Source organism: Triticum aestivum, chromosome 2D, assembly GCF_018294505.1.
Source record: "Triticum aestivum cultivar Chinese Spring chromosome 2D, IWGSC CS RefSeq v2.1, whole genome shotgun sequence".
Lineage (NCBI taxonomy): Eukaryota > Viridiplantae > Streptophyta > Magnoliopsida > Poales > Poaceae > Triticum > Triticum aestivum.
In genome coordinates this window covers 419,661,291-419,733,379 of record NC_057799.1, presented here as the reverse complement: position 1 = coordinate 419,733,379, position 72,089 = coordinate 419,661,291, and positions in this window count along the sequence as shown.

The following is a 72,089-nucleotide window of genomic DNA, read 5'->3' as shown; positions in this document are numbered from 1 at the left end:
AGAATTGAAAGATGTGCGGGCCCAACTAGCCGACTCCGTGAAGGAGAACAAGAAGTTGCGGGGCGGCATATTCAGTATGTGTCTGAACTACCCTTAGAGTAGTTCGGAGATAAATGGAACTGATATAGTTATGATTGCAAGTATATTGACGGGCCGTCCCGAAGAGGAGGTGTCTGGATCATCAAGTGATCTGCTGCCAGGGCTGTCGCAAGTGCACGAACAGGCTCGGCTGGCGATGCGGAGTGTTGCCAAGGCCCTATGGCCATCCGCCTCCCCTCCAGGAAGCATGGAGAAGCTCGTAGAGTTGTTCAAGGGAGCGCGGCGGCGTATCCGACTATGGAAGATATCGGCCTGCCGAGAGGGTGCGCGAGAGGCCTGGGCCATGGTGAAAATGCGATATACCAAGCTGGATCCAAATCACATGGCCCGTGTCGGACCGCTAGGGTCAAATGGGGATGAAATTCCCGTTAGTTTAGTATATGACCAAGTAGAGGTGGCCGCCAAATATTCCCAACATGATTGTAAGTTAGACCGCCTGTTGGACGGTGTAGAGGAGGAAGTGGTTGAGTCCAAGTGACTATGTACTTTCCTTGATATATGTAACTCTAGCTGAATTGTATAGCATTTGTCATGGCAGACCTTTTCACTTCAACCGGACCCGAGGGTGCGGAGTGTTTCCGAATACCCGCGCGGCCGAATAGACCGGGGTATGCATGAAAACTAGGCGTAGGGGTCATAGTTGCTTGAACAGACAAGTTGTATCCGTCTAGTTATGTTATATTACATTGAGATTGTAAGAAACATCTTCCAGGGAGAATAGTTCCGTTAAGGGTTCCTTTCCCTGGGTGTGCATGCATTAGTGTACATGTCCGAATTGTGATGTGAAAATCACAATGTGTATAACTTCCGGGGTTTCACAATGGAGTGAATGCAAAAAACATCTTTAATTCACCGACCGAATATCCCCTTAAGAACGCTAGCTTTTGGCTTCACGCAGTCTGAGGTACACATCCGGATGATCGGGCAGTAACAATCGCAGAGGTGCTCCCTTTATGCCCTAGCCGAACTAACGGGAACGTAGGGCATAAGCACAGCAGCCAGGCAACCCAGCTTGGCCAAAACTTAAGTCATATCGATGCATATAGTGGCGAAGAAAAGGTACATATGGAAAAACGCATATGTGAAGAGCTTGATGCTCGAAGAATAATAAAAAGCTTCTGTCCAAGAAGCCCCCAGGTATAATGGACGTACATATTTAAAGATGTATGCGTCAGGGGTGTGCGGTCTAGCCGTACGAAAGCTTTAAAGCGAGAAAAAAAAGAATAATCAGAAAAGAGAGAAAAAATAATGGAAACTACAGGGGAGAAGGAGACGAGCAAGGAGTTCAGCACTAGGCATAGAATCTTCGGAGTCTGGCCGCGTTCCAGGGGTTCGGCTCGAGGTGATTTTCTGATGCATCACAAAGACGGTACGCTCCTCCGGTGAGAACTTCGTCAATTATGAAGGGACCCTCCCATTTGGGCTTGAGTTTGTCCTTTTTCTTCTCCGGCAGGCGTAGAACGAGTTCGCCAACATTGTAAGTCTTGGCCCGTACTTATCTGCTTTGATATCTTCGAGCCTGCTGTTGGTAAAATGCTGAACGAGCTTTTGCGACATCGCGCTCCTCCTCCAGGGCATCCAGGTTGTCCTGTCAATCGAGCTCGGCTTCTCTCTCTTCGTACATACGCGCTCGAGGTGAGTCGTGAATAATATCGCGGGGCAACACAGCCTCCGCGCCATACACCATGAAGAAAGGTGTGTATCCGGTAGTATGGTTGGGCGTGGTCCGCAGCCCCCAGAGTACGGAGTCGAGCTCCTCAACCCATTGCTTGTCTGATTCTTTCAAAGACCGCACTAGTCTGGGCTTGATGCCTCTCATAATAAGACCATTGGCTCGTTTGACTTGACCGTTTGTTTGCGGGTGGTAGACGGAGGCGTAATCGAGTTTCATGCCAAGATTAGCACACCAGGTTTTCACCTCGTCGGATGTGAAATTAGAGCCGTTGTCAGTGATGATGTTGTGTGGGACACCATAATGGTGCACAACACCGGATATGAACTCTATCACCAGCCCGGACTCAACCGTTTTGACTGGTTTAGCCTCTATCCATTTAGTGAATTTTTTCACCTTGACCAGCAAATATTTTTTCTTATGGCTTCCCCCTTTAAGGGGTCCAACCATATCCAGTCCCCAGACCGCGGAAGGCCAAGTAATGGGGATAGTTTGTAAGGCAGTTGGGGCATATGGCTTTGGTTGGCGAAGAGTTGGCATCCGACGCAGTGTTGGACAAGGTCCTGCGTGTCTGCTCGGGCCGTCGGCCAATAAAACCCAGTACGGAAGGCCTTGCTAACAAGGGCCCGAGCTGCGGCATGGTGTCTGCCGAGACCAGTGTGAATTTCCGCTAAAAGCCGCCGCCCCTCCTCCTCGGAGATACATCTTTGAAGTACTCCGGTAGTAATTTTCTTGTAGAGCTCTCCGTCGTGAACCTTGTAGGCCTTCAAACGCCGGACAATGCGGCAAGCCTCATTCTGGTCTTAGGGAAGCTCCTTCCTATTAATGTAGGCCAAGAAGGGTTCAGTCCATGGCGCAATGACTGCCATAATGAGATGGGCCGACGGTATTATCTCGGTGGCTGAGCCCCCGATGATATCAGTGTGTTCGGGATTTGGGGTTGTGTTCGGATCTGGACTGTTGTTGCCGCCCTCCCCTTGCCACATCACGGATGGCTTGAAAAGCCTTTCCAGGAAGATGTTAGGTGGGACGGGGTCTGATACGTCCATTTTGCATCATGCTTTTATATCGATATTTATTGCATTATGGGCTGTTATTACACATTATGTCACAATACTTATGCCTATTCTCTCTTATTTTACAAGGTTTACATAAGGAGGGAGAATGCCGGCAGCTGGAATTCTGGGCTGGAAAAGGAGCAAATATTAGAGACCTACTCTGCACAATTCCAAAAGTCCTGAAACTCCACGAAAGTTATTTTTGGAAATAATAAAAAATACTGAGCGGAAGAAATACCAGAGGGGGCCCACACCCTGGCCACGAGGGTGGGTGGCACACCCTACCCCCTGGGCGCGCCCCCTGCCTCGTGGGCCCCCTGTTGGCCCTCCGGTGCCCATCTTCTACTATATGAAGTCTTTCGTCCAAAGAAAAATCATAAGCAAGCTTTCGGGACGAGACTCCGCCGCCACGAGGCGGAACCTTGACGGAACAATTCTAGGGCTCCGGCAGAGCTGTTCTGCCGGGGACACTTCCCTCCGGGAGGGGGAAATCATCGCCATCGTCATCACCAATGATCCTCTCATCGAGAGGGGCTCAATCTCCATCAACATCTTCACCAGCACCATCTCCTCTAAACCCTAGTTCATCTCCTGTATCCAATTCTTGTCTCTAAGTCCGGGATTGGTACTTGTAGGTTGCTAGTAGTGTTGATTACTCCTTGTAGTTGATGCTAGTTGGTTTATTTGGTGGAAGATCATATGTTCAGATCCTATATGCATATTAATACTCCTCTGATTATGAACATGAATATGCTTTGTGAGTAGTTACGTTTGTTCCTGAGGACATGGGAGAAGTCTTGCTATTAGTAGTCATGTGAATTTGGTATTCGTTCGGTATTTTGATGAGATGTATGTTGTCTCTCCTCTAGTGGTGTTATGTGAACGTGGACTACATGACACTTCACCATTATTTGGGCCTAGAGGAAGGCATTGGGAAGTAATAAGTAGATGATGGGTTGCTAGAGTGACAGAAGCTTAAACCCTAGTTTATGTGTTGCTTCGTAAGCGGCTGATTTGGATCCATATGTTTCATGCTATGGTTAGGTTTACCTTAATACTTCTTTTGTAGTTGCGGATGCTTGCAACAGGAGTTAATTATACGTGGGATGCTTGTCCAAGTAAGGACAGCACCCAAGCACCGGTCCACCCACATATCAAATTATCAAAATACCGAACGCGAATCATATGAATGTGATGAAAACTAGCTTGACGATAATTCCCACGTGTCCTCGGGAGCGCTTTTCTCTATATAAGAGTTTGTCCAGGCTTGTCCTTTGCTACAAAAAGGATTGGGCCACCTTGCTGCACTTTATTTATTTTTGTTACTTGTTGCTCGTTACAAATTATCTTATCACAAAACTATCTGTTACCTATAATTTCAGTGCTTGCAGAGAATACCTTGCTGAAAACCACTTATCATTTCCTTCTGCTCCTCGTTGGGTTCGACACTCTTACTTATCGAAAGGACTACGATAGATCCCCTATACTTGTGGGTCATCAAGACTCTTTTCTGGCGCCGTTGCCGGGGAGTGAAGCGCCTTTGGTAGGTGGAATTTGGTAAGGAAAAATTTATATAGTGTGCTGAAATTTACTGTCACTTGTCACTATGGAAAGTAATCCTCTGAGGGGCTTGTTCGGGGTATCTTCACCCCGACCAGTAGAGCAAATAGTTGCTCCTCAACCTACTGAACCTACTGAAAATGAAAATGTCTACTTTGAAATTCCTTGGGGTATGTTAGAAAAACTGCTAGCTAATCCTTTTGCAGGAGACGGAACAATGCATCCTGATGAGCACCTAATATATGTGGATGAAGTTTGTGGATTATTTAAGCTTGCAGGTGTGCCCGATGATGTTATTAAGAAGAAGGTCTTCCCTTTATCTTTGTAGGGAGATGCATTGACATGGTACAAGCTATGTGATGATATGGGATCATGGAACTACAAACGATTGAAATTGGAATTTCATCAGAAGTTTTATCCGATGCATCTTGTTCATCGTGATCGCAATTATATATATAATTTTTGGCCTCGCAAAGGAGAAAGCATCGCTCAAGCTTGGGGGAGGCTTAAATCAATGTTATATTCATGCCCCAATCATGAGCTCTCAAGAGAAATGATTATTGAAAATTCTTATGCTCGGCTTTCAGATAACAATCGCACCATGCTCGATACTTCTTGTGCTGGCTCTTTTATGATGAAGACTATTGAATTCAAATGGGATTTATTGGAAAGAATTAAACGCAACTCTGAAGATTGGGATCTCGGCGAAGCTAAGGAGTCAGGTATGACACCTAAGTTTGATTGTGTTAAATCTTTTATGGATACCGATGTTTTCCGTAAATTTAGCACTAAATATGGACTTGACTATGAGATAGTAGATTCTTTTTGTGAATCTTTTGCTGCTCATGTTGATCTCCCTAAGGAGAAGTGGTTTAAATATCATCCTCCCATAGAAGTAAAAGTAGCTGCACCTATTAAAGTTGAAGAAAAGACTATCACTTATAATGATCCTATTGTTCCTACTGCTTATGTTGAGAAACCACCTTTCCCTGTTAGAATAAAGGATCATGCTAAAGCTTCAACTATGGTTCGTAAAAGCAATATTAGAACTTACACACCTCCTGAGCAAGTTAAAGTTGAACCTAATATTGCTATTGTTAAAGATCTCTTGTCTGATAATATTGATGGGCATGTTATTCATTTCTGTAATGAAACTGCTAGAATTACCAAACCTTGTGTTAAAGATAAACATAGACCTGTGGTAGGCATGCCTGTTATTTCTGTTAAAATAGGATATCATTGTTATCATGGCTTATGTGATATGGGTGCTAGTGCTAGTGCAATACCTATTGACTTATACAAAGAAATTATGCATGATATTGCACCCACTGAGTTAGAAGATATTGATGTCACAATAAAACATGCCAATAGAGATACTATTTCACCCATGGGAATTGTTAGAGATGTTGAAGTCTTGTGTGGGAAAACTAAATATCCTGCTGATTTTCTTGTTCTTGGTTCTCCACAAGTTATCTTTTGTCCCATTATATTTGGTAGACCCTTCTTGAACACTGTTAATGCTAGGATAGACTGCGAAAAGGATGTTGTTACTATTGGTTTAGGTGATATGTCTCATGAGTTTAACTTTTCTAAATTTCGTAGACAATACCGTGAAGAGGAATTGCCTAGTAAGGATGAAATTATTGGTCTTGCTTCTATTGCCGTACCTCCTAGTGATCCTTTAGAACAATATTTGCTAGACCATGAAAATGATATGTTTATGAATGAAAGAAGGGAAATAGATGAAGTGTTCTTTAAACAGGAACCCATCCTGAAACACAACTTGCCTATTGAAATCCTAGGGGATCCTCCTCCACCCAAGGGTGATCCCGTGTTTGAGCTTAAACCGTTACCCGATACTCTTAAATATGCTTATCTTGATGAGAAAAAGATATATCCTGTTATTATTAGTGCTAACCTTTCAGAGCATGAAGAAGAGAGATTATTGAAAACTCCAAAGAAGCACCGCGCTGCTATTGGATATACTCTTGATGATCTTAAGGGCATTAGTCCCACTCGATGCCAACACAAACTAAATTTGGAGAAAGATGCCAAACCAGTTCGTGATCACCAACGACGGCTGAATCCTAAGATGAAAGAAGTGGTAAGAAAAGAAATACTAAAGCTTCTTGAGGCAGGTATTATTTATCCCGTTGCTGATAGTCAGTGGGTAAGTCCTTTCCATTGTGTCCCTAAAAAGGGAGGTATTACCGTCGTTCCTAATGATAAAGATGAATTAATCCCGCAAAGAATTATTATAGGTTATAGGATGGTAATTGATTTCCGCAAATTTTTATTGATCAAATGCTAGAAAGATTATCCAAATTTTTATTGATCAAATGCTAGAAAGATTATCCAAATTTTTATTGATCAAATGCTAGAAAGATCATTACCCCTTACATTTTATTGATCAAATGCTAGAAAGATTATCCAAACATACACATTTTTGCTTTCTAGATGGTTACTCTGGTTTCTCTCAAATAACTGTGTCAGCTGATGATCAATCAAAGACCACTTTTACTTGCCCTTTCGGTACTTTTGCTTATAGACGTATGCCTTTTGGTTTATGTAATGCACCTGCTACCTTTCAATGATGCATGATGGCTATATTCTCTGACTTTTGTGAAAAGATATGTGAGGTTTTCATGGATGATTTCTCCGTTTATGGATCCTCTTTTGATGATTGCTTGAGCAACCTTGATCGAGTTTTGCAGAGATGTGAAGAAACTAATCTTGTCTTGAATTGGGAGAAGTGCCACTTTATGGTTAATGAAGGCATTGTTTTGGGGCATAAAATTTCTGAAAGAGGCATTGAAGTTGATAAAGCCAAGGTTGATGCTATTGAGAAGATGCCATGTCCCAAGGACATCAAAGGTATAAGAAGTTTCCTTGGTCATGCCGGTTTTTATAGGAGGTTCATTAAGGACTTCTAAAAAATTTCTCGGCCTCTGACTAATCTATTACAAAAAGATATACCATTTGTCTTTGATGATGATTGTGTAGAAGCATTTGAAATACTTAAGAAAGCATTCATTTCTGCACCGATCGTTCAGCCACCTGATTGGAATTTACCTTTTGAAATTATGTGTGATGCTAGTGATTATGCTGTAGGTGCTGTTCTAGGGCAAAGAGTTGATAAGAAATTAAATTTTATCCAATATGCTAGTAAAACTCTAGGCAATGCTCAAAGAAATTATGCTACTACTGAAAAAATTCTTAGCAGTTGTATTTGCTTGTGATAAGTTTAGACCTTATATTGTTGATTCTAAAGTAACTATTCACACGGATCATGCTGCTATTAAATATCTTATGGAAAAGAAAGATGCTAAACCTAGACTTATTAGATGGGTTCTCTTGCTACAAGAATTTGATTTGCATATTATTGATAGAAAGGGAGCTGAGAACCCCGTTGCACACAACTTGTCTAGGTTGGAAAATGTTCTTGATGACCCACTACCTATTGATGATAGCTTTCCTGATGAACAATTAAATATCATAAACGCTTCTCGTACTGCTCCATGGTATGTTGGTTATGCTAATTACATTGTTATCAAATTCATACCACCTAGTTTCACATACCAGCAAAAGAAAAAGTTCTTCTATGATTTGAGACATTACTTTTGGGATGACCCACATCTTTATAAAGAAGGAGTAGATGGTGTTATTAGACATTGTGTACCTGAGCATGAACAGGAACATATCCTACGCAAGTGTCACTCCGAGGCTTATGGAGGACACCACGCTGGAGATAGAACTGCACATAAGGTATTGCAATCCGGTTTTTATTGGCCTACTCTCTTCAAGGATGCCCGTAAGTTTGTCTCATCTTGTGATGAATGTCAAAGAATTGGTAATATAAGTAGACGTCAAGAAATGCCTATGAATTATTCACTTGTTATTGAACCATTTGATGTTTGGGGCTTTGATTATATGGGACCGTTTCCTGCCTCTAATGGATAAACACATATTTTAGTTGCTGTTGATTACGTTACTAAGTGGGTAGAAGCTATTCCAACTAGTAGTGCTGATCATAACACCTCTATTAAGATGCTTAAAGAAGTTATTTTTCTGAGGTTTGGAGTCCCTAGATATTTAATGACTGATGGTGGTTCACATTTTATTCATGGTGCTTTCCGTAAAATGCTTGCTAAGTATGATGTTAATCATAGAATTGCATCTCCTTATCACCCGCAGTCTAGTGGTCAAGTAGAATTGAGCAATAGAGAGCTCAAATTAATTTTGCAAAAGACTGTTAATAGATCTAGAAAGAATTGGTCCAAGAAACTTGATGAGGCATTATGGGCCTATAGAACTGCATATAAAAATCCTATGGGTATGTCTCCGTATAAAATGGTTTACGGAAAAGCATGTCACTTACCTCTCAAACTAGAACATAAGGCATATTGGGCCATTAAAGAGCTCAACTATGATTTCAAACTTGCCGGTGAGAAGAGGTTATTTGACATTAGCTCACTTGATGAATGGAGAACCCAAGCCTATGAAAACGCCAAATTGTTTAAAGAAAAAGTTAAAAGATGGCATGACAAAGGGATACAAAAGCGTGAGTTTAATGTAGGTGATTATGTGTTATTATACAACTCTCATTTAAGATTTTTTACAGGAAAACTTCTCTCTAAATGGGAAAGTCCTTACGTTATCGAGGAGGTCTATCGTTCCGGTGCCATAAAAATCAACAACTTCGAAGGCACGAATCCGAAGGTGGTAAACGGTCAAAGAATCAAACACTATATCTCAGGTAATCCTATAAATGTTGAAACCAATGTTATTGAAACCGTAACCCCGGAGGAATACATAAGGGACACTTTCCGGAACATTTTAGACTCTGAAATGGAATAGGTACGTGGTACGGTAAGTAAACCGACTCCAAAACAGTTCTAATGACAATTTTTCTCCGTTTTGGAATATTTAGAAAAATAGAAAAATAAGAAGCAGTCCGGGAAGGACACGAGGGCTCCACGAGGGTGGAGGGCGCGCCCTACCCCCTGGGCGCGCCCCCTGCCTCGTGGGCACCCCGTGCGCTCTCCGGACTCCGTTTTCTTGCACGATACGTATTTTGGTCGGTAAAAATTCATTATATAATCTCCCGCAGGTTTTGACTCTCGTATCACGCAATTATCCTCTGTTTGTGTTTCGAGCTGTTGCTGCTGCAGATTATAGCAAGATGTCTTCTCAAGAGTCAGTCGGGGAGAGCCGGGTGTCTCATCCGGCATTGAGATCAAGGACAAACAGCAATGCTGACCATTTTGGGCCAGCAATGGAGGAAGAGATGGAGGCTGATTTGAATAGGATAGATACCATGGAGGAGGATCAAGAAGTCACTTCTCGCTTCCGAGCTGGATTCACAATGGGGGAACTACAGAGCTCGGCTATTCCAAACTCGGTTATCCCTTGTTTCTCATGAAAATATGAAGAAGAGTGTCACTTGTTCTCCCGCAGCTATGCAACACCCTTGGGTGCAAGGAGCTTTGGCCGTTAGAGGAAAGCTTTGAAAGGAAATAATGGACCTCAAGCAGCAAGTGAACAAGCTCGAGGAGGAGAATCGTATCCTGAGGGGCATCATCGCCAAGAATATCACATCACCATCCCCGAAAAAGGAAACATAATCACATGGGTATGGGCACTCCCCTTGGCAACTGCCAAGCTTGGGGGAGGTGCCCCGGTATCGTATCACCATCACATCTCTTATCTTTACTGTTTTTCTTAGTTCGATCCTTTGAGTAGTATCTTGATCTAGTAGAGTAAAAGTTTTGGTATGATTTAGTTTTGAGTTTTGCTTTATGATCCCTCTATGTAATCGAGTCCGTGAGCTATATAATAAAGATTAGTGTTAAGTTGAGGGCTTGATTAATTTGCTATGATCTTGAGTGAATAAGAGAAAAGAGAAAAGAATAAAAAGAAATAAAAAGAGATCATATTGATCTTATGAAGAGTAATGACTTCACATGGAAAGAGTATGATGATTAAAAGTTGTTGAGAGTTGACAAACATAGCTTTGGTCATCGTTGCAATTAATAGGAAGTAATAAGGAAAGAGAGGTTTCACGTATAAACATACTATCTTGGACATCTTTTATGATTGGGAGCACTCATTAAAATATGACATGCTAAAGAGTTGATGTTGGACAAGGAAGAAAACGTAATGGGTTATGTTTTCTTATATCTGAAATAAAGTATATTGTCATGGATCATCCAACATGTTGAGCTTGCCTTTCCCCCTCATGCTAGCCAAATTCTTTGCACCAAGTAGAGATACTACTTGTGCTTCCAAATACCCTTAAACCTAGTTGTGCCATAAGAGTCCACCATACCTACCTATGGATTGAGTAAGATCCTTCAAGTAAGTTGTCATCGGTGCAAGCAATAAAAATTGCTCTCTAAATATGTATGATTGATTGGTGTGGAGGAAATAAGCTTTATACGATCTTGTGATGTGGAAGAAATAAAAGCGGCGGACTGCATAATAAAGGTCCATATCACAAGTGGCAATATAAAGTGACGCTCTTTCGCATTAAGACTTTGTGCATCCCACTCTGAAAGCGCATGGCAACCTCTGCTTCCCTCTGCAAAGGGCCTATCTTTTACTATTATCTTCTACCTTATGCAAGAGTCATGGTGATCTTCACCTTTCCTTTTTATATTTTATCCTTTGCTAAGCACAGTATGTTGGAAAGATCCTGATATATATATATATATATATCTAATTTGATGTAAATTAGCATGAACTATTATTGTTGACATTACCCGTGAGGTAAAAGGTTGGGAGGCGAAATTATAAGCCCCTATCTTTCTCTGTGTCCGATTAAAACTCCGTAACCACAAGTATTGCGTGCGTGTTAGCAATTATGAAAGACTAAATGATAGTTGAGTATGTGGACTTGCTAAAAAGCTCTGACATAGACTCTTTCTGATGTTATGATAAATTGCAATTGCTTCAATGAGTGAGATTATAGTTTGTTGGTTCTCAATAAAGTTTCTGATTCATACTTTGCATTGTGAATAGATTATTACTTGAGCATAAGAAATCATATGACAATATCCATATATGTTGCTGTTATAAGATTAATCATGATGCCCTCATGTCCGTATTTTATTTTATCGACACCTCTACCTCTAAACATGTGGACATATTTATCGTTATCGGCTTCCGCTTGAGGACAAGCGAGGTCTAAGCTTGGGGGAGTTGATACGTCCATTTTGCATCATGCTTTTATATCGATATTTATTGCATTATGGGCTGTTATTACACATTATGTCACAATACTTATGCCTATTCTCTCTTATTTTACAAGGTTTACATAAGGAGGGAGAATGCCGGCAGCTGGAATTCTGGGCTAGAAAAGGAGCAAATATTAGAGACCTATTCTGCACAACTCCAAAAGTCCTGAAACTCCACGAAAGTTATTTTTGGAAATAATAAAAAATACTGAGCGGAAGAAATACCAGAGGGGGCCCACACCCTGGCCACGAGGGTGGGGGCGCGTCCTACCCCCCTGGGCGCGCCCCCTGCCTCGTGGGCCCCCTGTTGGCCCTCCGGTGCCCATCTTCTGCTATATGAAGTCTTTCGTCCGAAGAAAAATCATAAGCAAGCTTTCGGGACGAGACTCCGCCGCCACGAGGCGGAACCTTGGAGGAACCAATCTAGGGCTCCGGCAGAGCTGTTCTGCCGGGGACACTTCCCTCCGGGAGGGGGAAATCTGTTGGAAATATGCCCTAGAGGCAATAATAAATGGTTATTATTATATTTCTTTGTTCATGGTAATTGTCTATTGTTCATGCTATAATTGTGTTATCCGGAAATCGTAATACATGTGTGAATACATAGACCACAACGTGTCCCTTGTAAGCCTCTAGTTGACTAGCTCGTTGATCAACCGATAGTCATGGTTTCCTGACTATGGACATTGGATGTCGTTGATAACGGGATCACATCATTAGGAGAATGATGTGATGGACAAGACCCAATCCTAAGCATAGCTCAAAGATCGTGTAGTTCATTTGCTAGAGCTTTTCCAATATCAAGTATCTTTTCCTTGGACCATGAGATCGTGCAACTCCCGGACACCGTAGGAGTGCTTTGGGTGTGCCAAACGTCACAACGTACCTGGGTGACTATAAAGGTGCACTACGGGTATCTCTGAAAGTGTCTGTTGGGTTGGCACGGATCGAGACTGGGATTTGTCACTCCGTGTGACGGAGAGGTATCTCTGGGCCCATTCGGTAATGCATCATCATAATGAGCTCAATGTGACTAAGGAGTTAGTCACGGGATCATGCATTGCAGTACGAGTAAAGAGACTTGCCGGTAACGAGATTGAACAAGGTATTGGGATACCGACGATCGAATCTCGGGCAAGTAACATACCGATTGACAAAGGGAATTGTATACGGGATTGATTGAATCCTCGACATCGTGGTTCATCCGATGAGATCATCGTGGAACATGTGGGATCCAACATGGGTATCCAGATCCCGCTGTTGGTTATTGACGGAGAGGCGTCTCGGTCATGTCTGCATGTCTCCCGAACCCGTAGGGTCTACACACTTAAGGTTCGGTGACGCTAGGGTTGTAGAGATATGAGTATGCGGAAACCCGAAAGTTGTTCGGAGTCCTGGATGAGATCCCGGACGTCACGAGGAGTTCCGGAATGGTCCGGAGGTGAAGAATTATATATAGGAAGTCAAGTTTCGGCCACCGGGAAAGTTTCGGGGGTCACCGGTATTGTACCGGGACCACCGGAAGGGTCCCGGGGGTCCACTGGGTGGGGCCACCTATCCCGGAGGGCCCCATGGGCTGAAGTGGGAAGGGAAACAGCCCTTAGTGGGCTGGGGCGCCCCCCATGGGCCTCCCCCCTGCGCCTAGGGTTGGAAACCCTAGGGTGGGGGGCGCCCCACTTGCCTTGGGGGGCAAGTCTCCCCCCTGGCCGCCGCCCCCCATGTAGATGGGTTCCTGGCCTGCGCCCCCTCCCAGGGGGCCTATATAAAGGGGGGAGGGAGGGCAGTAGTATTACAGCCTTGGGCGCCTCCCTCCTCCCCTGCTACACCTCTCCCTCTCGCAGAAGCTCGGCGAAGCCCTGCCGAGATCCCGCTACATCCACCACCACGCCGTCGTGCTGCTGGATCTCCATCAACGTCTCCATCCCCCTTGTTGGATCAAGAAGGAGGAGACGTCGCTGCTCCGTACATGTGTTGAACGCGGAGGTGCCGTCCGTTCGGCACTCGGTCATCGGTGATTTGGATCACGGCGAGTACGAGTCCATCAACCTCGTTCATTGGAACGCTTCCGCTCGCGATCTACAAGGGTATGTAGATGCACTCCTTTCCCCTCATTGCTAGTATACTCCATAGATGGATCTTGGTGAGCGTAGGAAAATTTTAAAATTCTGCTACGATCCCCAACAGTGGCATCATGAGCCAGGCCTATGCGTAGTTACTATGCACGAGTAGAACACAAAGCAGTTGTGGGCGTTGATGTTGCCAATTCTTCTTGCCGCTACTAGTCGTATCTTGTTTCGGTGGTATTATGGGATGAAGCGGCCCGGACCGACCTTACACGTACGCTTACGTGAGACAGGTTCCACCGACTGACATGCACTAGTTTCATAAGGTGGCTAGCGGGTGTCTGTCTCTCCTACTTTAGTCGGAACGGATTCGATGAAAAGGGTCCTTATGAAGGGTAAATAGAAATTGGCATATCACGTTGTGGTTTTACGTAGGTAAGAAACGTTCTTGCTAGAAACCTATACAAGCCACGTAAAAACTTGCAACAACAATTAGAGGACGTCTAACTTGTTTTTGCAGCATGTGCTATGTGATGTGATATGGCCGGAAGATGTGATGAATGATATATGTGATGTATGAGATTGATCATATTCTTGTAATAGGAATCACGACTTGCATCTCGATGAGTATGACAACCGGCAGGAGCCATAGGAGTTGTCTTTATTATTTTGTATGACCTGCGTGTCATTGAATAACGCCATGTAAATTACTTTACTTTGTTGCTAAACGCGTTAGCTATAGAAGTAGAGGTAATCGTTGGCGTGACAACTTCATGAAGACATAATGATGGAGATCATGATGATGGGGATCATGGTGTCATGCCGGTGACGAAGATGATCATGGTGCCCCGAAGATGGAGATCAAAGGAGCAAATGATATTGGCCATATCATGTCACTATTTGATTGCATGTGATGTTTATCATGTTTTGCATCTTATTTTTTTAGAACGACGCTAGTAAGTAAGATGATCCCTTATAATAATTTCAAGAAAGTGTTCCGCCTAACTGTGCACCGTTGCGAAGGTTCGTTGTTTCGAAGCACCACATGATGATCGGGTGTGATAGATTCTAACGTTCGCATACAACGGGTGTTGACGAACCTAGCATGTACAGACATGGCCTCGGAACACACGCAATACACGTAGGTTGACTTGACGAGCCTAGCATGTACAGACATGGCCTCAGAACACGGAGGACGGAAAGGTCGAGCATGAGTCGTATAGAAGATACGATCAACATGGAGATGTTCACCGATCTTGACAAGTCCGTCTCACGTGATGATCGGACACGGCCTAGTTAACTCGGATCATGTTTCACTTAGATGACTAGAGGGATGTCTATCTGAGTGGGAGTTCATTAAATAATTTGATTATATGAACTTAATTATCATGAACTTAGTCTAAAATCTTTACACTATGTCTTGTAGATCAAATGGCCCACGTTGTCCTCAACTTCAACGCGTTCCTAGAGAAAACCAAGCTGAAAGATGATGGCAGCAACTATACGGACTGGGTCCGGAACCTGAGGATCATCCTCATAGCTGCCAAGAAAGATTATGTCTTAGAAGCACCGCTAGGTGAAGCACCAATCCCAGAGAACCAAGACGTTATGAACGCTTGGCAATCACGTGCTGATGATTACTCCCTCGTTCAGTGCGGCATGCTTTACAGCTTAGAACTGGGACTTCAAAAGCGTTTTGAGAAACATGGAGCATATGAGATGTTCGAGGAGCTGAAAATGGTTTCCAAGCTCATGCCCGGGTCGAGAGATATGAAGTCTCCGACAAGTTCTTCAGCTGTAAAATGGAGGAAAATAGTTCTGTTAGTGAGCACATACTCAGAATGTCTGGGTTGCATAACCGCTTGTCTCAACTGGGAGTCAATCTCCCGGATGACGCGGTCATTGACAGAATCCTCCAGTCGCTTCCACCAAGCTACAAGAGCTTTGTAATGAACTTCAATATGCAGGGGATGGAAAAGACCATTCCTGAGGTATATTCAATGCTGAAATCAGCGGAGGTGGAGATCAGAAAAGAACATCAAGTGTTGATGGTGAATAAAACCACTAAGTTCAAGAAGGGCAAGGGTAAGAAGAACTTCAAGAAGGACGGCAAGGGATTTGCCGCGCCCGGTAAGTCAGTTGCCGGGAAGAAGCCAAGGAATGGACCCAAGCCCGAGACTGAGTGCTTTTATTGCAAGGGAAGTGGTCACTGGAAGCGGAACTGCCCCAAATACTTAGCGGACAAGAAGGCCGGCAACACCAAAGGTATATGTGATATACATGTAATTGATGTGTACCTTACCAGTACTCGTAGTAGCTCCTGGGTATTTGATACCGGTGCAGTTGCTCATATTTGTAACTCAAAACAGGAACTGCGGAATAAACGGAGACTGGCAAAGGACGAGGTGACGATGCGCGTCGGGAATGGTTCCAAGGTCGATGTGATCGCCGTCGGCACGCTACCTCTGCATCTACCTACGGGATTAGTATTAAACCTCAATAATTGTTATTTAGTGCCAGCTTTGAGCATGAACATTGTATCTGGATCTCGTTTAATTCGAGATGGCTACTCATTTAAATCCGAGAATAATGGTTGTTCTATTTATATGAGAGATATGTTTTATGGTCATGCCCCGCTGGTCAATGGTTTATTCTTGATGAATCTCGAACGTGATGTTACACATATTCATAGTGTGAATACCAAAAGATGTAAAGTTGATAACGATAGTCCCACATACTTGTGGCACTGCCGCCTTGGTCACATTGGTGTCAAGCGCATGAAGAAGCTCCATGCAGATGGACTTTTGGAGTCTCTTGATTACGAATCATTTGACACGTGCGAACCATGCCTCATGGGTAAGATGACCAAGACTCCGTTCTCCGGAACAATGGAGCGAGCAACCAACTTATTGGAAATCATACATACCGATGTGTGCGGTCCAATGAGTGTTGAGGCTCGCGGAGGATATCGTTATGTTCTCACTCTCACTGATGACTTAAGTAGATATGGGTATGTCTACCTAATGAAACACAAGTCTGAAACCTTTGAAAAGTTCAAGGAATTTCAGAGTGAGGTTGAGAATCAATGTGACAGAAAAATAAAGTTCTTACGATCAGATCGTGGTGGAGAATATTTAAGTCACGAATTTGGTGCGCACTTAAGGAAATGTGGAATCGTTTCACAACTCACGCCGCCTGGAACACCTCAGTGAAACGGTGTGTCCGAACGTCGTAATCGCACTCTATTGGATATGGTGCGATCTATGATGTCTCTTACCGATTTACCGCTCTCATTTTGGGGCTATGCTTTAGTGACTGCCGCATTCACTTTAAATAGGGCTCCGTCGAAATCCGTTGAGACGACACCGTATGAATTATGGTTTGGGAAGAAACCTAAGCTATCGTTTCTAAAAGTTTGGGGATGCGATGCTTATGTCAAGAAACATCAACCTGAAAAGCTCGAACCCAAGTCGGAGAAATGCGTCTTCATAGGATACCCTAAGGAAACTATTGGGTATACCTTCTACCTCAGATCCGAAGGCAAGATCTTCGTTGCCAAGTACGGGTCCTTTCTGGAGAAAGAGTTTCTCTCGGAAGAATTGAGTGGGAGGAAAGTGGAACTTGATGAGGTGATAGTCACACCTTCTGAACCGGAAAGTAGCGCAGCGCGGGAAGATGTTCCTGTAGTGCCTACACCGACTGGGGAGGAAGTTAATGATGATGATCATGAAGCTTTGGATCAAGTTACTGCTGGACTTCGTAGGTCCACAAGGACACGTTCCGCACCAGAGTGGTACGGCAACCCTGTCCTGGAAATCATGCTGTTAGACAACGGTGAACCTTCGAACTATGAAGAAGCGATGGCGGGCCCGGATTCCGACAAATGGCTAGAAGCCATGAAATCCGAGATAGGATCCATGTATGAAAACGAAGTATGGACTTTGACTGACTTGCCTGATGATCGGCGAGCCATAGAAAACAAATGGATCTTTAAGAAGAAGACGGACGCGGATGGTAATGTGACCATCTATAAGGCTCGACTTGTCGCTAAGGGTTATCGACAAGCTCAAGGGGTTGACTACGATGAGACCTTCTCACCCGTAGCGAAGCTGAAGTCCGTCCGAATCATGTTAGCAATTGCCGCATACTATGATTATGAGATATGGCAGATGGACATCAAAATGGCATTCCTTAACGGCTTCCTTAAGGAAGAATTGTATATGATGCAGCCGGAAGGTTTTGTCAATCCTAAGAATGCTAACAAAGTATGCAAGCTCCAGCGCTCAATCTATGGGCTGGTGCAAGCATCTCGGAGTTGGAACATTCGCTTTGATGAGATGATCAAAGCGTTTGGGTTTACACAGACTTATGGAGAAGCCTGTGTTTACAAGAAAGTGAGTGGGAGCTCTGTAGCATTTCTCATATTATATGTGGATGACATATTATTGATGGGAAATGATATAGAATTCTTGGAAAGTATAAAGGCCTATTTGAATAAGTGTTTTTCAATGAAGGACCTTGGAGAAGCTGCTTATATATTAGGCATCAAGATCTATAGAGATAGATCAAGACGCCTCATTGGTCTTTCACAGAGTACATACCTTGACAAGATATTGAAGAAGTTCAATATGGATCAGTCCAAGAAGGGGTTCTTGCCTGTATTGCAGGGTGTGCAATTGAGCACGGCTCAATGCCCGACCACGGCAGAAGATAGAGAAAAGATGAGTGTCATCCCCTATGCCTCGGCCATAGGGTCTATTATGTATGCCATGCTGTGTACCAGACCTGATGTAAACCTTGCAGTGAGTTTGGTAGGAAGGTACCAAAGTAATCCCGGCATGGAACACTAGACAGCGGTCAAGAATATCCTGAAGTACCTGAAGAGGACTAAGGATATGTTTCTCGTTTATGGAGGTGACGAAGAGCTCGTCGTAAAGGGTTACGTCGACGCAAGCTTCGACACAGATCTGGATGACTCGAAGTCACAAACCGGATACGTGTATATTTTGAATGGAGGAGCAGTAAGCTGGTGCAGTTGCAAGCAAAGCGTCGTGGCGGGATCTACATGTGAAGCGGAGTACATGGCAGCCTCGGAGGCAGCATAGGAAGCAGTCTGGATGAAGGAGTTCATTACCGACCTAGGGGTGATTCCCAATGCGTCGGGCCCAATGACTCTCTTCTGTGACAACACTGGAGCTATTGCCCTTGCGAAGGAGCCCAGATTTCACAGGAAGACCAGGCATATCAAGCGTCGCTTCAACTCCATTCGTGAAAGTGTTCAAAATGGAGACATAGATATTTGTAAAGCACATACGGACCTGAATGTAGCAGATCCGTTGACTAAACCTCTCCCTAGAGCAAAACATAATCAACACCAGGACGCAATGGGTGTTCGATTCATCACAATGTAACTAGATTATTGACTCTAGTGCAAGTGGGAGACTGTTGGAAATATGCCCTAGAGGCAATAATAAATGGTTATTATTATATTTCTTTGTTCATGGTAATTGTCTATTGTTCATGCTATAATTGTGTTATCCGGAAATCGTAATACATGTGTGAATACATAGACCACAACGTGTCCCTAGTAAGCCTCTAGTTGACTAGCTCGTTGATCAACCGATAGTCATGGTTTCCTGACTATGGACATTGGATGTCGTTGATAACGGGATCACATCATTAGGAGAATGATGTGATGGACAAGACCCAATCCTAAGCATAGCTCAAAGATCGTGTAGTTCGTTTGCTAGAGCTTTTCCAATGTCAAGTATCTTTTCCTTGGACCATGAGATCGTGCAACTCCCGGACACCGTAGGAGTGCTTTGGGTGTGCCAAACGTCACAACGTAGCTGGGTGACTATAAAGGTGCACTACGGGTATCTCCGAAAGTGTCTGTTGGGTTGGCACGGATCGAGACTCGGATTTGTCACTCCGTGTGATGGAGAGGTATCTCTGGGCCCACTCGGTAATGCATCATCATAATGAGCTCAATGTGACTAAGGAGTTAGTCACGGGATCATGCATTGCGGTACGAGTAAAGAGACTTGCCGGTAACGAGATTGAACAAGGTATTGGGATACCGACGATCGAATCTCGGGCAAGTAACATACCGATTGACAAAGGGAATTGTATACGGGATTGATTGAATCCTCGACATCGTGGTTCATCCGATGAGATCATCGTGGAACATGTGGGAGCCAACATGGGTATCCAGATCCCGCTGTTGATTATTGACCGGAGAAGCGTCTCGGTCATGTCTGCATGTCTCCCGAACCCGTAGGGTCTACACACTTAAGGTTCGGTGACGCTAGGGTTGTAGAGATATGAGTATGCGGAAACCCGAAAGTTGTTCGGAGTCCCGGATGAGATCCCGGACGTCACGAGGAGTTCTGGAATGGTCCGGAGGTGAAGAATTATATATAGGAAGTCAAGTTTCGGCCACCGGGAAAGTTTCGGGGGTCACCGGTATTGTACCGGGACCACCGGAAGGGTCCCGGGGGTCCACCTATCCCGGAGGGCCCCATGGGCTGAAGTGGGAAGGGAACCAGCCCTTAGTGGGCTGGGGCGCCCCCCATGGGCCTCCCCCCTGCGCCTAGGGTTGGAAACCCTAGGGTGGGGGCCGCCCCACTTGCCTTGGGGGGCAAGTCTCCCCCTGGCCGCCGCCCCGAATGTAGATGGGTTCCTGGCCGGCGCCCCCCCTCCCAGGGGGCCTATATAAAGGGGGGAGGGAGGGCAGTAGTATTAAGCCTTGGGTGCCTCCCTCCTCCCCTGCTACACCTCTCCCTCTCGCGGAAGCTCGGCGAAGCCCTGCCGAGATCCCGCTACATCCACCACCACGCCGTCGTGCTGCTGGATCTCCATCAACCTCTCCTTCCCCCTTGCTGGATCAAGAAGGAGGAGACGTCGCTGCTCCGTACGTGTGTTGAACGCGGAGGTGCCGTCCGTTCGGCACTCGGTCATCGGTGATTTGGATCACGGCGAGTACGACTCCATCAACCTCGTTCATTGGAACGCTTCCGCTCGCGATCTACAAGGGTATGTAGATGCACTCCTTTCCCCTCGTTGCTAGTATACTCCATAGATGGATATTGGTGAGCGTAGGAAAATTTTAAAATTCTGCTACGATCCCCAACAAAATCATTGCCATCGTCACCACCAACGATCCTCTCATCGGGAGGGGGTCAATCTCCATCAACATCTTCACCAGCACCATCTCCTCTCAAACCCTAGTTCATCTCTTGTATCCAATTCTTGTCTCTAAGTCCGGGATTGGTACTTGTAGGTTCCTAGTAGTGTTGATTACTCCTTGTAGTTGATGCTAGTTGGTTTATTTGGTGGAAGATCATATGTTCAGATCCTATATGCATATTAATACTCCTCTGATTATGAACATGGTATGCTTTGTGATTAGTTACGTTTGTTCCTGAGGACATGGGAGAAGTCTTGCTATTAGTAGTCATGTGAATTTGGTATTCGTTCGATATTTTGATGAGATGTATGTTGTCTCTCCTTTAGTGGTGTTATGTGAACGTCGACTACATGACACTTCACCATTATTTGGGCCTAGAGGAAGGCATTGGGAAGTAAAAAGTAGATGATAGGTTGCTAGAGTGACAGAAGCTTAAACCCTAGTTTATGCGTTGCTTCGTAAGGGGCTGATTTGGATCCATATGTTTCATGCTATGGTTAGGTTTACCTTAATACTTCTTTTGTAGTTGCGGATGCTTGCAATAGGAGTTAATCATAAGTGGGATGCTTGTCCAAGTAAGGACAGCACCCAAGCACCGGTCCACCCACATATCAAATTATCAAAGTACCGAACGCGAATCATATGAACGTGATGAAATCTAGCTTGACGGTAATTCCCATGTGTCCTCGGGAGCGCTTTTCTCTATATAAGAGTTTGTCCAGGCTTGTCCTTTGCTACAAAATGGATTGGGCCACCTTGCCGCACTTTATTTACTTTTGTTACTTGTTGCTCGTTACAAATTATCTTATCACAAAACTATCTGTTACCTATAATTTCAGTGCTTGCAGAGAATACCTTGCTGAAAACCACTTATCATTTCCTTCTGCTCCTGGTTGGGTTCGACACTCTTACTTATCGGAAGGACTAGATAGATCCCCTATACTTGTGGGTCATCAGGGTCGCGCTTAGCGGCAATGCGAGCAAGGACGTCCGCCGCCTGAATACTTTCTCGGGCGACATGATGAAATTCGAGCCCCTCGAACCGAGCTCACATTTCTAAGACGACATTACGATAAGCTGCTATATTTGGATCTTTGGCATCAAAGTCTCCATTTGTTTGAGATATTGCGAGGTTTGAGTCCCCGCGCACCTCTAGGCGTTGTATGCCCATGGATACGGCCATCCGAAGACGATGCAATAAGGCTTCGTATTCGGCTGCGTTGTTGGAGTCTGTGTATAGTATTTGGAGTACATACTGGATGACATCTCCAGTGGAGGACGTTAACACGACTCCCGCTCCTAGCCCCGCCAGCATTTTGGAGCCGTCTTTAGGGAGTTTAGCCTCTGTCCATTTGGCGATGAAGTCTGCCAACACTTGGGATTTTATGGCTCGACGTGGCTTGTATGTTATGTCAAATGGAAGTAGCTCTAAGGCCCATTTGGCGATCCGGCCCGTGGCATCGCGGTTGTTTATTATGTCATTGAGTGGTACTTCAGAGGCCACCGTGATTGAACACTCCTGGAAGTAGTGTCATAGCTTTCGGGATGCCATGAAGACCGCGTATGCTATCTTTTGGTAATGGGGGTACCGGGATTTGCATGGTGTGAGGACAGTAGATACGTAGTATACTTGTTTTTGAAGCGGGAATTTGTGTCCGTCCTGTTCTCGTTCAACGAGGAGCACGGCGCTCACCACCTGGTGTGTTGTCGATATGTATAGCAACATGGGTTCGCCGGCGTTTGGTGCGGCCAGGATTGGGTTGCTCGCTAGGAGGGCCTTTATTTCTTCCAATCCGGCAGTCGCCGCGTCTGTCCATTCGAAGTTATCGGTGCGCTGTAAGAGGCGATAGAGTGGCGGTTCCTTTTCTCCTAATCTGGAGATAAAGCGACTTAACGCTGCCATGCAACCAGCGAGTTTTTGGACTTGTTTGAGGTCTGTTGGCTTAGCCAATTGTGACAGAGCTCGGATTTTGGCTGGATTTGCTTCGATTCCTCTATTGGAAACGATGAAGCCCAACAGTTTTCCAGCGGGGACGCCGAAGACGCACTTTTCCGGGTTGAGCTTAATGTCATACGCACGGAGGTTGTCGAATGTAAGACGTAAGTCGTCTATTAGGGTTTTGACGTGCCTAGTTTTGATGACGACGCCATCGACGTAAGCTTCTACTGTCTTGCCGATCTGCTTCTCCAGGCATGTTTGAATCATGCGTTGGTATGTGGCGCCGGCGTTCTTGAGCCCCAAGGGCATGGTGTTGAAGCAGAATGGCCCATATGGGGTAATGAATGCTGTTGCAGCTTGATCGGACTCCTTCATTTTGATTTGATGGTATCCGGAATATGCATCGAGGAAACACAGTGAGTCGTGTCCTGCGGTGGCGTCAATGATTTGATCAATGCGGGGGAGGGGGAAGGGATCCTTAGGGCAAGCCTTGTTGAGGTCTTTGAAATCGACACACAGGCGCCAGGATTTGTCCTTCTTTGGTACCATCACCAGGTTTGCCAGCCAGTCCGGATGTTTGATTTCTCTAATGAATCCGGCCTCGATAAGTTTGGCCAGCTCCTCCCCCATGGCTTGTCGCTTGGGTTCGGAAAAGCGCCGCAGTGTTTGCTTGAACGGTTTAAATCCCTTTAATATATTGAGGCTATGTTCGGCCAGCTTGCGTGGGATCCCTGGCATATCGGAGGGGTGCCAGGCGAATATATCCCAGTTTTCGCGCAGGAATTCTCGTAGTGTGGCGTCAACTATTGGGTTTAGTTGTGCTCCGATAGATGCTGTCTTCTTGGGGTCCGTTGGGTGGACCTGGAATTTGACTATTTCTTCTGCTGGTTTGAAGGAGGTGGATTTTGGGCGTTTGTCGAGGATCACGTCGTCCCTGTCCACCGTGGAGCGCAGTGCCGTTAATTCTTCGGCCGCGAGGGCTTCGGATAGCGCCTCAAGGGCCAGCGATGCGGTTTTGTTTTTAGCGCGGAGTGCTATGTCCGGGTCACTGACGAGAGTGATTATACCGTTTGGTCCGGGCATTTTGAGCTTCATATACCCGTAATGAGGTATAGCTTGGAAGCGTGTAAAAGCATCCTGCCCCAACAGGGCGTGGTATCCGCTGCTGAAAGGGGCCACTTGGAAGGTGATTTCTTCAGACCGATAATTCTCCGGCATGCCGAATACCACGTCCAGTGTGATTTTTTCCGCACACCGCGCCTCCCGACTGGGAATGATTCCTCGGAAGGTTGTGCTACTTTGCTTGATGCGGCTCCTATCTATTTCCATATTGTGGAGTGTATCCTCATAAATGAGGTTTAGTCCGGTGCCGCCGTCCACGAGGACCTTGGTAAGTCGAAACCCGTCCACGATGGGACTGAGGACTAATGCGGCTGGCACTCGGACTGTCCTGTACTTCGGTTCGTCACCGGCATTAAATGTTATAGCCGTGTCGTTCCAAGGGTTTATTGCAGCGATTTGGCAGACTTCGGCGAGGTCGCGAAGTGCTCTTTTGCGCTTGTTGTTTCAAGCGAATGTCTCGAAGACCGTCAATACTCTTGTGTCGTCGTTTTTTGGAGGGTGCTGCTCTGGGGTGTCCTTGATAAGCATGTCCTCGCCGCTCTTGGCTACCTGCCGGAGTATCCAACATGCTCTAAGGCTGTGGGTTGCCACGGTATCCGGTGTCATGTGTATTTTGCATGGGCCATCGAGCCATCCTTCCAGAACGGTTCTGTGCCGCGTAATAGGTTTATGTTTCTTGACTGTTGGACTGGGCGTGCCACGGGGGTGCGCCCTCTTCGCCTGTAGGATGAGTTGAGTTGGGACCGACGGCTCCCAGCAAGCTGCCTGAGCTTTCCAGGCGCTTTCCATCGCATTGTACTTCTGTACGATAGTTGCTAAGTCAGCAAAGTTTGGTATGCGGCGGCGATTGATGGCGTTGAGAATTCCTTCATCCGTGCAATTGTTGCAGAACACTGATATCGCGTCCTCGTCGCGGCAATCTTTTACCTTGTCTTTGACAAGGAGGAATCTGGCCCAGAAGTGGTGGACCGTTTCTTGAGAGTGATGTTTTATGCTCATGAGAGCGCTTATGTCTGGGTGGGTGGGTGGAATTAAATCTGAATCCTGACCCGATCGATTATCCGGAGTCTGAAGACCTTCCAGACTCAACAGTCCGGGCTCCGGAGTATCTTCTGATTGTTTAGGCCCGCCGTCCGATTCTATGTTCGGAGGGCCGGTCGCATCCTTCCACTAGTGGGTATCCGGCTCTTCCTGATCGGCGATCCGAACATAGTCCGTTTTTGCTATAGAAGAAGACTCGCCGTCCTGCTCCTCTACTACCGCTATCTGGTGGGTGATCGGCGGAGTTTTGATTTCTCCTTGATCGGTTTTAGGCCCGATCTGATCATAATCTGTGGCGATTCGCAAAGAGGCGATGCGATCTAGGAGCTCGTTCAAGGACGAAAACTCTGTCGGATCCATTTGCTTGAAGTGTTCGGAGTTGATGCGAAGGGGATTTTCGATGGCCCGAGAGGTCATCGTCAGCTCAACGGCCGAACGGGCAATCATGGTAAAGCCGCCCAGCCGGAGGGTTTGGCCCGGGGCCAGTGCTCCTCCGGAGGTGATGTTGTCTTTAAGGACAAGGCGAGCCATCGATCCGATCATCGATGTCACAATGGAACTCTCAATGAAAGCACCAATGTCGGTGTCAAAACCGACGGATCTTGGGTAGGGGGTCCCGAACTATGTGTTTGAGGTCGATGGTAACAGGAGACGGGGGACACGATGTTTACCCAGGTTCGGGCCCTCTCTATGGAGGTAATACCCTACTTCCTGCTTGATTGATCTTGATGAATATGAGTATTACAAGAGTTGATCTACCACGAGATCATAATGGCTAAACCCTAGAAGTCTAGCCTGTATGACTATGGTAATGAGTATATCTCTTCCGGACTACACCCTCCGGTTTATATAGACACCGGGGGGATCTAGAGTTACATAGAGTCGGTTACATAGGAAGGAATCTTCATAGTTGATCACCAAGCTTGCCTTCCATGCCAAGTAGAGTCCTATCCGGACACGGGTACAGTCTTCGACCTTCGTGTCTTCACAGCCCATCAGTCCGGCCCATGGATAACAGGCCGGACGCCCGAGGACCCCTTAGTCCAGGACTCCCTCAGCCCCCTCCACAGATTTCCACCTCGGTCATATTGTCGTAGTGCTTAGGCGAAGCCCTACGCCAGTAACTTCATCATCACCGTCATCACGCCGTCGTGCTGACGAAACTCTCCCTCGGCCTCAGCTGGATCTAGAGTTCAAGGGACGTCACCGAGCTGAACATGTGCAGATCGCGGAGGTGTTGTGTGTTCGGTACTTGATCAGTTGGATCGCGAAGACGTTCGACTACATCAACCGCGTTACTTAACTTTTCCGCTTTCGGTCTATGAGGATACGTGGACACACTCTCCCCGCTCGTTGCTATGCTTCTCCTAGATAGATCTTGTGTGATCGTAGGAATTTTTTTGAAATTACTGCGTTCCCCAACAGTGGCATCCGAGCCAGGTCTGTGCGTAGATGTTATATGCACAAGTAGAACAAAAAGAGTTGTGGGTGATAATAGTCATACTTCTTACCAGCATGTCATACTTTGATTCGGCGGTATTGTTGGATGAAGCGGCCCAGACCGACATTACATGACCGCGTTCATGAGACTGGTTTTACCACCGTGCTTTACACACAGGTAGCTAGTGGGTGTCTGTTTCTCCAACTTTAGATGAATCGAGTGTGACTACGCCTGGTCCATGTTGAAGGTTAAAACAACACACTTGACGAAAAATCGTTGTGGTTTTGATGCGTAGGTAAGAACGGTTCTTGCTAAAGCCCGTAGCAGCCACGTAAAACTTGCAACAACAAAGTAGAGGACGTCTAACTTGTTTTTGCAGGGTATGTTGTGATTGATATGGTCAAGACATGATGATATATAAATTGTTGTATGAGATGATCATGTTTTGTAACAGTTATCGGCAACTGGCAGGAGCCATATGGTTGTCGCTTTATTGTATGAAATGCAATCGCCATGTAATTGCTTTACTTTATCACTAAGCGGTAGCGATAGTCGTAGAAGCAATAGTTGACGAGACGATAATGATGCTTCGATGGAGATCAAGGCGTCAAGCCGGTGACGATGGTGATCATGACAGTGCTTTGGAGATGGAGATCAAAGGCACAAGATGACGATGGCCATATCATATCACTTATATTGATTGCATGTGATGTTTATCCTTTATGCATCTTATTTTGCTTAGTTCGGCGGTAGCATTATAAGATGATCTCTCACTAAATTTCAAGGTATAAGTGTTCTCCCTGAGTATGCACCGTTGCGACAGTTCATCGCGCCGAGACACCACATGATGATCGGGTGTGATAAGCTCTACGTTCACATACAACGGGTGCAAGACAGTTTTGCACAGGCAAAATACTCGGGTTAAACTTGACGAGCCTAGCATATGCAGATATGGCCTCGGAACACTGAGACCGAAAGGTCGAGCGTGAATCATATAGTAGATATGATCAACATAGTGATGTTCACCACTGAAAACTACTCCATCTCACGTGATGATCGGACATGGTTTAGTTGATTTGGATCACGTGATCACTTAATGATTAGAGGGATGTCTATCTAAGTGTGAGTTTTAAGTAATATGATTAATTGAACTTTAATTTATCATGAACTTAGTACCTGATAGTATTTTGCATGTCTATGTTGTTGTAGATGAATGTCACGTGCTACTGTTCCTTTGAATTTTAACGTGTTCCTAGAGAAAGCTAAGTTGAAAGATGATGGTAGCAACTACACGCATTACAAAAAAATACACTTCCGTGATGATACGTGTTTGTCACAGTAGGTCACGTTTTCTGTCATGCATGTACATCCATGACAAATTTATGACAGAATCAAGATAGTCATACCTGTGCTGTCGTAGAAGTGTTCCATGACATTACCAAAATTATCACCACGGAAGTGTCCACTTCCATGACGATAAATCGTGCGTCACAGAAGTGCTTTCGTCAAGGGTGACCGACATGTGGCATCCACCGTAACGGAACGCCGTTAAGCTATCAGGTCCGGTTTTGGATCCGATAACCCGTTAATATCCCCGACCAATAGGGATTTTCCACGTGTAAAATCATCATTGGCTGGAGGAAACACGTGTCGGCTCACCGTTGGGACAGATGTCATCCACTCATTGGACCCAAAGCACCTATGATACGTCAACACGTGGCACGACCCAACAGAGGCCCATTCTTCTGAAAAGGCCGGCCCGTTTGACTTTGTCAAAAGGTGGCGGGCCGGCCCACGGCAAGCCTGTTAATGGCATGTTCGCATATAGCTCATTTACAGCCCGCTAACCCAGGGCCCATTTATGGCCTATCCAAATTAGGCCCAGTAGCGTCATCTGGGCCGTCCAATATAATTCCAGCCCGTTTTAACTTCCGGCCCATGTATGGCCCATGACGTCTTTCGGCCCATATGAGTCCCTTAGTAACCCTTGGCCCCTTAACGGCCCGTGGTAAAACTGGCCCGTAACAAACAGTGTATCACTTTATACCCATTAACGGCCCATTATTCCGTTGGGCCGTTTCCAGCCCATGTTATCTTTTGGCCTTCTCAGGGCCCATTTATTCTTGGGCTCATTTCCAGCATTCGGTTACTTATGGCCCGTTACTGTCATTTTCTGCTTGTGGGCCAAATTCAGCCCGTGGTTACAGTCGGCCCGTTTGTGGCCCGTTAATACGTTGGGCCGTTTTCATGTAAAAAAATCCGTTGGGTTGTTTTCATAGAGTTATCAAATACGGCCTATTAACGGCCCGTTATTGTCCACGAATAGTGCGGCCCATGATTGGCGAAATGATGATACGCCCCGTAGAAGGCCCATGGATCCTACGGCCCGTAAAAGGCCCATGAATCATACGGCCCTTAGAAGGCCCATGGATCCTACGACCCGTATAGAAGGCCAATGGATCCTACGGCCCGTAGAAGGCCCATGGATCATACGGCCCGCAGGAGGCCCATGGTTACAACAGTCGGTGTGTTGCCATGATTATTTTGGCCTAGTTTCCAAAAATAGGTTATTGTGGCCACTAGAAAAACACAGAAAAAGAACTGCAGTGACTACAAGCAAACAACTAAAGAAGACAATAAGGAAATAAATAAGCAAGCAATTAACGCTAGCCTATTACCGCTATTACACATATTACATCCACTGGGCATCAAAGTTCGCCACCAGTGCAAATATAGGGAACAAAGCAGCATATTACATACACTGGCCGTCAAAATTGGCCACCAGTGCAAATAAACGCGGCAGCAAAACAAGAGCATAACTGAAACAACTTCAGAAGAGCTCAAGAAACGTGGTATCCACCATGCTGGCAATAAGCTTAGCAAGCTTATTAGCTTTGTCCTGTTTGGCGCTAAAATCCTCCAACGCTTGCTGTTGCACCAGAAAGTATGCATCTGAATGCTCCAGGGACTTCCGCAGTCCTTCCGCTTCTTGTCGCAGCACAGCTGATCGATGTCTTTCAGCTTGTAGTTGAGACTCAAGAAACCGAACTGATTCAGACAGTGAGTTTGAATAGCTTGTGCAAGCGGTAGTGGCCAGTAACTCGAACACTAAACCAAGACAGGACTTTGGGGTTGTCTCACTGTCTTCGAGATAGTCTTCCTTAGCTGTTTTATCAGCTTTGTTGGAGACCAACAAGGATGTGTCACTATCCTGAACCTTATCTGCATTACTTCCTTTACCATTGCTTAATAAGGCACTCTTCCCCAATATTCTGTCAGCATTCTAAAAGAAGAAACAAGCAGACACATAACAGGTTTAGCATGTACTAGTATATGAAACTCATTTCGGTGAACCAGTTCATTAGTAAGGTGGACAGGATTAAACTACCAAGTCTTCTATTGCCAAGTACTAGTACATAATAAAAGCATCAAACAAACATATATCTATGTCCTATGGTCACTGCATTGTCTTGCCAAATCAAAATAGAGACACGGTTCAAATCATATCAGTTCAAGACAAAGCAGCAGTGAAAGAATACAAAGCGTGGGAAACTACACGGCACAACAAGATTTCAGATGGGTACCACGGGTCTACATGTACAACAACACTATTTGCTCTGTTGTGATGCTAGTAATGTGCATGATATGAGAAGTCAACTGTATACACAATTGAAATTGAAATCAACAGAGCTATTGATAAGAGCAAGCCTGTTAAAGAAACATGCGTGAACATACCTGCTGTGCCATTGGAGTTTCGATTGGATCCTTCAATTTAAAAATAAGTTTGTATGAGTAAATACAGTGATACAAGAGCAAAGCAGTATGCACGATAGCAATCATAGTTAAAAAAGGCACGCCTAAGCGAGCGCTTAAGCGCGCCTAGGCTCTAGGCGTTGGCGAAACGCATTGCGCATAACTACGCTTAATCTGTGCATAACTGCGCATAAGCATGCGCTTTGGTCAGTAAAGCGCAAGGCGGTGGCAAAACGCACAATTAACGCCTAGCGCTTTTTGGAACTATGATAGCAATGGAATCTTAAATTAGAACAGTTGTTCTTCAGGTTTAGGCACTTGTTCTACATGAACAGAGTACAGTAAGACGCAAGAATATAGTACTTAAAAATAGAAAATGAGCTCATAGACCTTACCACATTCTTGGTTCGGGACCAGTACAGAACAAGGCGTTCCCAGTCATCGTCCAGTAAATGTGTCTCAGGAGAACGTAAGGGAATTTGATGAGTTTCTTTGCCGGTGAAGTACGTTTTCTTCAGGTAATTCCGATACTGCCACCAAGCATTCTTGAAGATAGCAGAGGTATTAGCACAGGTTACCTCATCCTGAGTTTCCAAATCGGTCCTTCTCTATAGAGAAAAATGGGAAAATTTGCTGTATTATAACCATCATGGAGGTAGGATGTATGGGACAAAGCAAAGTAATTGCCATGAATAACATTACTTACACATAACTCCTGGACAAACACCTGCAACTGGCATTTTCCTTCATCTTCAGTATAATATTTCCAAGATGGGAAGATACGCACATACGATTTAACAACATCAAATGCGATAGATGCTAAACTACGACTAGCTGGTTGTGCTTCCTCCACAGGAATAGGCGTACTAACTGGTGGAGTTGGGGTTCGCCGTGGTAGTACTGGCCCTTTGGGCACTGGAGCTGCCTTACTAACTGCTCTTGTTTGGGAGCTCTGTGGTGGAGATGGTGCTGTGTCAACAGGAACTGGGTTACTATCTGCTGGGGTTGGGGTTAGATTGGGTGAAGCTGGTTCTCTGTCCATCGCAGTAGGGGTACAATCTGCGAGAGTTTGGGTTATGTGTGGTAGGGCTGGTTCTCGTGCATGTACAACCGGGGTGCTATCTCCACCAAGAGGTAGCACTGTTTTATTTGAAGACCGTGTTTTTAGTCCGCTAGATGCTGGCATCACCCGCTCCAATTCAAATGGCTGATAAACAGGAAACATAGTTGAATGTACAGACATTGTATGAGAGACAGATGCAATAGATAGTGTGGAAAAAAGAGGACATGAAATAGTTGACATGTATATTGTTTAACTAAAACGGATAGCATGACATAATTTCACATATATGATGTCTATCTAAACTGGATAGCATAGCATAACATAATTCAAAGATATGATGAATAACTAAAACGCCGTGCCAAGTTAGAGCATACACCTCGGTGGGGGAATAGGACTGGTCATCTGTCTCTGAATCCATCTCTGAGGAGCTATCGGGACCCAACAAGAGATCTGCTTCGACAGGTAGCACTGTCTGCTCTGAAGGCCTTGTTTTCACTCCAGATTTTTCAATCTCCCACCCAAATGGCTGATTCACAGGAAGAGTAGTTTAATGTACAAACATTGTCGACAAATGGAAATGTAATGAAGAAAAGGATGGGCAAGATATCATTCAAATATATGATGCCTGGTTAAACAGGATGGCATTGCACATTTCACATATATTATGGCTGGCTAAAAGACATGAGACTGCATAATTCCCATATATGATATAGAAACTAAACAGGTGGCGACAGAACATGTCTAAACTAAGCAGATGACATATATGATGTCAAAAGTAGGCACTGCAAGGCAACATATGCATGATATGACTAACATCATCATGCCAAGGTAGAGCAAACACCTTGGGGGGTAAATAGGAGTGGTCAGCGGCGTCTGAATCCGCCTCAGAACAGATATCTTCCTCTGGATTACAATCTGGAGAGGGGTGGGGAGGGTTTGCCATTGAACCCACCATGGAGCGATGTCTGCATGACATTGTATTGCCGCGCAAAACTCTTCTCTTTTTCTCTACATGTTCAGCATGACTGTGTACAATATCTGACATGCATACGAAAAAATATGGTGAGATTATGTAAGGAGAGCATGCAGAAATTTAGAGTGATGGTAACAACCAGTGGATGGATCCAAAAATAATGATAGCAGGCTGATGATTGCTTTAATTTAATAAAAAGACAGATGATGATTGCTTTACTATTTGTTTCCCACCCAAGATGAACAACATAGGCATACCCTAGGTGAACCAGATATTAGACAGAGATACTATTCATTGCTTCCTCGATATGTGCCCCACAACTAATTTAGAACTCAAGTTTGAACATTAATTTGGACCTGACTTGGAGTCCAAGAGGTGAACAGGACGATAAAGTAGCAGGTAATTTTAAGCAATGCATAACATAAGCAGAATCAAAAGAGTGCGACCTCTCTTGTGGACCCGTGTACTCCTCAGGTTCATCTGCTGAGTCGATGATGGTGATGCCGTTGCGGTGGGTGCCGGCGGCAGGGAAGGAGATCTGAGGCGGCGAAAGACGGTCAGGAGTCGTGATGTCTGGTTTGGTGGATGTTTCTGTCGATGGAGCAGCTCAGGTGAGGTGGACGACGTCGCGGCAGGAGCAGGACAAACCACACAAAATTCCTTTCGACACCTACCTGTAACTGAAGTAATTCTGTAAGGGCTCATTTGGCTTGCATGATTCTAAAAACGCAGGGATAGGAAAAACACCGGAATAGGATAGGAATGCACATGGTAAACAGAGCATTTGTAAACACAGGATTTCTGTCAACTTGGGTGTTTGGTTTACAGGAATTGGAAGAGCAGAGGAATGCAAAGAAACATGGCCAAAATAAAGTGAAACCATATGAAAGCGTGTACAGTTAGAATGTTACTCTGCCACTAATGCACTTGGTCTTGTTTTCATGCATAGGGTTTTGAAAAGTAGGTCCAGGTGGATGTTTTGCTTCATTCCTTTCAACAAAATGCATGAATAATTTAATAGTAGAGTGCCATTGGAAAATTCCCTATTTCTATGTTTTTCCGTCGAACCAAAATAGCCCTAATGGATCGACATGAATGTATAGTAATAAGTGATGCAACAAGTGTACAACCTCTTTGCCGTAGCCGTGTCGACCTCAGCATCATTGGGTTGGTCGCTGAAGCAGTTGAGGCAGAGGTGGCTGACGGAGGTGTGGAGGAAGATCTGAGGAATCTGTAGACGGCGTCCTGGGCACTGCTCTGTTGTGATGGATCGTTCTATCGTTGGAGCAGCTCCGGTGAGCCGTAAGACGTCAAGGCTGAAGCAGCACAAGACAAACATCATCAATCTCAAGTGGGATTCTAATAGCATCTCCAATAGATGATGTAAAATAGATGTAAAATTTACATCACCAAAAACCACCTGACTACAACGGATGAGGTAAAAACTGTTGACTCTGAACTTAACTGTCAAAACTGAAATTTACTGTGGAATCTGAATGTTACTGTCGAAACTGAATGCAATGGTAGCAGAGAGGCACTTGACATGTAGTTTAGGGAGGGCCTGCAGTTCATCTTCAACCTGCACCCCCCTGAGCCGCCAGCCACCACCGGCCGAACCGCCGGCCCCAGCGCCGCCTCGCCGCCACGAAACAACTCCCCACCGCCGGTCCGCCGCCGCCCCGGTCAGCCCTATAGGCCCCTCGCCCCACCCTGAACCCTAAGATAGATAGTGGGGTACCTCTCCGGCGAGCCCCCGTCCCTGCTGCGGGTGGTTCTTCCTTAACTCCGGCGAGCCCCCCCACCCCCTGAAAATCGACTGACCCAAAAGTCGATTCAGTCGACTAAAGTGTAGCTAAATCGGAGCAGAGCAGCAGCACGAGCGAGGGGGAGAGCAGCAGCAGCGCGAGCGAGCGAGCGAGAGCCGGAGTAGCAGCAGCTGGGCGAGCAAGCGATCGAGCGAGAGCCGGAGCAGCAGCAGCGCGAGCGAGCGAGCGAGAGACGGAGCAGCAGCAGTAGATCCGGCTGGTATGGACGCCGCCGCCGAAGGGGCCTCGCACTGGGGGGAGAGCCGCCGTGGAGATGTCGCCCGCGGCGCCGGCTTCAAGGTAGCCGCTCCATGGGGGTGCGAGATGGAGCACCGTCGGCGCCGGGAGGTCGAGCTAAGGAGAAGGTGCGATACGATGAGTGTACAACCTTTTTGATGGCGTCGAGTAGGCCTCGGCTTCGTCCGAGGAGTCGGTGAGGATGCTGTGGTTCCGGTGGAGCAGGTTAAGGTGACGCTGTGGGGATGGAGCAGCCGCGATAGATGAGGCGATCGTCGGAGCAGCTCCTTGGAAGTGGAGAATGGGCCGCTCAACCGGCGGGACAACGAGATGGACAATGGATTCTCATCCAGGGTGGTGGACGAGGGACGTCGAGCTGTTGCGGTGGACGACGTTGTCAGGGAAGAGGCTCCGGCTGGGCAGCGGTGAGGTGGCGGACGGAAGAGGGTGGGGTTTCGCGGCTGGAGCGGAGAGGTTATGGCGGCCTGGGATTTCGAATGGCAAAAAGGAGGCAATGGGAGGGGGTGAACCATGACTTAGGGACGCGCTTGTCCAAAATGTAGGGTGTGTTACAAAAGTACCCCCCACCGATTTGAACTAGCGGCCCTTTCGGCTCAGGGTTAGAAGGGGAATTTCGCGTGTCGGGATTTGGCAGCTGGAGGGAGTTTTCGCGCGCGTTGTAATTTCGGGATAGCAAGGCGCGGGTTTTGAAGGCGCCAGTTTTGGGAGCACGATATCTGAATTTTCGGGATATAACAAGGCGCGGGTTGAATTTTAGGGACAAGCCTAACGTGTAATATTGTACTTGTACGTACCAAATCAATTCGCACTTCCCTCAACCAAAAAGAAAACGAAAAAAATAAAACTATTCACACCACACAAAGAGAGAGTCTTGCCCCATTTTACTATAAAAATGCTATTCAAAGCTACTCCCTCCTTCCATCTATATAGGGCCTAATGCGTTTTTCGATGCTAACTTTGACCAAATATTAGAGCAATAATATATGACATGCAACTTACACAAAGCACACCGTTAAATTCGTCTGTGAAAGGTTCTTTCAATGATATAATTTTCACATTGTGCATGTCATGTACTATTAATCTTGTCAATAGTCAAAGGCGGTCTTAAAAAACGCATTACGCCCTATATAGATGGAAGGAGGGAGTATGAATCCATGTTATGTCCAATTAAATTTTTTCGCTTGCTGTATAATGCATGTAACCTACTCATACCAACATTTTAGTGCATTCCAAATGTCTATACTACCGCTGCAATTCGAACTGAATTTGAATTCGTTTCTCTATTTCAATAAGAATCTACAATCATGATTGTTGCCAACTTCAACCATCATTCGTGTATTACCTTAATAACACACCACATGATTACTATAGAGATAGATATGAACTATGTGTACTACATGAACTCGAATTCTATTTTTTGAATACACTTGATGTTGATTCCAAATAATAGTACATTTGATGTACTAACTATATATTCATAATCTAAACCATGTTCCATACGTGTACACCGTGTTTATCACACATAGTATAGTGCCCCGCCCCCTACATTATGACACGTATTTAGACCTAAGCTGCAAAAGCCACACATTAGCCCAAATTATGATCAATGTTCTATATATTATACGTAGTACTAGCAAGATGCCCATGCGTTCCACAGAACATCAACATGATCAAGGGGAGGCCTAATTTGCAAATATGGAGAGGGGTGTGGGTATCTTTTTTCAAAATTGCCATAGTTTCCTTCCTATCCGTCAGATATAAATCGGACGGCCTATATTGCAGGATGGCAGGCACACCATCATCAACAACTCCGTTTTTTTATAAGAGTAGAGATAAAATATATTGTATGTAGTATAACATGTTCATAACCACACCATGTGTATCACCGTTATATATATTCACACATGCCTCGGTTTAAAACACTATGATAAATTCTTGAAATATCTGAATTCGCTTTTTATAATGAAGTATGATCTCTATTCGTCTTTTACACCCACACAATCCTCTTATCTTTGTAGCTAGCTAGTGCTAACTTTATCTCGTGCATGCACACGCCCGCATCCCTCTCACCCTCCCTCAGCATTCTCTAGCTCCATCGCGCAAATTCGTCTTTTCACTTTAGGTCATTCACCCACGGTGTGTGTAGGCCCCCCAGCTCCTTCTTTACGGCACACATCGATCGATATGCCTCTCTAGCTAGGTGTTCCTAGCACAAAACACAAGCTTCCCCTCTTCTCTTATCACCGTCCATGCCTCACTCCCACTACTCATTTCATCGATCTCGTACTCGCACACTCCCCCCCTCGATATAGTATGACTCTCGCACCACCTCCTAGATGCATCCCTCTCTCTCTATCCTTCTCCCCGTGCCTCATTTGCTTCTAACACACACATGCATGTATACCGATCGATCTCCCAACATATACCTAGGTCGAATTTAACTATTCCCCCCTATCGATTGACGTACCTCACAAGTTATGTCTCTCCTTTCTCTGACAAAGGACGATTGATCTTCCTATGTAGTTATGTCTGCTTACCACAGCCATATCGCCCCCTCATCATTCGTGCATGCCTCCTGACCCGTCTCTTTTACGCACGTGCACAGATAGGCAGCCATCCCCTCTCTTATTGATATTGTAGGCATGCCCTCCGGTTGTCTAGCAAGCCTATCCCACCATTTGTTAGAAGCAACTCCACTACCACCCCCTCCAACACTCTAGCTCTGTCTCTCTCCCAACCTTATTCCTCTCCTACACATATGCATGGATGCCGATCGATCTCCCTTAATACATGAGGTAGATTGATCTCCCTTAATACATGAGGTAGGCCTCTCTCCTCCTCCACACATATACCAGCCATTGTACCTCTATAGTTAATTAGGCCTCCCTCCCCCCCCCACCACACACCGATAGTCGAGTGCTGTAGGTAGGTATCCAAGCCACAGAGACAAACTGCACCTGTCCCCTCTCACGTTCCAGTAGGCCAGCCACTCTATATCTTTGACGTGGGCACACACAAATTCGATGGCACTCTTTATCGATCGCGCGCGCGCACACACACACACACACACACATCATCCCTCTCTTCGATTCTATGGACACCTCAAGCCGATGTTATCTCCACTCTCTTCTCGAGGATCGCCCCCTCTATATATATGATATATCCAGGACTCTATTTCACACACATTGCATATGTTACATTTTTTGATTGACCCCACTGTCGGTGTCAAAACCGGCGGATCTCGGGTAGGGGGTCCCGAACTGTGCGTCTAGGATCGATGGTAACAGGAGACGGGGGACACGATGTTTACCCAGGTTCGGGCCCTCTCTATGGAGGTAATACCCTACTTCCTGCTTGATTGATCTTGATGAATATGAGTATTACAAGAGTTGATCTACCACGAGATCGTAATGGCTAAACCCTAGAAGTCTAGCCTGTATGACTATGGTAATGTGTATCTGTCCATCCGGACTACTCTCTCCGGTTTATATAGACACCGGAGAGATCTAGGGTTACATGGAGTCGGTTACATAAGAAGGAATCTTCATAGTTGGTCGCCTAGCTTGCCTTCCATGCCAAGTAAAGTCCAATCCAGACACGGGTATAGTCTTCGGCCTTCATGTCTTCACAGCCCATCAATCCGGCCTAATGGATAACAGGCCAGACGCCCGAGGACCCCTTAGTCCAGGACTCCCTCAGTAGCCCCCGAACCAGGCTTCAATGACGAGGTGTTCAGCGCGCAGTATTGTCTTTGGCATTGCAAGGTGGGTTCCTTCTCCAAGTAATATATTTGGCCGCTGATTCAATATTGCCCCCCTCGGCTTCTGTGTGCTAATAACTTCGTCTTCCACGTGTCGAGCGAATGCGGAACGTCATGATATTTTTGTGAATAACACCCCATCCGTGCAAGGAAGAGCGCCTATTTAAAGATATTGGATCTCAGATCCATGCGATACAGCACCGACAAAATCCCCGGAGACTGCTAGGAGAAACGATACCAACATGGCTAGCATTCCCAGCTCCTCCTCCTGTTCCAGCCCCGAGAGAGGGGAGTGGGAGAAGTGCTCTGTGCCCCAGAGTCAATTAGCAAAGTTGCAAGCGCAGGGATTTCTTCCCCCCGCGGATCTGGTTCCTGTTCGAGCAAGGTTGGCCTCCTTCAATGGCGTGACTCAGGCGGAGGACTTCCCCAATCCATCCGGGGGGAGCGAGTGTGCTTCGTCCCTTATCTGCTAAGAGGCGTTGGATTTCCAGTCCATCCATTCCTCCAAGGGCTTCTGGAATATTACGGCCTCCAGCTGCACAACTTCACTCCTGCCTCTATCCTACATATAGCAGGTTACGTCGCTTTACGCGAGTTATTTCTGGGTGTTGAATCCCATTTTGAACTCTGGAGAAAATTGTTCTGTCTTGTCCCGTGTAACCACGAGGGGTCAATATTTGAAGTGGGCGGAGCCAAAGTGTGGCGCATCACCGATACCGGATACCTGTCCGGCACACCAAGGAGGGCACCTAAAGAATGGCCTTCCGAATGGTTCTACATCAAGGACGTTGCACTTCCCGACCCGGTTCGAAAGGGTCTCCCTGAATTCGCAAGCGTTCCGCTAAAGAAACGCCATAGTTGGCGTCCTCGGAGCCTTGAGGAGGATGACAGTTCGGAGGTTCATCAGCTCATGGGTAAGATAAAGACGCTCGCCCAGTCTAGATTAACAATGGTTGAGGTAATGGCGACCTCCATAGTGCAAGGGGTTCAGCCGCTTCAATATAGAGGGCTCCCCTTTGAATAGCTCGGCCAATATCTTGGCTAGAGCAGCGGGGGTGTCCGGACCTTTCCGACCATAGCGGGAGGTGTCATCCTCCCCGTTGAAGGAGAACAAGAAGCTGCGGGGCGGCATATTCTGTATGTGTCCGAACTATTGTTAAAGTAGTTCGGAAATAAATGGAACTGATATAATTATGATTGCAGGTATATTGACGGGCCGTCCTGAAGAGGAGGTGTCCGGATCATCGAGTGGTCTGCTGCAAGGGCTGTCGCAAGTGCACGAACAGGCGCGGCTGGCGATGCGGAGTGTTGCCAAGGCCCTATGGCCATCCACCTCCCCTCCGGGAGGTTGGAGGAGCTTGTAGATCTGTTCAAAGGAGCGCGGCGGCGTATCCGACTATGGAAGATATCGGCCTGTCGAGAGGGTGCGCGAGAGGCTTGGGCCATGGTGAAAACTCGGTATACCAAGCTTGATCCTAATCACATGGCTCGGGTCGGACCGCTAGGGTCGAATGGGGAAGAAATTCCCGTTAGTTTAGTGTATGACCAAGTAGAGGTGGCCGCCAAATATTACCAACAGGATTGTAAGTTAGACCGCATGTTGGACGGTATAGAGAAGGAAGTGTTTGAGTCCAAGTGACTATGTACTTTCCTTACCCTATGTAATTCTAGCTGAATTGTATAGCATTTGTCATGGCAGACCTTTTCGCTTCAACCTCCAGACTCGATGGTGCGGAGTGTTTCCGAATACCCTCGCGGCCGAATAGACCGGGGTATGCTTGGAAAACTAGGCGTATGGGTCACAGTTGCTTGAACAGACAAGTTGTATTCTGCTAGTTATGTTATATTACATTGAAATAGTAAGAAACATCTTCCAGAGAGAATAGTTCCATTAAGGGTTCCTTTCCCTGGGTGTGCATGCATTAGGATACATGTCCGAATTGTGATGTGAAGATCACATCGTGTACAGCTTCTGGGGGTTCGTAATGGAGTGATTATAGAAAACATCTTTAACTCGCCGACCGAATATTCCCTTAAGAACGCTAGCTTTCAGCTTCACCCAGTCTGAGGTACACATCCGGATGACCCGGCAGTAACAATCGCAGAGGTGCTCCCTTTATGGCCTAGCCGAACTAACGGGAACGTAGGGCATAAGCACAGGAGCCAGGCAACCCAGCTTGGCCAAAACTTAAGTCATACCAATGCATATAGTGGCGAAGAAAAGGTACATATGGAAAGACTCATATGTGAAGAGCTTGATGCTCAGTGAATTAATGAAAAGCTTCTGTCCAAGAAGCTCCCAGGCATAATGGGCATACACATGTAAAGATGTGTACATCGGCAGTGTTCGGTCAAGCCGTATGAGAGCTTTAAAGCGAAAAAAGGTGTAAAAGAGAGAAAAAATAATGGAAACACGGGGAGAAGGAGACTAACAAGGAATTCGGCGCTAGGCATAGAACCTTCGGAGTCTGGCCGCGTTCCAGGGGTTTGGCTCTAGGCGATTGTCTGATGCATCACGAAGACGGTACGCTCCTCCGGTAAGAACTTCGTCAATTATGAAGGGACCCTCCCATTTGGGCTTGAGTTTGTCCTTTTTCTTCTCCGGCAAGCGTAGAACGAGTTCGCCAACGTTGTAAGTCTTGGCCCGTACTTCTCTGCTTTGATATCTTTGAGCCTGCTATTGATAAAATGCTAAACGGGCTTTGGCGACGTCGCGCTCCTCCTCCAGGGCATCTAGGCTGTCCTGCCGATCCAACTCGGCCTCTTTCTCTTCGTACATATGCACTCGAGGTGAGTCATGTATAATATCGCAGGGCAATACAGCCTCTGCCCCATACACCATGAAGAAAGGTGTGTATCCGGTAGCACGTTTGGGCATGGTCCGCAGCCCCCAGAGTACGGAGTCGAGCTCCTCAACCCGGTGCTTGTCTGATTCTTTCAAAGACCGCACTAGCCTGGGTTTGATGCCGCTCATAATAAGACCATTGGCTCGTTTGACTTGACCGTTTGTTCGCAGGTGGTAGACAGAGGCGTAATCAAGCTTAATGCCCAGATTAGGACACCAGGTTTTTACCTCATCGGCTGTGAAATTGGAACCATTGTCGGTGATGATGTTGTGCGGGACAGCATATCGGTGCATCACATCGGATATAAATGCAATCACCGGTCTAGACTCAGCCGTTTTAACTGGTCTAGCCTCTATACACTTGGTGAATTTATCCACCATGACCAGCAGATATTTTTTCTTATGGCTTCCCCCTTTAAGGGGTCCAACCATGTCCAAGCCCCAGACCGCAAAGGGCCATGTAATGGGGATTGTTCGTAGGGCGGTTGGGGGCATATGGCTTTGGTTGGCGAAGAGTTGGCATCCCACGCAGCGCTGGATGAGGTCCTGCGCATCTGCTCAGGCCGTAGGCCAATAAAATCCTGTCCGGAAGGCCTTGCTGACAAGTGCCCTGGCTGCGGCGTGGTGCCCACTGAGACCGGCGTGGATTTCTGCCAAGAGTTGTCGGCCCTCCTCCTCGGAGATACACCTTTGAAGGACTCCGGTAGTGCTTTTCTTGTAGAGCTCTCCTTCGTGAACTTTATAGGCCTTCGAACGCCGGACAATGCGGCGAGCCTCGTTCTGATCTTCTGGGAGCTCCTTCCTATTATGGTAGGCCAAGAATGGTTCGGTCCACGGGGCAATGACTGCCATAATGAGGTGGGCCGATGGTGTTATTTCGGTGGCTGAGCCTCCGATGATATCGGCGTGTTCGCTATCTATGTTTGTGTTCGGAACGGGACTGTCATTGCTGTCTCCCCCTTGCCCCACCACGGATGTCTTAAAGAGCCTTTCGAGGAAGATATTAGGTGGGACGGGGTCGCGCTTAGCACCGATGCGAGCAAGGACGTCTGCCGCCTGATTACTTTCGTGGGCGACGTGATGAAATTCGAGCCCCTCGAACCGAGCCGACATCTTTAAGATGGCGTTGCGATAAGCTGACATCTTTGGATCTTTGGCATCAAAGTCTCCATAAATTTGGGATATTGCAAGGTTTGAGTCCCCGCGCACCTCCAGGCGTTGCATGCCCATTTATACGGCCATCCGAAGGCCATGTAGCAAGGCCTCGTATTCGGCTGCATTGTTGGAGTCTGTGTATAATATTTGGAGTACGTACTGGACGATATCTCCCGTGGGGGACGTTAATACGACGCCCGCTCCTAGCCCCACCAACATTTTGGAGCCGTCAAAATGCATAACCCAGTTGGAATATGCGCCGTACTCTTTAGGGAGTTCGGCCTCTGTCCATTCGGCGACGAAGTCAGCCAGTACTTGGGATTTGATGGCTTGACGTGGTTTGTACGTGATGTCGAATGGAAGGAGCTCAATGGCCCATTCTGCAATCCGGCCCGTGGCATCCCGGTTGTTTATTATATCATTGAGGGGCACTTCGGAATCTATCATGATCGAACACTCCTGAAAGTAGTGTCGTAACTTTCGAGATGCCATGAAGACTGAATATGCTATCTTTTGATAGTGAGGGTACCGGGATTTGCATGGTGTGAGGACGGTCGATACATAGCATACTGGCTTTTGGAGCGGAAATTTGTGTTTGTCCTGTTCTCGCTCAACGACGAGTACGGCGCTCACCACCTGGTGTGTGGCCGATACATATAGGAGCATTGGTTCGCCGACGTTTGGCGCGGCCAGGATTGGGTTGCTTGCCAGAAGGGCTTTTATTTCTTGTAGTCCGGCCGTCGCCGCGATTGTCCACTCGAAGTTATCGGTGTGCCATGGAAGGCGATAAAGTGGCAGCGCCTTTTCCCCCAACCTGGAGATAAAGTGGCTTAAAGCTGCCACGCACCCAGCGAGTTTTTGGACCTGTTTAAGTTCGGTTGGCGTAGCCAATTGTGGCAGAGCTCAGATTTTGGCTGGATTTGCTTCAATCCCTCTGTTGGAAACGATGAAGCCCAGTAGTTTTCCGGCGGGGACGCCGAACACGCACTTTTCCGGGTTAAGCTTGATGTCATATGTGCGGAGGTTGTCGAATTTGAGACGCAAATCGTCTATTAGTGTTTCGACGTGTCTAGTTTTGATGACGACGTCGTCCACGTAGGCCTCCACTGTCTTCCCGATCTGTTTCTTGAGGCATGTTTGGATCATGCGCTGGTAGGTGGCGCCGGCGTTCTTGAGTCCGAAAGACATGGTGTTGAAGCAAAACGGCCCGTATGGTGTGATGAATGCAGTTGCGGCTTGATCGGACTCCTTCATTTTGATTTGATCATATCCGGAATATGCATCAAGGAAGCACAGCGAGTCGTGTCCTGCGGTAGCATCGATGATTTGATCAATGCGAGGGAGGGGGAAGGGATCCCTAGGGCAAGCCTTGTTAAGGTCTTTGAAATCGACGCACAGGCGCCAGGATTTATCCTTTTTTGGTACCATTACCAAGTTTGCCAGCTAGTCCGGATGTTTGATATCTCTGATGAATCCGGCCTCAATGAGTTTGGCCAGCTCCTCCCCCATAGCTTGTCGTTTGGGCTCGGAAAAGCGCCGCAGTGTTTGTTTGACCGGTTTGTATCCCTTCAGTATGTTGAGGCTGTGTTCGGCCAACTCGCGCGGGATTCCTGGCATATCTGAGGAGTGCCAGGCGAATATATCCCAGTTTTCGCGCAAGAAGTCTTGTAGTGTGGCGTCAACTGTGGGGCTGAGTTGCGCTCCGATAAATGCTGTCTTCTTCGGGTCTGTTGGATGGACCTGAAATTTGACTGTTTCTTCTGCTGGCTTGAAGGAAGTAGATTTGGTTCGTTTGTCCAGGATCACATCATCCCTATCCACAGTGGAGCGTAGTACGGTTAGTTCTTCGGCCGCAAGGGCCTCAGATAATGCCTCGAGGGCCAAGGATGCGGTATTGTTCTCGGTGCGGAGTGCTATATCCGGATCGCTGACGAGGGTGATTATTCCATTAGGCCCGGGCATTTTTAGCTTCATATACCCATAATGAGGTATGGCTTGAAAGCGCATGAAGGCCTCTCGCCCTAAGAGGGCGTGGTATCCACTGTTGAAAGGGGCCACCTTGAAAGTTATTTCTTCGGACCGATAGTTCTCCGGCGTGCCGAACACCACATCAAGTGTGATTTTTCCCGCACATCATGCTTCCCGACTGGGAATGATACCTCGAAAGGTTGTGCTGCTTCTCTCGATGCGGCTCCTGTTTATTTCCATCTTATGGAGCGTTTCTTCATAAATGGGGTTTAGTCCGCTGCCGCCGTCCATGAGGACTTTTGTAAGTCGGAAACTGTCCATGATGGGACTGAGTACTAACGCGGCTGGCGCTCGGACTGTTCTGTATTTAGGTTCGTCACTGGCGTTAAAGGTTATGGTCGTGTCGTTCCAGGGGTCAATTGCGGCGACCTGGCAGACTTCAGCGAGATCGCGTAGTGCCCTTTTACGCTTATTGTTTGAAGCAAATGTCTCGAAGACCGTCAATACTCTTGTGTCGTTGTTTTCTGGAGGGTGCTGTTCTGGGGTGTCCTTGATAAGGATGTCCTCGCCGCTCTTGGCTACCTGCCGAAGTATCCAACATGCTCTAAGGCTGTGGGTTGCCACGGTGTCTGGCGTTGTGTGTATTTTGCATGGGCCATTGAGCCATCCCTCCAGAACGGTGTCGTGCAGCGTAATGGGTTTATGTTTTTTGACTGTTGGGCTGGGCGTGCCATGGGGGTGCGTCCTCTTCGCTTTTATGAGGAGTTGAGTTGGGACCGACGGTTCCCAGCAAGCTGCCTGAGTTTTCCAGGCGCTTTCCATCGCGCTGTACTTTTGTACAATAGTTGCTAAGTCAGCAAACTTTAGTATGCGGCGGCGATTCATGGCGTTGAGGTTACCTTCGTCCGCGCAGTTGTTGCAAAATGCTGCTATCGCGTCTTCGTCGCAGCAATCCTTTACCTTATCTTTGACAAGGAGGAATCTGGCCCTGAAGTGGTGGACCGTTTCCTGAGACTGCTGTTGGATGCTCATGAGAGCGTCTATGTCTGGGCGGGTGGGTGGAATTAAATCCGAACCCTGACCCGATTTTGGGTCCGGAGTTTGAAGATCTATCGGACCTGACAGTTCGGGCCCCGGGATATCGACTGATTTTTTAGGCTCATCGTCCGACTCTATGTTCGGAGGACAAGATATGCCTTTTTGCCGGAGAATATCCGGCCCTTCGAGATCGGAGATCCGAACATAGTTCGTCTTCAATATAGCGGAAGAGTTGTCCCGCTCCTCGACTACCGCTATTTGGTGGGTGATCGGAGGATTCTTAATTTTTCTCAGGTCGGGTTTAAGCCCAACCCGATCGTAGTCTGTGGCGACCCCCAAGGTGGCCATGCAATCCAGGAGTTCGTTCAACGACGACAACTCCGTCGGATCCATCCGGGCGGAGTATTCAGGATCAACGCGGAGGCGATTTTTGATGACTTGAGAGGTCATCGTTGGCTTAAGGGCCGAACTGGCGGTCATGACGAAGCCGCCCAGCCGGAGGGTTTGGCCTGGGGCCAAGGCTCCTCCGGAGATGATATTATGCTTGACAACAAGGCGAGCCATCAACCCTCTTAGCGACGGCACAGTGGAACTCTCAATGAAAGCACCAATGTCGGTGTCAAAACCGGCGGATCTCGGGTAGGGGGTCCCGAACTGTGCGTCTAGGATCGATGGTAACAGGAGACGGGGGACACGATGTTTACCCAGGTTCGGGCCCTCTCTATGGAGGTAATACCCTACTTCCTGCTTGATTGATCTTGATGAATATGAGTATTACAAGAGTTGATCTACCACGAGATCGTAATGGCTAAACCCTAGAAGTCTAGCCTGTATGACTATGGTAATGTGTATCTGTCCATCCGGACTACTCTCTCCGGTTTATATAGACACCGGAGAGATCTAGGGTTACATGGAGTCGGTTACATAAGAAGGAATCTTCATAGTTGGTCGCCTAGCTTGCCTTCCATGCCAAGTAGAGTCCAATCCAGACACGGGTATAGTCTTCGGCCTTCATGTCTAGCCCATCAATCCGGCCTAATGGATAACAGGCCAGACGCCCGAGGACCCCTTAGTCCAGGACTCCCTCACCCACCCCCCCAAAAAAAACTCTCACGAACCCACACACTATATCTCTCTACGTTTGTATCTCTCTCACATAACCCCACGTAGGTGGTGTACGTATACAAGAAGAGAATAGGTGCACCGTGCACGTACTCACGCTTCGTACCCAACCACACCCGCGCGGGTACACGGTGGGGCTCATTTCTGTACGAAATGGCAGCCCACGTGCTAATTTGAATGCGTGTAGCGGTTGTTTACCTACGGAGGTCGTGTACCACGCGTGCACGAAACAAAGTTCGACTTGATGCATTGGCGCGTTATTTTTAAATAAAGTTATATCGCTCAATGGCACGTACACAGAATATAAAACGATTTTTATGGAGAAAAAGGTAGACTGCTCCACTATATACAATGGAGCCTGCCTGCCTGGTTTGTCTCTCTTCAGAGTATCTCACACAAGGCTGCGGTGGCCTCTCTCTCTCTATCTCTCACCGTTGTTCACTGATCCGGCTGCATCCCATCCGCCGGCGGAAAGGGAGGACGTGCATCGTTTCTCCGTTCGACGACGCCGAGGCAGCACGTCCCGATCTGCGGTACACGCCGTTCTCTCTGACCAAGCTTCGGCATGGTAGGGCCTACGCCACCTGCTCGCTCCCGCGGTATGGGCAGATTCCGCCCGCCGCCGCTCAACTAGTTACATCCCGACGACCTCCAGGTATCCCCTCCGGCCTTGCTCCACTGCCCGTCTTCCCACGTCGCTGCATGTGGATCTTCCATAGTTCTTTGCCCAAAACGTAGCTCGTCCGGCGTACTTTCCATATTGCAATCTCGTCCTCACACCATTTTAGACAAACACAATCGTGTTGTTATCTTCCCTTAGGACAAGGAATATGCTTCTTTTTTGTCGTCGCATGTGTCATCAACTGTTATTGGCCAGTAATTGTTTCCTTTCTACCTCTTTTTTGAAAACAGGGCTATCCATTTCACCTTGTTGCTATTGCGACCTTTTGGTGAACTGCACAAATCACTTTTTTCTTAAGAGTGTTTTGTGCAGTTCTACCAAAATGTCACACGGGCAACGTCTCTACATTTCAGTGCGACTGCACAAAGGGAGAATGGTTTTGCTCTATCCTCCTCATTCAACTCCGAGCCTAATCTTCTCCAACTAGTTAGTCTTAAGAGAGACTGCAAAGGTGACCAGCTTCTATTTGTGTGTTTATTGTTTCATCAGCAGTCCTCTATTATCGTAATCACACTTAATATCTTTGGAACAGGGACGCTCAGATCTATTTTAGTGGAACTGCACAAAATGATCGGAATGTTGCATGCTCCAGATAGCTACTTTTTTCCCAACATGCCTTGTTGATTTAGATAGAGCTGGGGGGACGTTGCTGCCAATGAAAGCATGGATCAATTTTAATTTAACACCTTCTCACAACTTTGCCTTCAATTCTGATGTAAATATTAGCTCTGATTAGCAAGGAAGTTAGTTTTTTATTGTTTCCGAAAGAGCATCGATGGCAAGACACGCGAAACAAAAGCTGAAAGCTCACACCATTGTACAATTTCATATCGCTGGAAAATTATTTGTATAGTACGTCAATTATGTAAAAAAAATGCTCGAAGCTTGATAGCATTGCCAGAAGCCTCTTCGGCATCCGGGTCCATGTGCGATGCACAAAATTATACTCATTCGTTCCTAAATATTTGTCTTTTTACAAATTTCAAATGGGCATATTTTAGAGTGTAGATTCACTCATTTTGCATCGTATATGTACTCCCTTCGTTCCTAAATATTTGTCTTTCTAGAGATTCCAACAAGTGACTACATACGGAGCAAAATGTGTGAATCTACACTCTAAAATATGTCTATATACATCTGTATGAAGTAGTCCATTTGAATCTCTAAAAAGACAAATATTTGAGTAGTCACTCGTTGAAATCTCTAGAAAGACAAATACTCCGGAGTATATTTAAGAACCGAGGGGGTAGTGCACAGCCGCATCGGAGACTCAGACCGGTCGTTGCGCCGCATTAATAGTTAGTAATGAGCAGTCAAATCATAAGCCCCACCTTTCCCACTGTAAGTTGCTCGGAAGAAGCAACCATCAATACGCTCTTCTTTGAATCCGCTCATACTACTCCATCCGTCACTGTTTATAGAGCGCGCTTCAGAAAAAGAGAAAATCTCTGGGACCGAGGCGACTAGCGATCGGCCTGAAAAATAGCATTGGTAGTTATAGCACGGCGTCTATTACTAGAGGAAATAATGCGTACACACATGCATGCAGTGCTTCCACCCCGGGTACACACATGCATGCACTTACTCCACTCCGTAGTACTACATCGAGAGAAAATTGCGGTTACCACGCCCTAATTAATTGACCATTAAACCAAACGCGTGTAAAGTCTCTCTGGTGGTGGAAATGCATTGAGAGAAATGCATCATAATGAAGCGCGCCCTGTAAACTGTGACGGAGGGAGGAGTAGTATGAAGGTGCAAAACCAAGTACGCGTATGGCCAGTCGGTCAACGCACCTTCTCTTGGCATATCATTGACATGTGGGACCGGAGTGTGAGCAAACCGATCTCAATTGACGGCAAAATGGCCAACCCGCCATTCCTTGAGAGAGACGAGGAGCGAGAACACACAGACGGGCTCGCACAGAGGCCAAGATATATTCGATCATGGTTGATCGATATCATCATTACATGTTGGGCTGCCGTTTTCCGTCCTTCTCCGGAATAAATGTGTACTTTATCAGAGATTAAAAAAATAAGAGTACAGAGGCTCCACCATGCGGTTCTAGTAGTAGTACTACTCGTACTACTAAACCTTGCGCTTGGCTCTTCGCCTCTTCATGAAGTCGAACAATGATGGTACTCCGCATGTTCGGTACTACAGTGTATGCCTCTGGCAATCTGACACCGAATGAACTGATGCATGTCCACCGCCTGGGTGAGGGTACGTTGCATTAGTCAAAAGGCGTAAGCGAGCTTCACCTAGTCCTACAAGCTTCTCCTCGTTCTGCAAGTTGACGGGACACACCAACAAGTAGTGCTAGTCCATACTCCCTCCTTTCCGGTTAATATGGCTTAATCTTTTTTGCGGGTAAATGAGAGAGCTTTATTCATATATAAGCATTCTTAGGACGATCAGCCAAGACACTAGTCACTAGGAAGCGAGGTACCCTGCAAAAAAGAAGTAGGAAGCGAGGTGTTTCATCAAGCCAGCTCTCGGCCACATTCAAAGTGCAGCAAGCACGGTTCGCACAAAGATGCGCCGCAAGGTTTGCTGACCTGTTTACATGCTGAATAACAAAAAAAGAGGAAATATTACCGAGCGCTCCTATTTGTAACAGGATATGAGCCAGAATTAAGCGAGAATTGTGGTGAGTGTTCCATGCAATCAACTTCCATTATCACATGCGAGAACCCTCGAAGAGAACCAAATGTGTTGAAGATTGCTTTATCACATTTTAAAATATAATAAGAGTGCATCCGTTCCTCCTTCCGGTTCCTAGTACTAGTATAGTACATACCTCTATAGACTATAGTAGTAGTACTAGTACTAGTAAACTTTGCGCTTGGCTGTTCGCCTCTTCGGGAAGTGCAACAATAATAGTACTAGTATAGTGTATGCTTCTGGCAATCTGACACCGAATTAACTGTTGCACATCCACCGCCTGAGCGAAGGAGAGCTTGCATTAGTCAAAAGTTTCTCCTTGTCCTGCGAGCCACCGCGCGCAAGCTTCTCCTCGCTCGGCAAGTTGACGGGACACAACAAAGTAATGCTAGTCCATACTGCCTCCTCTCCGGTTAATATGGCTTAATTTCAAACGAGATAAATACACTGTCTCTCACTGTATATTTGTAAAAATACGGTCAGTGGACTTCATAATACGCTCATTCCCGCTCAATATATACATTTTCCGGTGTTTATACGGTCACTAGCTCACCCTGGCTGAGTATGTGTGTGCATGCACGTGTAGGTTGAGCACTCGAGCGTGATCGTGTGTGTTCCGTCGTGTGCTCGAACATGCATGCATTAGGGCGTCGCACGCATTTTGCGTCCATGTGTACGTGTGACTGTTGCATACACGTAGGGGGAGTACGTGTAGGGGCCACTAAAGGAGCAGTCAAATCACACAGTAAGTTAGTCGGAAGAAGCAACCATCATTTCACTCTTCAATGACACGTACGCAATATAAAATGGTTGATATGGAGAGAAAAAGAAAACCACTATATATACACTAGCAGGAGCCTAAGCTACAAGCCTGCTTGCTTGGGTTGTTGTCTTCACAAGCATAGAAAGACGGTGGCCACACCGCTGGTCACATATCCGGCTTGATCCCGCAGCTGGAGGAAGGGAACAATGTTCTGCGTAGACGCGGTCGACATCAGCGAGGGAGAAAATCCACAGTCGGTGCGTCCCAATCGGGGGTCACCGCGGTATGGGCCGATGCCGCGTCCCAACCGCCCTTCTAGCTACAGCCCGACGTCCCAGGTAGTCCATTTTCCTTTTGGAGCCGGCTTGCTCCACTGCCGCAGCTCCCCACGTAGCTCCATCTCCATGTCGATCTTTCTCTACTTCTACCGGCTTCTACTTTTGATGAGTTTATGTCTCATGAACTAGTGCCACTACTATTATTCTAATCACCCTTCTTCAATATCTTTGCCATCAGGGATGCTCAGCTCGATTTTAGTGGAACTGCACAAAAGCATTGTATGATCCGAGGGTGCCAGCCGTCTTTCCTTCGACAGGTTCTACCTGGCCAGGAAATTAAATCCTGTTTAGGGTTTAGGGTTTAAGTCGTAGTGACCCTATCAGTAGTTTTTCTTTCGTACACGCTCTCACAACTTTTCTCTTTAGTTGTGAATTAAATATTGGCTATGATCTGTGAATCATTGAGATGCATCAGCATGCGTGTTAGTTTTCCTTTGTATTTGATGGAATGTTCTAACGGGGCAACCTTGGAGTAGGAATGAAAATGGAGTGGAAAGTTTCTGTTTTTCCGGAGAAAAATGGAAACGGAGAGAAACCAACGTTTCGTTGGATCGCGCCATCGAGCAAAACCAATGTTTAAATCACGTCTGTCGCGTTTGTGTCTCACTCTCCTCCACTGCTCGACCCCACACGGTCGCTCGGCATGCCACTCACCGCAAACCGAGTATACGATAACTTTCACGCCTGCTTGTCGATGGATCGCGCCATGGAGTACTAGTACTACTGGAAGAGATTGACGAGTTGGGGGAGGACAGCTAGCTATAGCACGGACTCCCAAGAACTTTTTACATGCATGTTGTCGCCGGCTATTGCGACCTTTGAACGCGGAGCAGTCGCGTGCACCAGGAAGCGGCGCGGGCGGCGCTCTCTCGGCCGGCACGCCGCTTCAATGCCGGCGCTAGTGAGAGGTCACGTCGGCTCTGGCCGAGCATGAATGCGGCACTGACCGTTTCGGGCGGGAAGCACATGCGGGTGATGAAGAGGGTTCGGGTTGTTCAGGAGCAGCCGTGGCAGCGGTCCGGACGCCCGCAAACAAGAGATGCTATATGTTAATATTTTCGCGTATATAATTAACAACGTAAATAATGTGCCAGTTGGACAAATATGATTGGAGATGGAGATGGAAATGGAATTTTACGTAAATACGGATATGCATGTCTATGTCTATGTGTGTGTGTGCGACGACTCTCGCGACCTGGAAGCGGGGGCGTGTTTTTGATCGAGTTTTCTTTCTTGGTACGTTAAAAAATTGTCCGCCAGTTTTCGTTTTTTTTCGAGAACGCGCGTATTCTATTTAAAACCACTGCTATGGAGAGATTGTTTTACTCCATTATAGCCTCTTGTTTGATAGAGTTTCTCGCGTCTCGCTCTCTCACCCTCTCCATATCAAAACAAGATGACAGTGTCCACACTATCTCTCTCCTCACCGGTGGTCACATATCCGGCCGAATCCCGTCCGCTGCAGGAGGTGAGGACGTGCAGCGTTGACGTTGTCGCCGTCGGCGATGGAGGACGACGATGCGCACCGTCCTCTCGGAGCCGGCGATGTTGTAACGCCCGGATAATTAAACTACAACCACCCTCTACTAATGGTGCCATGTCACCTCGGTTACTGTTGTTAATCTCGCGTTAGTTCAAACCCGATTCGAAATTTGAATTCAAAGTAAAGGCAAACAACAAAAGTTTTGAAACATTAAGACTAAAATGTTCGAATTGTGGAAACTAATCCATACTAAATATTGGTGAAGAAACCACACTTCTGTAGAGTATTCTAATGCACTAAAACAAATAAAACAGCAACTAAACCTATTATAAATGCGCTTTTGAAATTTATAAAAATGCGAACTGAATATTTTAAATACAAAAATAATATTGTGGCAGTGGGCTAATTTGCAACCTCAATTTAGGTACTGGTCTTATAATCTTACAACAACTAAAAGCTAATAATACTAAAAAGAAAACATAAATACAAAATTAAAACAAACCAAAAAAAAATAACTAAAAGGAGACCCCCCACTTGGCCACGGCCCAGCTGGCCTCTAGGCTAACCAGGCCGGCCCAGCCAGTCCCCCACCGCCCGATTAACCCCACTCCCCCGTGACCTAACCTACCCATGCCCCCACTCACCCCCCCACGTCTCCCTCCTCTCCCACACGCGCCGCAACTCACTCACGCACGCACAAGGCAGCGCCCCGTCCCGTGCGCCTCCTACCCTCCCGGCCTCGCGCGTCCCGCCGGCGACCTCGCTGGAGCCCACCTCGCCGGAGACCCCGTCGCAGATCTGGTCTCCCTCCGTCCCCTGATGCCCGCGCCTCCCCCTCTCCCATCCTCTGCGCCCCCCCCCCGATTGGATCGGGGGGATCGAACCGCCGCCGCCGCCCGGAACGGCACCGCCGCGCCCTACCTCGTCGACGACCACCTCGCCGGACTGCCTCCACTCCGTCCGCGTCGTCTCCGACCTCCACCTCGCGCCCCACTGCCCCGTCCCTACACCTCGCGGTGAGGACCCCGGTCCTCCTCTCTCCCCTATGTCCATGTGCACGCTGACCACGCTCACCACGACCCCGCCGCACCCACAGCCGCGCCTTCGCGCTCGCGCCTGCGTGCCGGAGCTCGCGCTCTGGGCAGCACACGCTCACCCCACGCCCGGTCCCGCTCCCGTACGCCCATAGCCGCGACTGCGTCGCCCTGCTCCGACTCCGCCAACACGCTCCGGCCGCCGCTAGCCTCGCCCGTATCGCTACGCGCCCGCATGCGCGAGGCCGGGCCGTCGCCACGCCCCGGTGCTGCCCCGCCATGGCCTCACCGGTGCCATCTCCGGCGCCCGGCGCCCCTCCGTGCCCACTGGCCCTCGCCCGGGTTGGGCACCTCCAGCGCCCCATCGCCCGCTAACCCGCATCGGCCCCCTGGGCCTTTGACATGTGCGGCCGCCCCCAGAACGTTTAAAAAAAAGTGAATTAAGAAAATTATTAATAATAACTAAATAAAAATGTTAATCAACTAATTAATTTATTAACTAAATTAATTAATTGTATTTCATTAACCTAATAACTAACTAACCTAATTAACTACTGTTAATTAATTAGACAGCCTATGACATGCAGGACCCATAGAAAATATTCACTGGTTGACCTAGTCAACAGCTGATTGTACTATTGACTTTGACCTGGCCCCACATGTCATTGACTGTGGCTGGCAACAAACTAGGTGACAAAAGTAAATTTACAGTTTTAATTGCGAAATTAATAATAAATCCAGATATTTCGGAAAATGTTTAAAACTTTGAAAATTAATATAAAATAAACCGTAACTCGGATGAAAATGTTTTGTACATGAAAGTTGCTCAGAACGACGAGACGAATCCGAATACATAGTCCATTCGTCCGCCACACATCCCGAACCTATCGAACTCGCAACTTTCCCCCTCCGATTCATCTGTCCGAAAACGCGAAACACCGGGAATACTTTCCCGGATGTTTCCCCCCTTCGCCGGTATCACCTACTACCGCGATTGGGCATGCCTAGCATCACGCTTTGTCATGTCATGCATCATCATGCATTTGTTGCATTGTATTTATTGTTTCTTCCCTCTCTTCTCTCTGGTAGACTACGAGACCGACGCCGCTGCTGGTGCCCCGACCGACTACGCTGTTGACGACCCCTCGTTCTTGCCAGAGCAACCAGGCAAGCCCCCCCCTTGATCACCAGATATCGCCTATTCTTCTCTATACTGCTTGCATTAGAGTAGTGTAGCATGTTACTGATTTCGGTTAATCCTATTCTGTTGCATAGCCTGTCATTGTTGCTACAGTTGTTACCCTCACCTGCTATCCTACTACTTAGTATAGGATGCTAGTGTTCCATCAGTGGCCCTACACTCTTGTCCGTCTTCCATGCTATACTACTTGGCCGTGATCACTTCGGGAGGTGATCACGGGTATTAACTATATACTTTATATACATGACACATGTGGTGACTAAAGTCGGGTCGGCTCGTTGAGTACCCGCAAGTGATTCTGATGAGGGGGCTGAAAGGACAGGTGGCTCCATCCCGGTAGAGGTGGGCCTGGGTTCCTGACGGCCCCCGACTGTTACTTTGTGGCGGAGCAACAGGGCAGGTTGAGACCACCTAGGAGAGAGGTGGGCCTGGTCCTGGTTGGCGTTCGCGGATACTTAACACGCTTAACGAGATCTTGGTATTTGATCTGAGTCTGGCCATTTGGTCTATACGCACTAACCAACTACGCGGGAACAGTTATGGGCACTCGGTCGCGTACGCAACATGCAGGTGTGCAATGGGCGATGGGCCCAGACCCCTGCGCGCATAGGATTTAGACCGGCGTGCTGACCTCTCTGTTGAGCCTAGGTGGGGCTACGACGTGTTGATCTTCCGAGGCCGGGCATGACCCAGAAAAGTGTGTCCGGCCAAATGGGATCGAGCGTGTTGGGTTATGTGGTGCACCCCTGCAGGGAAGTTTATCTATTCGAATAGCTGTGTCCCTCGGTAAAAGGACGACCCGGAGTTCTACCTTGACTTTATGACAACTAGAACCAGATACTTAATAAAACACACCCTTCCAAGTGCCAGATACAACCCGGTGATCGCTCTCTAACAGGGCGACGAGGAGGGGATCGCCGGGTAGGATTATGCTATGCGATGCTACTTGGTGAACTTGCCATCTACTCTCTTCTACATGCTGCAAGATGGAGGTGGCCAGAAGCGTAGTCTTCGACGGGATTAGCTATCCCCCTCTTATTCTGGCATTCTGCAGTTCAGTCCACCGATATGGCCCTTTACACATATACCCATGCATATGTAGTGTAGCTCCTTGCTTGCGAGTACTTTGGATGAGTACTCACGGTTGCTTCTCTCCCTCTTTTCCCCTTTCTATACCTAGTTGTCGCAACCAGATGCTGGAGTCCAGGAGCTAGAGATCCCGAGAATGATTCTACATGGAGTTCGACTTCGAGGAGTAGTTAGGAGGTCCCAGGCAGGAGGCCTTGCCTTTTCGATCGTTGCTACTTTTGTGCTAGCCTTATTAAGGCAAACTTTTTTAACTTATGTCTGTACTCAGATATTGTTGCTTCCGCTGACTCGTCTATGATCGAGCACTTGTATTCGAGTCCTCGAGGCCCTGGCTTGTATTATGATGCTTGTATGACTTATTTATGTTGTAGAGTTGTGTTGTGATATCTTCCCGTGGGTCCCTAATCTTGATCGTACACATTTGCGTGCATGATTAGTGTACGATTGAATCGGGGGCGTCACAAGTTGGTATTAGAGCCAACTGCCTGTAGGAATCCCCCTTTCCAACCCCTTGGCCGAAGTCGAGTCTAGACATTGCAAAACTTTTACTAACTTGGTTGTGTGTCTTACGGGCCCACATCGCCATTGGGTGGTATTAGGATCTTTTATTCCTCGTCTATACTCTGGGACTCTGATCTCTCTTCTATTTGGGTTAAATGATTTTACTAAATCCGACTCTAGGTTCTCATAACTACTTCCTCCCGGAGAGCCCCTTATTACAAATGATTGCCGGCTGCACCAGAAGATTTCGAAGATAATCTCTGATATTCTCTCCAGACCTTGTGCCCATTGCATTTGCAATTCCCTACCACCGAAATATCCCTATGGATAAATACTTACACCTGCCATCCTTACTTTTACTCCCAGTTGATCTTGTTATTACAATATCACTTGAAATCCTCTCTATTGTTCCGAGAATGTTTTGAGCTTACTGCCCTGCAGTTCTTGCCTCATGAAACCCCCTACGGATAATTCCTTGCACCTGCAAGTATCCGTTCTTCCCCTGTTGTTCTTATGATGCACAAGATACATTAAGATGTTATCTCATCTTCCGGTAATCCTCTGTCCGCTATTGCTCTGCAGTTGTGTGCTTGCATTTTGGTTGTGTTCCTAAGACGAGCAATATTCATTTAGTATCCTTTGTCATTATCATTTCGAGTCTCTTGATTCAATATGTTGCGAATGCTCGCGACCCTCAATCGGACCCTAAAATTCATCCTTCTGGCTCAGATGCCATTTTGAACATGAGATGGTTCTCGACCAATCAAATTACCGTCGATTGTACCCCTAAGTCTATTGAACTTATCCACCCTTGATCAGAGCATCTGCTTCTGAACCTCCGATTTGGAAATCATAATTCCTTTGATACCTAAGCATTGAATCATTCAGATGTTCTATGATCTGATGCCCTTGCATTATTTCGTCAACTGGTAGTGTGCCGATGCTCACATCAGCTCCGTTATGAACCATTAAGTCCTTTGTTGAATTATTATCCGAAAGTGTCCTTCACATCCAAAATTCTTGTGAGTTCTTTCCCTGATACATAATGCCTTCGGTAAATTGTATCTTCTGCCTTGTCGAACATGCTCTGCCATTGAGCTTGTTTACCCGTGAAGTTTGTGGTATATGTTCTAAGAGGCCCTGATGGATTGAACCTACGCCTTTTGTAATCTGTGTGAACCCGGAAACTACTACGGGTCATACTCTACTGTTGTTATGTCAGATAAGATTTCAACACTACAACTTTGTCGAAGGCGAGAAGTGAATGAAAGGTTATGCATTAGAGAAGTGGGAGTCGACCTTGAACTTTGTGTTCATGCCCATGGACACGATGTAGATCCTATCATAGAAGCTTCTTGTAATAATAACTATTTCCTTGATATGATATCGTCTAGTATCTGTGTATTGATCCTTTTGCAATCGTGGTTCCGACCATGTTCTCCTTTAAATACCATTTCTCGTGCAAGTTTAAGCACTTGTCCTCTGCAGAGCAATACCCCCGTCCAACCTCTACTTTGGTCTGTCGTCGAGTATTACCCCCCTGGTATCTCGAGAATGCCAAGGAACTACTTAACTTCTTATGAGTTCTTCACCAACTAATATTCTTGCCGATTCCATTTTTCCAACGGGTTCTGAGTTGTTAGAACCCCTCAAGGACACCGATAAGTGAATCAATTCCGCACTCCGGTTCAATAACTCTAAGTAATTTTTGTTGCTTACGAGTTTAATAATCCTTCAAGTCATTCCTAGCCTACTCGGCTATGTCATTATCGTGCCGATTTTAGCTGTGCTACCTGGACCTTCCCAGCACACAAATTTCGACAGTGAGCTAATCTTGCGTCGATCTTCCTCGTCATATCACTTCTCCTTGAACAACAAACTTGATTTCGAGTTTGTGTCCTACCCGTGGTTCCAATAACCTTTCGCTTTCATCATTCCTTTGACTTGATGTCATCGTCGATCAATTACATCTTCTTGAAAACCTCTCGACAAATTTGTCGTGATCATTGTCAACAATTTGACTTCTTCCAAGTTGTGTGTCGAAATTCAGGATGAGAAATACCATACTTGCCCCTTGATGAATTGTGTTATCATCGACAACATTCTTGCCTCCCCCCAACACAAACTTGTTCATATTTTGTGTTGTATCTTGATTTCCCTGCTATCCAACCTATGTTATGTTCTACCGTGGAGTATTACCATCTTTGATGTCAAGAATGTCGTGAGCATTACTCCACCTCTTAAGAATTCTTGGTACAGTGATACTTCTCACCATCACCATTCTTTCTTGGTCCCCGTGTTGTTTCTAAACGAAATACCGACAAATGGTCTGTGATGTGTAAATTCTAAACTTCTAGCAACCCTATTGCTTTGAAGTTATTGGTCTATAGTTTCATTCTACGTCTATGGCTTAATGAATCATCATTTGAACATTGATCGTGCTACCTAGCCCATATTTCAGGTGCACATTTCAACCAATGTTTAACTGGGTATGTTTTCCTCGAGCATACATGATTAAGTCATTTGATCTAGCTAATGTTATCTCCTTGTTCACATAGTTGTGGAAATCCATCTTTTGGAAATCTCAATGGATTGTCGCTGAGTCAATCAGTCACCTCCTCACCTCTCCTTGATTTAATGATGAACCCTTGTTCGGAACTCGCTTCCATAGTTCATCTCCTGAGAATCTTACATTGTCATCTCGTCAATTTGTGTTGCACCTTTTCTTCTCAGGCATCCTGAGTCTGAGTTATCCTGACACCAATCAGATCTGAATCTCGGTCACATATGATGGTTGGAACATATTTCCAAGAGTTATAACATTGGTCTATTTATGACCCGGTAAGGTGATGTCATGCCTAACACACCTGGCCGGAGGACCTATTGTTATAAGTTTTCCTTTTTAGCAAGGTTAGCTATTCTTCCATGAGGAAATTGTAAGACTTACTCTATAAGTTGTTCCTGATGGATCCTTTGTGTATCCATAGCCTGATCTTACCTAATGACCATGTCAATGCTATCTCGAAGCATGTCTGTGGTACTCCGATCTTCAATAAAAACATTTGAAGCACAATGCTAAATTTTCGTTATCAATTATTCAAACACCGTTCTTTGGGTAATGTCATGAACTTCCTCTTCCCTAACCTAAATGGTTCTCTTCTAACCATTGTCCTTGCGAAGGATATACCCTTGAAATATGTGTTTAAACACATTTTCCTTTCCATTGTTCTGTTTAATCTGATAATCTTATTTTCCTTTCCATTGGTTGGTTTAACGTTTCTTGTGATCTATATGATCTACGCAGTAATGTTCTCCTGCTTATGTAAACACCTTGGTGTACAATTCTGTCAGCAAGACCCTGTTACCATTGTTGATGACATTCCGGTAGCCACCGATGGACGAGAACTTTGCCTATTGGTCCGCCTCGTTCAACGAGCAGGAAAATGGTTCTCTTCGTCCCTCGCCCTTGGTACCGACGTTGTTGCCGACATAATCGACAGGCTACCCTCTCACCTGCCTTGCTATCATGACCATGCAAGATGTCACCGCTCCCTCTACTTTTAACCCACATGGTGGGCCCATAACCCACAATTCCACAGGATTGAAACCTGACTCTCTTGTACACCTTGTTGACAAAGTTATGCCTTGCTCTTGGTTTCGTAGGTAATTCGCGAGCCACCTTCCTAGTGCTCTATTCTCGTATAAGGCCAATACTTACTCTCGCTGCTCTGAACCCCTTTCTCGCTCTGGTTCAGACTTTGAGCAGCTATCTATCCGCTTGGACCCTCTCATTGTACCTTCGTACCTTACTCTCGATGTATTTTATATGTCCAACTCGAGAGATAATCGTATGCTCATTCATGGGTTAACTCCAGATTGTTTCCCTCATAAGCATTCTGTCGTAGCCGAGCTGCCCCTTACCTATTCATAAGTACGTTTGAGTTCCCGAAGAAAAGGACGACTTCATCATGATGACCTAAAGCCGAGCTATGAAGACATCAACGTTATAGATCGACCTCTTTGAGAAGAGCAACCAAAACCGAGAAGAATCTCTAGAATTACGTAACCGATTCTTTCCCCTTAACTCCACCTCTAAAATCTCGGGACGAGATTTCTTGTAGTGGAGATTTGTAACGCCCGGATAATTAAACTACAGTAACCCTCTACTAATGGTGCCACGTCACCTTGGTTACTGTTGTTAATCTCGCGTTACTTCAAACCCGATTCGAAATTTGAATTCAAAGTAAAGGCAAACAACAAAAGTTTTGAAACATTAAGACTAAAATGTTCGAATTGTGGAAAATAATCCATACTAAATATTGGTGAAGAAACCACACTTCTGTAAAGTATTCTAATGCACTAATACAAATAAAACAGCAACTAAACCTATTATAAATGCGCTTTTGAAATTTATAAAAATGCGAACTGAATATTTTAAATACAAAAATAATATTGTGGCAGTGGGCTAATTTGCAACCTCAATTTAGGTACTGGTCTTATAATCTTACAACAACTAAAAGCTAATAATACTAAAAAGAAAACATAAATGCAAAATTAAAACAAACCAAAAAAATAACTAAAAGGAGACCCCCCACTTGGCCACGGTCCAGCTGGCCTCTAGGCTAACCAGGCCGGCCCAGCCAGTCCCCCACCTCCCAGATTAACCCCACTCCCCCGTGACCTAACCTACCCATGCCCCACTCGCCCCCCACGTCTCCCTCGTCTCCCACACGCACTGCAACACACTCACGCACGCACAAGGCAGCGCCCCGTCCCGTGCGCTTCCTACCCTCCCGGCCTCGCGCGTCCCGCCGGCGACCTCGCTGGAGCCCACCTCGCCGGAGGCCCCGTCGCAGATCTGGTCTCCCTCCATCCCCTCATGCCCGCGCCTCCTCCTCTCACATCCTCTGCCCCCCCCCCCGATTGGATCGGGGGGATCGAACCGCCGCCGCCGCCCGGAACGCCACCACCGCGCCCTACCTCATCGACGACCACCTCGCTGGACTGCCTCCACTCCGTCCGCGTCGTCTCCGACTCCACCTCGCGCCCCACTGCCCCGTCCCTACGCCTCGCGGTGAGGACCCCGGTCCTCCTCTCTCCCCTCTGTCCCCGTGCACGCCGACCACGCTCACCACGACCCCGCCGCACCCACGGCCGCGCCTTCGTGCGCGCGCCTGCGTGTCGGAGCTCGCGCTCTGGGCAGCACGCGCTCACCCCACGCCCGGTCCCGCTCCCGTACGCCCATAGCCGCGACTGTGTCGCCCTGCTCCGACTCCGCCAACACGCTCCGGCCGCCGCTGGCCTCGCCGTTCGCTACGCGCCCGCCTGCGCGAGGCCGGGCCGTCGCCACGCCCCGGTGCTGCCCCGCCGTGGCCTCACCGGTGCCATCTCCGGCGCCCGGCGCCCCTCCGTGCCCACTGGCCCTCGCCCGGGTTGGGCACCTCCAGCGCCCCATCGCTCGCTAACCCGCATCGGCCCCCTGGGCCTTTGACATGTGGGGCCGCCCCCAGAACATTTAAAAAAAGTGAATTAAGAAAATTAATAATAATAACTAAATAAAAATGTTAATCAACTAATTAATTGATTAACTAAATTAATTAATTGTATTTAATTAACCTAATAACTAACTAACCTAATTAACTAGTGTTAATTAATTAGACAGCCTATGACATGCAAGACCCACAGAAATTATTCACTGGTTGACCTAGTCAACAGCTGATTGTATTGCAGACTAAGGCATAGCCTAGTGGTGCGAAGGGGCTGATGCCTTCCTACCCACCCAGGTTCAAGACATGGTACTTGCAATTTGGGTTTGTTGCACCAATTATACTGTAGGGGGTTCCCTTACAGTCTTTCTGTCAAAAAAACAGTTGATTGTACTGTTGACTTTGACCTGGCCCCACATGTCATTGACTGTGGCTGGAAACACACTAGGTGACAAAAGTAAATTTACAGTTTTAATTGCGAAATTAATAATAAATCCAGATATTTCGGAAAATGTTTAAAACTTTGAAAATTAATATAAAATAAACCGTAACTCGAATGAAAATGTTTTGTACATGAAAGTTGCTCAGAACGACGAGACGAATCCGAATACGCAGTCCGTTCGTCCGCCACACATCCCTAACCTATCGAACTCGCAACTTTCCCCCTCCGGTTCATCTGTCCGAAAACGCGCAACACCGGGAATACTTTCCCGGATGTTTCCCCCCTTCGCCGGTATCACCTACTACCGCGATTGGGCACGCCTAGCATCATGCTTTGTCATGTCATGCATCATCATGCATTTGTTGCATTGTATTTATTCTTTCTTCCCCCTCTTTTCTCCGGTAGACTACGAGACCGACGCCGCTGCTGGTGCCCCGACCGACTACGCTGTTGACGACCCCTCCTTCTTGCCAGAGCAACCAGGCAAGCCCCCCCTTGATCACCAGATATCGCCTATTCTTCTCTATACTGCTTGCATTAGAGTAGTGTAGCATGTTACTGATTTCGGTTAATCCTATTCGGTTGCATAGCCTGTCATTGTTGCTACAGTTGTTACCCTTACCTGCTATCCTACTGCTTAGTATAGGATGCTAGTGTTCCATCAGTGGCCCTACACTCTTGTCCGTCTGCCATGCTATACTACTAGGCCGTGATCACTTCGGGAGGTGATCACGGGTATATACTATATACTTTATATACATGACACATGTGGTGACTAAAGTCGGGTCGGCTCGTTGAGTACCCGCAAGTGACTCTGATGAGGGGGCTGAAAGGACAGGTGGCTCCATCCCGGTAGAGGTGGGCCTGGGTTCCTGACGGCCCCCGGCTGTTACTTTGTGGCGGAGCGACAGGGCAGGTTGAGACCACCTAGGAGAGAGGTGGGCCTGGCCCTGGTCGGCGTTCGCGGATACTTAACACGCTTAACGAGATCTTGGTAATTTATCTGAGTCTGGCCATTTGGTCTATACGCACTAACTAACTACGCGGGAACAGTTATGGGCACTCGGCGTCGTGGTATCAGCCAAAGCTCTTTTTGACGTCAGCGACTGAGTGGCGCGCGCCGCATTGGACCATAAGCTCACGCTTGTATTAAGGGGGCTAGGTCTACTTCCGGCCGCGTACACAACGTGTAGGTGTGCAATGGGCGATGGGCCCAGACCCCTGCGCGCATAGGATTTAGACCGGCGTGCTGACCTCTCTGTTGAGCCTAGGTGGGGCTGCGACGTGTTGATCTTTCGAGGCCGGGCATGACCCAGAAAAGTGTGTCCTGCCAAATGGGATCGAGCGTGTTGGGTTATGTGGTGCACCCCTGCAGAGAAGTTTATCTATTCGAATAGTCGTGTCCCTCGGTAAAAGGACAACCCGGAGTTGTACCTTGACCTTATGACAACTAGAACCGGATACTTAATAAAACACAACCTTCCAAGTGCCAGATACAACCCGGTGATCGCTCTCTAACAGGGCGACGAGGAGGGGATCGCCGGGTAGGATTATGCTATGCGATGCTACTTGGTGAACTTACCATCTACTCTCTTCTACATGCTGCAAGATGGAGGTGGCCAGAAGCATAGTCTTCGACAGGATTAGCTATCCCCCTCTTATTCTGGCATTCTACAGTTCAGTCCACCGATATGGCCCTTTACACATATACCCATGCATATGTAGTGTAGCTCATTGCTTGCGAGTACTTTGGATGAGTACTCACGGTTGCTTTTCTCCCTCTTTTCCCCTTTCTATACCTGGTTGTCGCAACCAGATGCTGGAGTCCAGGAGCTAGAGATCCCGACGATGATTCTACATGGAGTTCGGCTTCGAGGAGTAGTTAGGAGGTCCCAGGCAGGAGGCCTTGCCTTTTCGATCATTGCTACTTTTGTGCTAGCCTTCTTAAGGCAAACTTGTTTAACTTATGTCTGTACTCAGATATTGTTGCTTCCGCTGACTCGTCTATGATCGAGCACTTGTATTCGAGCCCTCGAGGCCCCTGGCTTGTATTATGATGCTTGTATGACTTATTTATGTTGTAGAGTTGTGTTGTGATATCTTCCCGTGGGTCCCTGATCTTGATCGTACACATTTGCGTGCATGATTAGTGTACGATTGAATCGGGGGCGTCACAGCTGGCACGGACGAAGGTCCTCCGCACCCTTGTTTGCTGCCGTCGTGTGGGCAGATCCCGCCCGCCCACCTAAGCGACATCTCGCCCACGTGAGGTATAACTTCTTGTACTGGTCCAGCTCCCCAGGTCGCTGCATGACGGTTTTCTTCTATGCGACTACTCCCCAGCTCCCCATGTATAGTAGCTAGGGTTCGTCGGCTGGTCCAACATCACCTACTATTATAGAGGAAATGCCACTCGAAAAGTTGTCCTGATTTATGCCTCGGTGGAGGTATACATGTTGTTTCGACAAAAAGTACATGGTGGTTGTGCGGTCATTGTCCATATGCTCCTATTGCTGCTGCTAATCTAATACTATCACTGGTTAAATGAAGAAATGCTTTTTTTCTCGGGTATCCTGGTTTAATTCCCATCAATATAATCATGATGCTTCTGTTTGTTGGTGTACTTTTCATAATTCTTATTGCCAATTGAGATGTTGTTGTTAATCTTGTAAAACAAAGTAACAACACTATATCCCTTTTTTATATTTTTGGAAACAACGATGCGTATCTCCATACCCGGGCATGTCTTCCTCAATTTTAGTGGAACTGCACAAAATTGGATGGCCATTGTTGTTCCGCCTCACTGTCCTCTGCCATGTGGTTCTTCCTTCCTCGAGCTTGACTACTGAGAAGAAACAGACCACAGTGAGGATTTGTCGAACTTCATAGGTGCCTGACCCAAACTTGATGCCAAATGGATGATGCATCACCACGATGACCTATCGATGCTCATGGTTGCATCGGCTGGTGAAGCTGATCGATTTTCAATGAAAAACAAGCTATCTTCCATCAGAGCTCTTTGCTTGTTACCCAGAAAGATGATATCATTTGTCAGTTCACCTTGGTTCCGTTGGAGACGCAGTTGTCTTTCACGTTGGTGCAATTTTATCACACAATTGGCTATGAACCAAATGTTTCCTCGAAGAAGTATCGACGTTGGTACTAAGAGCATAAGTTTTGTATTGATTTCTAAGCCTTCTCACAACTTTGTCTCCAGCTCCCCTGTAATTTTATTTGTCCAGCTATTAACTTTGATTAAAAAATGGTGTGGACTAAAAACCCGGATGGACGTAGTAGCCCTCCATTTTTATTTACTCCGCATATTAGATTTGACTGAAGTCAAACTTTGTAAAGTTTGACCAAGTTTAGGCCGAACACAACAAACCATAATTATTAGAGAGGGCAAACTGTACATACTCTCAAACCTTTCCGATAATTGAAATTAAAATTCTTTATTTGTACACACTCTCACACGTTTCCGATAATTTGGCGCATGTGTGGTTGTTCACTTAAGGGAGGGTAGTGTACCACACGTGAAGGACAGGAAGTGCGACCAGGACGCGTGGATCGTTAGTTCATCAGAAGTACTCCCTCCGTTCCTAAATATTTGTCTTTCAAGTGGTTTGCAATGGACTACCACATACGGATGTATATAGACATTTTTTACAGTGTAGATTCACTCATTTTGCTCCGTATGTAGTCATTTGTTGAAATCTCTAGAAAGACAAATATTTAGGAATAGAGGGATTGGTAGTTTTCTTCACTGGTACGTTAAATAAAGAGTTTCATTTCATACTTACACAATTTGAAACGATTGTTATGGAGAGATAAGAAAACCACTCCACTATATATTAGTCGTATACACGAGTACTATATGGACGCAGCTTCATTGACTTTAGAGCACCTGCCTTTGGGTTTATGACAGGTGGGCCCAAAATGTGGCTGGCCCACCTGTCATACAGCCAAAAGTGGGTGCAGTTAAGGCACCGGAGCCTAGTCCGTACTACAGTATATATATAAGCTGGAGCCTCAGCGCTTGTTCGCTAGGGTTTGCACTCTCCACACTCTCGCCGCACTACATATATATACACGCTGGAGGCTCAGCGTTCCTTTGCTAGGGTTTGCTATATTCACTGTCTCTCACCCTCTTCACCAGATCTAAACAAGACTACGTTGTGGCCTCTGTCTCTCTCACCCCCCCCCCCCCTCACAGACGGCGAAGGAGGCGTCCGGATCCCGTCGCATCGGGAAGGGGAGGAGGTGCAGCATTCACTCTATCGCCTTCGGCGAGGGAGGCAATCCACTGTCAGCTACGCTTTTCTCTTTCACCCAGCACCTGTGTGGGAGGGCCACCCACCCCTTCTTCCTCGCTGCCGTACGTAGTGTGGGCAGATACGACCTCCCGCCGCATGCCTTGCCACATCCCGACGACCCTAAGGTATAAGTTTCTTTGAAACCGTCATTGGTCTAGCTGCATGCTGATCTTTTTCGATTCTGTAGTCGAATCTAGGTCTTGGTTCAAAGAGGAAATAAGGGTGCGGTGGGGTGGAGCATGAATCTAGGACGTGGTTCAATGAGGAAAGGAGGGAGGGAAAGTGGTATAGACTAGCTATCCAGCCACTTTGTTGGTAGAAAAGGGAAAAAGGGGGTAACCCAGTACACACATTTGTAAGGAACCGAACTCTTTGTTGAAAAGGGAAAGAACCTGGGGGATCGGGTAGTTTGTGCAGGACTAGATTTGTTGCCCTCACATCAGAAAAAGTTTCAAAGAGAATAAATATGGGACCAACGTAGATATGCTGCTTGGCTACATACTCTGCATCACCCATTTATACGTGTGGACGCACATGGTGCTGGCATGTCCCATGTCCCATCCACATGATCGTGCAGTGTGTTTTGAGATGTTGTGCTACTTGTATTGGTACTGTTTTAAATAAATGTTGAATTGAAGCTATTGTATTTTAAGCAATGCCACTCTCAGAATTAACTACTGAACTATTTTAAGAGAATTTCTCTGTTAATATGAATCAATGCAACCGTTTTAGAAATGCTACTGTCCTATACTTTGTTTTCCATCAAGATAAGGTAGATGCTTCTTTTTGTGGCCGCATGTTTCATCCTCCTTTATTGGCAGTAATTGTTTCCTTTTTTGCCTCTGTTAAATCAGGGATATCTATTCAACTTGTTGCTATAGCAAACTTAAATGTCACACCGGCGACTTTACTTGATTTCAGAGTAACTGCACAAAACGAGATTGGATTTCCTATTCGTGTTGGCAGATTCGTACGTGATCTTGTGTGCGTCATGACAGGTTGGTACTTGCCTTCATCCACATGATCGTGCAGTGTGTTTTGAGATGCTATGCTACTTGTATTGGTACTGTTTTAAATAAATGTTGAATTGAAGCTATTGTATTGCTGTCTTTTCCCATTAAGTAGTGAACAAAAATGGGACCAACCCAGACATTATGCTTGTTGCTTTGTTACAACAAACTCTGCATCACCCCCTTTATAAGTAGATGGAAGCACATGTTGTTGTTGCGCCCACTCTCCCCTGGAACTGTTTATGCTTTCTGTTAATCTAATGCCGCTAGTAAATTAAGCAATGCCACTCTCAGAATTAACTACTAAAACTTATTTCAAAACTGCAACACTTGTTAGGGATTGGCGGGATTACCATTTTTGTGGCCGCATGTTTCATCCGCCTTTATTGGCCAGTAATTGATTCCTTTTTTGCCTCTGTTAAAACAGGGGTATCTATTCAACTTGTTGCTATTGCGACATTTTGCTTCGCTTAATTTTGGTGGAACTGCACAAAATGAGACCGGATTTCCATATATGTGTTGAGATATCTCTCAGATCTTCCTCACGAGTTGTTTCAAATCTTGGTCTTGAAAGGTCAGTACCGACTTTCCTCAGAATTAACTACTGAATCTTAGTTCAAAACTGCAACACTTGTTAGGGATCGGCGGGAGTACCATTTCTGTTAGGGATCGGCCGGAGTACATGTTTAAGAAATGTATTGTTCAGATAATGTCTCTGTTATTATATATCAGTTATAGTGTTTTACAAATGGTACTATCCTGCTTTGTAGTTCTTTCTACATGTTTAACCAAGGTATTGTTAAGATAATGTCTCTGTTAAAATGAATCAGTCGCATTGTTTTAGGAATGATACTTTTCTGCTTTGTCGTTCTTTATACATGTTGAAACAAGGCATTGTTAAGATAATGTCTCAGTTAATATGAATGAATCACACTGATTGAGAATTGCTACTCTCCTGCTTTGTTTCCCATTAAGATAAGGTAGATCAGTAGATGTTTTTCTTCTGGGAGTACAAGTCATCAACCGTTATTTCTCAGTAATTGTTTCCCTTATACCTTTTGTTGCTTACAGGGATATCAAAATTAAAGCTCGGTTTTATTCCGACTTTGATTTTAGTTGAACTGCACAAAAGGAGCCAATGTGTCTAAGGCAAACTGCTGCATTAGTGGGTCCAGTTGGTCTTACCACTTTGCAGAAAGAAGCAGTCACTGTTTGCGCTACATTACACAAGGAATGATCGAGAAGCTTTACAGAGTATTAGTAGACGCTGGTGACATGACTAGTCTGCAGAGAGCATAGGAAACTCTACAACACGTGGAGTGCACTGGGCAAAAAGTGCCCAAACAAGTACAGGAAGCCAGGACAGGACTCCAAATCTGTCAATGTCATTCTAAGCAACAATGATGGGGCATCTGGGTATGGTAATCTGTTTACCGTACTTTCAGTTTGTTAGTCCACCGATTGGTGGGTTGACACTGGGGCCAATATTCATGTGTGTGCTGTTGTGTCTTTGTTTTCTTGCAGCATATAAATACGATATCCACAGGGATGCTCAGCTTGATTTTAGTGGAACTGCACAAAATGTCCAGATGGTTTGTGTCCTCCATAATACTTCATCATGCACAATACATCGAATGGTTCTCTAATCATTCGTCGTCACCTTGAGCCACCGGACTATATGTTTGAATGGTGCTGCCAGCGTCGGCCATTAAGAAGGGTAAGAAGAAAGACAAAAAGAGAGATGGCTGCTTTACTTGTGGTTCGGAGGAACACTGGGCAAACAAGTGCCCAAACAAGTACCAAGAAGCCAGGACAGGACTCCAAGTCTGTCAATGTCACTCTAAGCAACAATGATGGGGCATCTGGGTATGGTAATCTGTTTACCGTACTTTCAGTTTGTTAGTCCACCGATTGGTGGGTTGACACTGGGGCCAATATTCATGTGTGTGCTGATGTGTCTTTGTTTTCTGGCAGCATATAAATACGAAATCCACAGGGATGCTCAGCTTGATTTTAGTGGAACTGCACAAAATGTTCAGATGGTTCGTGTCCTCCATAATACTTCCATCATGCACAATACATCGAATGGTTCTCTAATCATTCGTCGTCACCTTGAGCCACCGGACTATCAGATGACAAACTGATGACAAACCCTGCCCGTTCCACAATCATAGGCATTACATATTTTGAATGGGAAAAGCTTGTCAAAGTTGACATTAGTTTAATATATTGGAATTGGAAAACCTTGTCAATTTTTGCTCATTGATGTTAGCCAGAAGACATGCATTTGATATTTTTGAGTGGGACGCCCTTTGCTGTGAGCAACGTCGATCGTTTTTTCCTATTCCTGTCTTCAGTTCAGAAGTAAATATTTACTCTGCTGAGATGCATAGTCACATGAATGTTGACTTATGTAAGATATTTTAAGAGTTTGTTCTGAATATTGTCTATGTAATGCCAGGCCTTGTGTTTGATTGCAAAGTTGAGCTTGGAATGTTGTGGCATGCGGCATCACGAGCTGTTCACCGTGCCTCCTGAGAATAATGCTTCGTATTGTTTTGCATGTCGATCTAATGCCAGTGATTTGCTTGTTAGGAAGATCATCCTCTTCTGTTGTTTCCGTGCTTAAGAAGTTCATCGTCTTATGTTTCATTCATAGCCTATACGACAAGTCGGGTAGGTTAGACGTGAAACCATATGATCTTCCGACCAACTCATCATCTTAGGCCGTGATTGGATCGTCGTTTTCCAACCAAAACCGCTTGTAAAACTGACGCTTGTAAATAAAAGCAGATGGTCTCGGGCGAAGCGCTTGGTTGGTCGATTTCGACTAGTAAAATATACACCGGTCTCTCAAATTACACGCGTAACCCGCCGGTTTTACTTACAGACCTCGGGCCCTCGGTTTCATTACGCCTGTATTTTACGCGTTGTTTCCGATGACGAGTAAATTACACTTGTATCTTAATACAGGTGTGAAATAAACCAGAGCTCCCAAGCGCGGCCTTACCGTTTCATGCCGTCTCAGTCTCTCGAAGGTGCTCATAGGTGTCCGATGATCCTGGCTTCCTGAATGAGCAGCGGGCGCTGTATCAGACCATCCGTAGGGCCCGCGAGGCCCTCTCCGTCGTCCTTCGAGTTGTTGCGCTCGCCGTGGCGCCGAGCATTGTTAACATGGTCAATGAACATGAGGATTCAGGAGATGACTTTATTTTGACTGGATGACAGTAGGGACCCACTAGGGCCATAGCCGTACGTACGCAAGTGCCTCCTTATTATGTACAACTATATTTTTTTTGCTTCCTCCTGGTTTCCTGACATCACGGTCCCACACCATTGTCAACCTATGTAGTCAATATAAACGAGAGAATTGCACAAGGTGCGGCCGACAGCTGGGACCAAGCAGCTCGAGCAGTATTTGTGTTTTTGAGGCGTGAGCACTGCAGAGTTTTTCTTGGCGATGTTTTCGTTGTTGTTCAGAGGAGAGCAGGGTATTAACTGGGCGGGCTGTGGCCCGTCTAGCCCAGGACAGATATCCAGCCCAGATATTAATTTTTTTCAAGATGAAAATGGCTAGCCCAGCTATACGTTTTTTTGAGGAATACCCAGGCAAGGTCAACTTGTTATTCTCCGCCCCGCTGGGCTGCAAATCTTTCCTAGGAGGGATGCATTAGGCTTAATAGGACAATGGGCTTTAAAAAATAATAAATGGGATGTAATTACAAAAACTGGGCAGTAACTATAAAAAATGCACCAAGCACGAAATTAGTTTATAAAATATTATTTATGGATTTTGAAAATCTTAATTTTTAATTGTTGCGCGCGCAATGTTTCGTTAGATTTTTACGTAATACAAATTTATATTTAATCTGACTAGAAATTTCGGGATAAAAATATTTCGGATCCCATCAAAATGTGGGAAATTTTATTGAATTCTGTCTTGAACGGTTGGTTGAAATTATTAATCGTTGTCCTAGCTAGAAAATGGGTTGTACTTTTAACAAACTGTAAATGGGCTGTAGTAAATTCCATTAGAATTCAAAAATGGGCTGTACATTCTTACAAATCGCAAATGGGCTATAAGTTCTCTGCCACACACTTGTGGGCCTACTAAGTTGACGCGTCCCCTAAAAAAAGAAGTTGACGCGTATGCAAGGCTTTGTCAACTTATTATAGTCAACACATGGTTCTAGCAGCAGTGGGGTTGACGTTCCATCCAACGAAGGCCGTCCTTCTTCTTCAATCTCGGATATTCTAGCTTCACCCGCCCAAAAATGATTCCTCCCCCTGACATCTGGGGCGCACCGTTTTGGAAGCTGACCTGTGGGCCTACTAAGTTGACGCGTACCAAGGGCTTTGTCAACTTAGTCAATATGAACGATTCTACCTGCAGTGACCGTAGGATGTCCATCCAACGGCCGTAGTGCTTCTTCAACCTCTTGTCTTCTTGCTCCAGCCGCCCAAAGCAGCGCCGGTCGTGCCGCCTGCTCCTGCCTCCCGTGACTGGCTGTGCTGCCGCAGAGGCCTCACTGCCCCCTACTACTCCCACCGCTGGCCAGGCCATCCCTCCACTCACCCACACCCCCTATTATTCTGCAGCGACGGTAGCCTCACACCGCAGCCGAACCAGTGAACCCTCGTACTCCTCTCCGCGCGGGCTTCCACTGCCGCGTCTTCCCCGGCTCCACGTCGTCCCCTTCCTAGGCCTCGCCGCTCGCCATCGTCCACCGCCCTGGTGCTCTCGGTGCGGCATGGTCAACGTGGTCAAGGAACGACTTCCATCGGAAGAGTACTGTACGTGGAGAGGCTGACAGCTGAGTCCACGACAGTCGCAAGGAAGTGCCTCCTTATTACGCGGAAAATAATTATTCCTCCACCTAACAGCAAGGACCCACCGGACGGTCCACCGTATTTGGCGAAAAAC